This window comes from Mesocricetus auratus, unplaced genomic scaffold, assembly GCF_017639785.1.
Source record: "Mesocricetus auratus isolate SY011 unplaced genomic scaffold, BCM_Maur_2.0 Super-Scaffold_100028, whole genome shotgun sequence".
Taxonomy (NCBI): Eukaryota; Metazoa; Chordata; class Mammalia; order Rodentia; family Cricetidae; genus Mesocricetus; species Mesocricetus auratus.
In genome coordinates, this window is record NW_024429209.1 from 10797877 (window position 1) to 10867189 (window position 69313).

Genomic DNA, 69313 nt, shown 5'->3' on the forward strand with positions numbered 1-69313 from the left:
TTCATAAGTTTGTAACCACAGAGTTGGCAGTGTGGGAAAGGCCCTTGGGGACCAACTATTTTAGTCCAACCCCCTCCTATTACAAATGGAAAAAAAACTCTAATGCTCAGGGACAGCCAAGGACACATCAAGGTCACAGAGAAACTTTCTGTTGGCTGGAGGAGTTGCTTTGGGGTCAACTACAGATAGTTGTCTGTGGTTGCCAAACATGCAACTCTGGTTCACTCTTTTAAAGTTGATTATTGTTATTATTTATTATCGAGATAAGATACCTTTATGTATCCAAGCTTTCTGGAACTCATGATCTTTTCTCATCCTCTAGACCCCAAAGTGTAAGGACTGCATACTCGTGCCACCGTGCCTAGCTTGGGATTAGCTTTAAATGTACAGATTTTGTGCTTGAAGTGCCATTCAATCGTGTTTGTATGACAGGTAAGGCCCTGGGTTTGATCTTTAGCACTGGACGGACAGACAGACAGACACACACACACACACACACACACACACACACACACCACATGCTTTCGGAGGTCAGGGGACAAGCCTCAGGAGTCAGACCCCTCCTTTCACTGTGCCGTCCCAGGAACTGAACTTGGGTCTTTCGGGTTGGCAGCAAGCGCCTTTGCCTGCTGAGCTATCTCATCAGTCCCAAGAGATTAATCTTTATGCTCCGCTTTCACAGAGAAATTCAAATGTGCACTGTTTCTCAAGCAGTTCTGACGTCATATGGTATTGCGTTTGGAAGTTGGAATCCAATCCCTGGCTTTTCCTTTATAGCTTGGAATATTAGGGCCCACCAAGGGACTTGCCTAAGGTCATTCAGCAAGTCTGTGACGTTTCCTAGACCCTTTGATCGAATTTCAAGAACAGGCTAAGGAGGCTAGTCATGGTTCCCTTATCTCTTGGTTTCCTTGTTGGAGTCAGGTTAAGACATAGGATGGTGGCCATTTCCCGGACTCAGCAAGGAAGGAACCCAAACGCTGAGCCTTCAAAAGGAAAAGGAAACAGCAGAGCAGGAAAGGATGTGGCCAGCCAATGGGGTTTTCCCAGAGGCAAACTATGCTCTAGGAATGACATCAGACACTCTCTATCTACACAGTCCTAAAGCTACCTGTGAGTCCTAGTTCAGGATGACGGGGAGCACTTTTCCTGTGGGGGAGGAGATGGGGTGGCCTCAACCCAGCTGTGACGTGAAGCAGGCGGATCAAGTATGGACAGACCTGCCTGTGGGCGCCAAGACAAACCTCTCCATTCTGTGCTTTCTCTAGACCTCCCTTCCCTCCTCTCCCTCATCCCCCCTTCACTGCAAGACTGAGTGGAAGAATTTACTGCCACAATCTCTTTCCTCCCTTCTCCTGCCATCTGGAGTCAGAGGGCCTTCATTTGAGTCCAGCCTCAATTTCTCTTTCTTTTTCATTCATTTTGTTTTTTCAAGATAGGGTCTCCCTGTGTAGCCCTGGTTGTCCTGGAGCTCTTTTGGTAGATCAGGCTGGCCTTGAACTCAGAGATCTGTCTGTCTCTGGCTCCTGAGTGCAGGAATGAAAGTCTTGCACCACTGTGTCCTGCTTAAACCTCAGTTTCTTTATGTACAACTCTCTTGGGCTTTGAGAATTACATAGCTCATATGTGTACTTGACAGTCTCACGGACACTGGATGCTGAGAGTTAGTGAAACACAGGAGTCTGAAGAACTTGTGCTGAACTGAATTGAGGTGCCTAAAAGATGGTTGAGTTGAGAAGTACCTCAGCGATCTTTGGGCTAGAGTCCAAGTGGATTATTTACCATTTCCAAATGCTAAGAGAAGCCTTGTTTCTTTCCTTTTGTCTGGGGTTCTTCTATCAACTCAAGTCAATTCAAAGTGATTTCATGGCTATCAGAAACTCTGACAGGTAGAAATGTGGGGTTTCGCTAAGTGTTTAAATGGGAAGATAATTAGTGCAGTGTAAAGTACACGTTGGGAAATGTTCATGTAGTCCAACTCCTCGTTTCGTAAATGGGGAAGCTGAGGTTTAAAGACGGGAGTTGCTCAGTGGTCACACTGCTAGCAAGAGGCAGAGCCAGCTGCAAGCCCACGCTCTCTTCCTAGAACCACTCACTTCCCTTCTTTGTGCTCTTCTGTGAAGCCGGGGAACTTGGGTCTTTGGGAACAGAAACCCAATGAGTCATGGGTTTGCCTTTGTCCTTTCTCTGCTCTTGATTCATTCAGCAAATATTTACTGACTGTCCACTGTTCAGTCTCAGAGAAGGCAGAGCTGAAACAAACATGGAGGGAGGCAAGGTCAGGGGTGATGCCAGCTGTGACTGCAGGCGCCTCAGCACCCGCCAGTCTGCCATTTAATGTGGCCGTGTCTGAGTGCGGGGCGTTGTCTCAGGTGTCCAAATCTTCCCAGCCTCACTGGACTATATATAATGCCTGTTTTGCTGGGTGTATGGAACACACCTTTAATCCCAGCACTTGGGAGGCAGAGGCAGGCGGATCTCTGTGAGTTCAAGCCCATCCTGGTCTACAAAGGAAGTTGCAGGACAGCCAGGGCTACACACAGAGAAACCCTATCTTGAAACAACAAACAAAAAGCCCATTTTGTCGCTAACTCTATGTCTTGAAGACAGTATGCTCCCTCCCTTCTCTGGCCTTTAAACATCAGTGTGAAGAAAGGGGTCAAAGGACAGTTTGTAGAAGAGGCTGAAAGTTCTGGATTAACTAAGGAAAGAAAACACTGAAAATCTAACATGAAAATAGTCAGTACTTAAACTTATTTTTCTCCTTGGGAGGGAGAGGCGGTGTGTGTGTGTGTGTGTGTGTGTGTGTGTGTGTGTGTGTGTGTGTGTGTGTGTTCCAGGTAGGCCTGGAATACAGCAAGTTCCAGACCAGCCAGGGCTACATAGTGAGACTGTCTCAAAAGAAAAGTTCTTTTTGATTAAATTTGTTATTGTTTTATTTGTGTGAGCTCAACAGTCAGGTGACAGCAGGAGGGAATCAGTTCTCTTCTATCAACATGTGTGTTCCAGGGATTGAACGCAGGTCCAGCAAACCTTTAACCTGCTGAGTCATCTCGCCATCCCTCGTTAAGTGAATGTTTTTTGTCTTATTCATTCCTAGACTTTCCACCCCTTTCCCTCCTAAGAATAGATCTGCTGTTTTTGCTTTTGTTTTTACTAATTTTATTTATTTTTATTATTTTATGTGCATTGCTGTTTTGCCTGCATGTATGTCTGTGTGAGGGTATCAGATCCTGAAGTTACAGACAGTTGTGAGCTGCCATGTGGGTGCTGGGATTTCAACCTGGGTTCTCTGAAAGAACAGTTAGTGCTCTTAAACCACTGAGCCATTTCTCCAGCCCCCGATCAGCTGTTTTTAAAAAATTCCCCTCTAGAGGGAGCGCAAGAGTCACGGCTTTGTGCCTCACTTCCGTTTGCCTTCATCCTTCCTCCTGCGCATGTGCAGTTTACTTCCTGGCAGCTCTCGGGAGCCTCTCGGGATGATGTGGTTGGGCTGCGTCCACTGCGCCTGCGCGATCTCAGTGCGGCCGCTCGGCCGCCGTCCCCGGAAACGCTTCCTTCTCACGCAGCCGCAGGTCTCAGCTAGTCGGCCTCTCTAGGCCGGCAGGTCCTCCGCTCCATGGTCCTGTCTGTCAGCGCAGTTTCGGGAATCCACGGCTGAGGCCCGGCCGCGCTCGGACGCTTCGATCCTCGAGCGGGTCGCGGGTGAGTGAACCCGGGAGGAGCCTGGCGGACGGAGCGGGCCGGCTTCCCCTGACGCCGTGGGTGGGTCCGCCGCCCCGCCTCCCCCACCTCCCGGAATGGTTTCCCTCCCTGGTCCCAGGCCCTCCTCCCTCCCGCGGCGTTGCCAAGGCGACGGCCGGCCGGCTGAAGCTCCGTGTGTATCCCCGCAGGTAGCCAGCCCGGCGTTCGCGGGCGGCGCGATGGCGTGGCGGCGCTGACACACGCGGGCGGCTGCCGAGCCCCGCGGGCCGGCATGGCGGGCCAGTTTCGCAGCTACGTGTGGGATCCGTTGCTGATCCTGTCGCAGATTGTGCTCATGCAGACGGTGTACTATGGCTCGCTGGGCCTGTGGCTGGCGCTGGTGGACGCGCTGGTGCGCAGCAGCCCTTCCCTGGACCAGATGTTCGACGCAGAGGTAGGCTTGGCGGCATGGAGTAGGTTTTTGTGGTCCTGCACCGACGAGCTCTAGATCTAAGTGGGCCACGTTCTCGTTTTTGTGGACCTAAGAAAGAAGGGATTCCGGTGCGCCCCCTCACCCCCGCCCATCTGTTAAATGGAATGACTGAGGGCAGGGAGGCAGATGAGTTCACTCAGGCGTGTCCAGTCCTCGGATATTGGGAAATGACGTACTCATCTACAGAATTCACGCTTAGGAACTGCGCATTCAAGTTTGTTTGTTTTTAAAGAAAACAGTCTTACAGGGCTTTAAGTAACTTTACAGTTTTGTGTTGGGCTGCACTCACAGCTAGCTATGCAACTGAGCCCGAGGTTGAACACGTGTCAGATATTACAGTCAACAGGCTATTGTCTCAGGCAAACATGGAAAGTCTCTTGGCTGAGACCTCCTAGGAAAGTGTCTATAGTTTTCTTAGCTTAGATTTGCAGGGGCCACGGTAGGAAGAGGGATAGATAAAAGGGCACCCAGGGTGACACGGTGGGAATGTTAGGACTTGGTGTCAGACGGGCATCTTACGAAATTCCACTTTGTTTGCTGTGTGACTTGTGGCAAATGTTACATCTCCTGTTGGCAAAGTCAAGCTATTGGCATTAGGCGGTAGGTAGTACAAAGATCCTACCTGTGTTTAGAGTGCAGCCTAGTTGAAGGAACTCGACACGTTGTTTTACCTTTCCAAGCCCTTTCCTCCTCCGGAAAATGGACAGAATAACCCTGTCTTGTCACCCACAGTAAAATGTTAAAAGGCCCAGAGGGATAAGAAAATGCTCTGTGTGCCTGGTGTATGTGTGTTGCACGCCTTTAATCCTAGCACTTGGGAGGCAGAGGCAGGTGGATCTCTGAGTTGGAGGGCTGTCTGGTCTACAGAGCGAGTTCCAGGACAGCCAGGGCTAGACAGGGAAACCCTGTCTGGAAAAACAAAAAGAAACAAAAGAGGAAAATGCTTTGTACTGAAGGTGTAGTGGAAGCCTGAGAGGCTGTTAGGAGAAAGCTGTGATTGACAGGTGGTATTGAGCAGAGTCCTTGGCTCGGGAGACCTGGGACGGAGTCCTTGCATCTCGTTACTCACTCTTTGCTTTAGCCTTTGGGTAACTAATAATTTGAGAACAGACACTGGCAGTGTTGTGAGATCATGGATGTCAGAGGCCTTTGCAAGCTGAAGCGCGGTTCAGATATTTAGTACTTAGTAGTACTCTGTCAACGATAAATACCGCACGCATATTAGATGTGGGAGACTCCATCGCTTCTCTAGCATGTTTCCCTGTGATTCCCCCTCAGATCCTGGGCTTTTCCACCCCTCCAGGCCGGCTCTCAATGATGTCCTTCGTCCTCAACGCCCTCACCTGGTGAGTACCATCAGCTCTCCTGGGGTCTAACTGGGACTAACTTATAAACTTAAACATGAGCAGGCTGGCATGTCTTGGGAAGGGTAAGATGGGCGGAAGAACCTATTTCTATGAACTGGCCCATCGCGGGTCTCCATTTTTGTTTTGAGTTAAGCTCAACGCTCACTGTCACTGTGTGTGTGCTGCCTCCTGATGGTGTGTGAGTCGAGGGGAGGATTGGCTTCTCTTCTTGTTCTTTGCCATTGATGGAGTTACTTTCCTCCTCTCCGGGACCCAGGCTCCTTGTGTATATCCCAGGGAGTTGGACTAGGTAACATCCAAGGTCACTCATGACCACTGCCCATCCTTTGAGGATCGGTTAACATAGGGACCAAGATCTTAGATAGCAGACTTACCCGACCTCGAATCTTCCACCTCACCATGAGTGTAGTGACTTCAGACAGTTTTATCTCATATCCTCATCAGTAAAGTGGGGCTAATCTGATCACTTACCTCCTAGTTAAAAGTACTGTGTTAATTCACAGGAAGTACTTTAGTCTTGTACATATATCACAACTTTACACTGAAGGTGGGAAAATGTCCAGATTTCTGGCTTCTCTTAAATAGTGGGAAAATGGATTGAGTCCAGGCTCTAAAATCTGGCTGGATGCAATAGTTTCTGTCTGCATTTTACACAGACTATGTACTTTCTGGTACCCACCAGTCTGTGCCATTCCTGGGCGGCTGTTTGTCATCAGACTCATCTTTCCCTGCTCTGTCAGACCCTCTCTTGATGTTACCCAGCAGGTCTCTCGGCATCTGATGTGATAACCCGTTTCTCACTCGCCTTGCTCACTTCTGATCACTCTGCTGTCATTCTGATTGTCCCCACATCCCCGAGAACCTAATGTAAGGCCAGGACAACCCAGTGACAACTCGCTGCTGTCCTTTCCCCACAGTGCCCTGGGCTTGCTGTACTTCATCCGGCGAGGGAAGCAGTGTCTGGACTTCACGGTCACTGTGCACTTCTTTCACCTCCTGGGGTGTTGGCTCTACAGCTCCCGTTTCCCCTCGGCGCTGACCTGGTGGCTGGTCCAAGCTGTGTGCATTGCACTCATGGCCGTCATTGGGGAATACCTGTGTATGCGGACGGAGCTCAAGGAGATCCCCCTCAGCTCAGCCCCTAAGTCCAATGTCTAGAGTTGGGCCCTTTGGACGCTCTGCTGGCATTTGGCCCTCCCTTGGGCTGCTCAGACCTCCACATGGGTCCAGCCCGAGTCTGAGAGGAACCCTGGAAATGTGAAGTCTGTTGGTGGAAAGATAGTGAGGTCCTGTCACAGAGGCAGGGGCAGTGAGGACCACAGCTGCAAGAATGGCCTCTGCCTGCTGGAGCCTTGACACCTGGAGGCCGGGAAGGGAACCTCACTGAGGGTAGTAACAGATTTGGAGCCATGTCACTCTTGAGCCATCATACTGTCACCAGCCTGTTGTTTTAAAAAAAGGAAAAAAAATCAAGGATATCTGATTGGCGCAAACCATTCTTCTGGTCGCCTCTTACCCTCTGGGCCAGCTGGTACCTTTGCCATGTTGCCAAACCACAGTGATTGTGTATGCAGAGACATTTGATTTCTGGGTCCATAACCACAGAAAGAGATGTAGCAGAGAGTACTAGGCTGCTGACAGAGAGGACGACAGATGAAGGAAGCATCAAGCACAAGAGAACGCACAGCCTGTGCCTGTTAGACACACACAGATGTGTGTGTGTGTGTGTGTGTGTATGTGTGTGTCCAAGAACCGTGACTGACTTCCTCCAGGTCCCTGTATGGACTCGACCCTGCTGCCGACTCTCAACACAGTGGGCCACCCCCACCCCACCCCCAGCCTTAGCTTCATAATAAAAGCCACTGTCTGCTCTCTAGGATGACCAGGCACCGGCTCCCACTGGACTCTCAGTTGTGGCAAGAGTTTCTTTTTCCTGCCTTATTTGAATTCTGTGGTGGTGAGAGGGGTATGATGGTGCCCAGCTTCCCGTTGCAGGCTCCACTCCTGGTGCTGGAGGAGGAAGACTTTGCTGAGAAGGCTAGAGTTCACGCCTAGAGTGGTTCCTCTGTGAGGCCCTGGCAGCTGCCCTTTCTGGGTACATAAATCCAGTATTTTCCACACTTCTGCCTGTACTGCCTGTACTTACTTGATGATGTCATTGTTAGGACCAAGAGAGAGATAGCTGTGCCCAAGAGCTATAAACAATTAGCAGTCACTTCCTGAGTCCCAGAGTTATCTCTCCATTCAGGTCAAATACCAGATGTCAGAATAAGTATCGGAGCACCTGCTTGCCCTAATACTTGGGAGGCTGAGGCAGGAGGATTGTGAGTTTGAGGCCAACCTGGGCTACATGATAAACTCAGATGTTATAGTGAATCTCTGTCTCACAAAACAAGAACAAAACAGTGTCCTACCCTGCACCTGCTCTAGGATGCCTAGGGTAAACGGCCATTTCCCTCACTTGTGACCCCTGAGCAGGTGCTGCGGCACACGCTTGTGGTCCCTGAGCAGGCTCTGCGGCACACACTTGTGACCCCTGAGCAGGTGCTGCGACACACATTTGGAAAGCAGAGAGTGTTTCTCTGGTTTCTGGAGCTCACCCAAGATAGCGGAGTTTCGCAACTAAAGATGAGTTTTGCTTCCTCCCTAGGGAGCCTTTCTTGCCTCTTGGCTCATGAGGAGTCAGAGCTGGCAGAATGAAAACCTGAGAATGAAAGTGTCTGGGCAAATCTGTGAGCTAGAGGGAGGCCCTTTGGCAACTCAGGGTTGTGCTGTGCTGACGGCAGGGCCCAGGCCCAGCTGGGTTGGTGGGTTTCCTCCTAGACACAAACTCCTCAGGTTATGAGTACAGTGAAGGGTTTTAGAAGATGCAGCATAGCTGCTGTCTCTCTTGAGCTGTGGAGTCTCGCTCCAGGCAAGAACATCTCTTTAGTGTTTTCTTTTAGTTGCTTGTGCCAGCGTTTCCTGCATAGTTTCCTGGATATCCACCTGCCTCTGCCTCCCCAGTGCTAGGATTAAAGATGTGCACTGCCTGGCTCCATCATCCATACCGTATAGGTGATGAAACTATGGAACTTGTCTGTAGTTACTTGTTAGCCTCAGAAGTTATTTTGGGCTCTGGAAGTGACAATGATGAGCTCATGTAGCAGAGTTCAATAAGGGCATATAAGCTCTGATTGTTTCGGCAGTCTATAACCTTATACCTTCAAATCTCAGTTTTCCTAAGTTAGATTGAATAGTGTTATGTACATAACTAGCTAGTCAAGAAAAATGGATAGGCAGCATGCAAATGAGGAACACAGATTAACAAGTAATGTAGGATGCAGGCTGGGTGTTTATTTCTAGAAGATGAAGGCTACACTGTACATTATAAAACTACCTCCTCCACCTTCCTAGTGAAAGAGCGTACCTCTCTGGAGAGCCCAAGCCCTGACCCTGTCTCTCTCTCTTCACTCTGCCCAACACCCACATTCAGGCCATTTGGAGAAAGATGTGGGAACTTATGTAATTGCCACTCAAAACAGTTTATAACTCCAAAAGATAGGGGGGGGGGCGTATGGCTCAGAGGACACCTGTAACCCTCACTCTCTGTAGCCCTGTCTAGATCAACTACATGGAAGCCAGAATGCACTTGCAGAGATCTTGGAGGGAGGAGTTTTTGAGGGAAGGCCCTGGGTCCTCCCAGGACCTGAAGGGTCCTAACTCAGAAAGGCTCTCCTGGAAGCCCTGTTTCTGGGACTCTGTGGCTTCAGGGTGGGCCTCCTGACCAAAGGGCAGTCACACCTTGTCAGAAAGTGATGGCGGCTAATGAAAACAGTATTGAGGCAGGAAAAGATGGAAGCTGAGTCAGTGGGAACGGTAGCAGGAACGGAGGACTAGAGAGCTGCAGCGGCTCGCAGGAGGAGGGCTGAGTTTGAGGCCAGCTTGGCGAGGTGTATTGTGTGTCACTCTCCACACCCTACCCCTGCAAAAGGTAATGGTGCAGTGTTTGCATATAACTATACATTTCTTTCACACTTCAGATGGTACAAATGTCAATGTGGTGGTTGAGGCTATGCAGCATTGTTCAGGAAACAGAGAAGCCTATACACGTTCGGTATGGATGGACATCTTTATCCAGTATTTTCCAGCTGGTTGAATCCCAGGGTGCAGAACACTTGCGTGCAGAGCACAGCACAGGGCTGGGGAGGGCAGATTGTACTCTTTTCTTTGGATTGGTGTGAGAATTTCATGAGAGGACATGTGGCACAGCGTCTGGCAGGTAGGAAGTGACCCATGGCTCTAAGTTACCAGCCTCCCTCCCACTCCCCCACTTTAGAGGAGCCTGCTTTCTTCTGTTTGCCGTATCCTGCAGGGTGGCTATTGTATATTCTTTTCCTTTTATTTAAATTTTTATTTTACATACTAACCCCAGTTCCCTCTCTCTCCCCTTCTCCCATCCCTCCACCTCCCATCCACTCCTTCAGAGGAGGGTAAGCCCTTATTTGGAGAGTCAGCTAAGTCTGGCATACCAAGTTGAGGCAAGACCAAGCCCCTTCCCTCTGTATCAAGGCTGAACAAGGTATCCCGCCAAAGGGAATGGGCTCTGAAAAGCCAGTTCATGCACCTGGGGTAGGTCCTGGGAGCACAAACTTGTACAGCCAATTCGGAAATTAGTATGGCCAATTTGGAAATCAGAAAATTGGGAATCAATCCACCTCAAGACCCAGCAGTACTACTCTTGGTATATACCCAGATTATGCACAGTCATACCACAAGGATGTTTGCTTATCTGTGTTTACAGCAGCATCATTTGTAATAGCCAGATCCTGAAAACAACCTAGGTGCCCCTCAACTGAAGAATGGATAAAGAAAATGGGGTACATTTACACAATGCTGTTGCACCTGAACTGTAGGACACAGTGATAACACCCCTCCTATCCTGGCGTTTTCTGTGATCTTTGACTCAGGAAGCCCAATTATTGATACCACACGCATTGATAATCAATGGTGAACTGGGTTCTGGGATGATTCCATTGGGCTTTCCGTGTGACTTTTTCCTCTTTTGGGAAGGTGGCATGGAGAAGCCAGGAGACGGAGGGTAGGTTTTGCTCTAGTACCTCTTGCTATATAGGTAGGTATACAAGTTTCCACTTCTTGGATTGCAGGGCCATTATGAGGCACCTGCACCCAGGAGATAAATGGTCTCTGACTTCATAGAGGAAGTGTGCACTGTTCAAAGGAGCCAGCTTGTGGGGCAGTGAGGGAAGGTAAAGGATTACAACTTGGTAATATTCTGTTTTGGTTTTAGAAAATTACTTTAGGAGCCTAGGGATGGACCAGGGTAGCAGAAACTCGACATACACTCCCCTCCCCACCTCCCCCAGGATCCCTGTCCTCCATGTTTATGTGATTGCCAGCCTTGGACAGGTGGGGTCAGTGGTAGTATTGTTCACTGCCATATGGGAGATTTTATTTGTAGACTTGTGGAATTCCCTCCCATCCCTCCCATTCAGTCAATCACAGGATCTCTACTCTTCTTACATTCAAGTTCCCATCCAGGGTTACACCACCTGCCAGCAGAAATCTCCATGTTAGTCATAAAAGTTACCCCCAGAGGGCGCTATCGTCCAGTGAGTGGGCACAGGGCCTGGAAGCTTTGGTTTCTGTGGCAAATTGGAGCTATCTCACTTTCCCAAAGGGAATTCCTTTAAGACAGACCTCAGGAGTCACTCATCCTGATCCTTCATGGGGACCTCAACCCATGAAGGGGAGAGTTTCTTGTTGTCTTTGCTTTGTTTAAGGACTTTCTAGCATAAGTCTTATTGACTAAATCAAATAGAGTTGATTTGACCTAAGGGAGGAGACGCAGCAAAGCCCAGTGTGGCTGCTTCCCTCCTCCCTAGCTTAAAGTTGATTGAGATTCAGGGCCACAGTGGTTCCCTCTCTCCTGGGGTCTTCAATGAGATGACACATACTGGACCCCACATTTCCATTGCACCTTCCCTAGAGCTGAGTAACACCAAGATACATCCTCAACCCAGCTATTAACCTGCTGTGTGGCCTAGTCAGTGACTTCCTCTCTCTGAGAATGGAGCCTTGCAGTGCCACCAGCCACCTAGAGCCCTGAGCCTCGGGCGCAGGTAAGGGCCTGGCTGAGGGGCTGCATGTTTCCTTGGTATTGCCATACCCACCTCAGGTGGATGGTACATAGGCAGCTCAAAGTGACACAGAGCAGAAACGGGTACAGGGACGCTTGGTGCAGCGTAGGGTAGATGCTCTGCACATGATACGGCGCCCTGGGGGGCGGATGCGTGTGGGAAGCCCCTCAAACCAGACAAATTGGTCAGTTACATCCAGTGGCTTCCTGTCCATCATGGGAATTCTGTGATGGTAGGTCTTGAGGAAGACAGCTCGGGGCTTCTTAACACGTGGTTTCCTCTTCTGGGCTCTGGTATGCAAGCCAACACTCTGTGGTACCTTGGGGACTCTAGACTTTGCTTTCTCTTTTCTCCGTCGCACTGCTGCAGGTGACCTCTTTGGCCCTTCTGTAGGCTTCCACTTGCTGGACACTTTTGTCTTAGGTTTCCCCATGACCTCTGCTTTCTTAGATTCCGGTTTCTTCTCAAGGGCCATAACTTCTTGGAGCTCTTCATTATTTTGTTTTACTTTCTTGCAGACACCGTTGTCCCTGACAGGGAGAGGAAGGGTGGTCAGTAGAGCAAGGGTCTTTCTAAGCCAGTCCTGAGCAGTTGCTGTGTAGCAGCAGTTGCTGTGTAGCAGCTGTTCAGGGAGCCTGCTAGAGCTAGAGCTGGAGCTAGACTGGAAAGAAGTGTCTCTAGTGCCTGGGGATACACAGGAAGATGGGTTATGACTGACTGGCTGTGAGGCTCTGGCGAGGCAGAAGGCATGACCAGCATTCAGGGGCCCAAGGGTATATATGCTGTTGGCACCTGCCTCGACACCAGGCTTCTGTCTCAGCCAAGAGCGAAGACAGCCCAGCGTTCCTTTCAAATTATATTCTGAGGAATCATGGAGTTCTGAGGAGGCTTCTTCAGTACCTTCCTCTGAGCTAGGTAGAAAGCAGGATGAGGGCAAGGTACCCCTCACTTGAAGCAAATTTCTCACTGCTTTAAAACTGGTGGTGGTCTGTGACCCTGAGCTTCTGGTTCTGGGCTTCCTGGTTAGCCTGGAAGCTACATCAAAGAGAGAAGCCTTAGGAAGGAACCGGCAGCTTCCACACATAGAGAGAGTTCATCAGGACTGTGAGTATCAGATTGAGCCAGGCAGAGCCCTGTGCTGGCTCATCCTAGCTGATGACAGTGATGACCACTAGGTACCTGTCATCAAGATCTGCCAAGCAGGAGGCAAGGAAGCAGCCATGTTCTGTAGGGCAGTCTTTGGAGACAGCGTGCCAGACTCAGATCATCTGGATGGTGTAAGACACTTAACCTCCCAGAGCCCAGCTACTGGAGTAATGTCACGTGTCAGGTACTTAGGATTGTTGAGAAGCATCTAAGTGGTAGGGGAGGGATTATATGCATGACATTCCAAGCAGAGTGGCTGGCACTTAGTACGCACTTTATAAATGCTCCCCAAATTCTAGAGTTACCCAAGAGTAATCAGATTCTGAGCAAGACACATGTATCTTCAGATTCAGAGGGGGCCTGCAAGTCAGTCTCTGGGTTAGGCTGCCAGGCACAGGAGGAAGAGAATGCTCCCCACATATGCACTCGGTACCACAGTTCTAGGTGGGCCCTTAACTAGATGATTAGGATCACTGTTACAGCCATAGCTTTGATCTCAGACGGGAATGACTTCAAATGGGTACCCTGCCAATTGTTAGTTCAGTTGATTGAGATGAGTCACTTCAGCTCTTGAGCTTCAGTCCCTATCAGTGAAATAGTGTGCATGAATACCTGTTGCTCAGAGCCCCTGTGTAAAGTAGGCCACTGTTCCTCAATCCCTCACCACAATGCCTATTCCTAGGAAAGGCAGCTACTGGCTCCATTTTGTGTGTTTATCAGAAGGGGGTGTGGACGGAGCTCACCCAGAGGAGATTTGGAGGATCTTTGGAACTTTGAGCATTGAATTCCAGCACCTTCTGGCCAGGGTATGCAGTTTTTGGATCCGGCTATTTGAGCTCCTGAGTAACTTCAAGAGGGACAAGTTTTTTAATACCTGCCAGGGTCAAGAAACCAGAAAATTAGAGGGTTCAGCCTTCCTGGGATAGCCTTCTATGCCCTAACTGTGGCTTGGCTCAGCTCCCATGGGTCACTGGGCCCAGCACCTGGGGTAGCACTTCAGGGGGGGAGTTAGACTTCCCTAAGTAGGGGCTAAGATGGAGCATCTCACCATTTTAAGTCGGTTCCGCCCAATTAGTTCGTTGACAGGCTGATTTATCTTGTCATCCTGCGGTTTCTCATCTTTCGTCTGAGGGACAGGAAAAGAGGGAGAGCTAGCATAGAAGGAGTCCCTTGCACGGCTGTGCTGGGCCTCTCCCATTGGCAGAGCCCGCTTTGACCAGCCCTAGACCGGAACCATTTTAACTCTGCCGGCCTCCTTTCACCCTTCATCTTCCCCTTTTCTGAAATGCTGGAAAGTGACCCTCTGGTAAGTTCCCTCCTACGCCTGGGCTCCAGTACAAAGTCTGACCTTGGAAACCAGTCTATTCTTGGGCCTCTTCTTTGTAGATGGACTCATGCTGGGGCTGGGGCAGCAAGACTTGATCCAGCACTGCCTGTACCCTTGCCCCTCTCACTTCAGCCAGCACAGGGCTGAGCAATATATGATGGCACTGGAGCTGCCAGGCAGGGGAGCTGTGACATCACTGAAATGTGTGACAGCATCAGGGATGTGTCTCTGGAGGGCCAGAAGGCCACTCCCATCTGGAGAAACACAGGTGACAGGCAGCAGTGCTCATGGTCACAGCCTGTGGTGAGAAGGTGGACCCCTTTTTGTAGAGGAAGAAACTCGGATTTGAAGAGGTTACATAGTTCACCCAGTTCACACAGCTGGTTGGCAGAGCTGGGAATATGTAGGTCTGACAAGTCAGTCCCTGAAAACTGGAGTTCCCAAACTGTTCTAGTCACATGCCACACGTGTTGCCTAGCTCCTGCTTCATGTCAGGTGTTGTTGTTGTTGTTTTGTTTTTATAATTTCTAGAGTAAAGTGAGCTTCCATTCAGACAAGATGAGGCACAGTTAGGGTGGCATGGCTGTGGACTGGTTAATGTTCCAATGGAGGCAAATAGCCCTCAAATAGTATGTGTGCTTATAAGTTTTACTGATGGAAATCTAGGAATAATCTTACAATGCTCTTTATTATAAATTTCATTCTTCAGTTACTATTTGGGGTTTTAAAAATCATTTATTTTGTTTTTAAAAAATTGTGTGTTGATGGAGGTGCATGCAGAGGCCAGAGAGCGTTATCCCCTGGATCTGGAGTTACAGGCAGTTATGATCTGCTTGGGTGCTGAAAACCAAACTTGGGCTCTTTGTAAGAGAAGTACTTGCTATAATCACGAAGCCTTCACTCCCGCCCCACTTTGGTTTTGATATAAGTGTCTTGCTGTGCTGCCCAGGCTAGCCTCAAACTTGTCTTCCTGTCTTAGTTTCTTCACTTGGAATTATAAGCATGTGTCACTCACAACCTAGCTGATATTTATATTATGCTGTTCTTGAAACTAAGTCTTCTTTCTGTGTATGGCTAGCATGCAGTTATGTCTAAGCGAATATGGTACCAGCATAAGTGCTGGTGTTTGCATTTGAACTGAGGAGTCAGAAGATGAAAATGTGAGACAAGAAATGCTGACATTTTCTCTCATCCCCCACTGACCAGACAGGCTTTGCATTACTATTGTTTGCTCCAATATGTTCTCTTTCTTTTCTTTATTTTTCTCATTTTTTGTTTTTTCGAGACAGGGTTTCTCTGTAACAGCCTTGGCTGTTCTGGAACTTGCTCTGTAGACCAGGCTAGTCTCAAACTCACAGAGATCCGCCTGCCTCTGCCTCCCAAGTGCTGGGACTAAAGGCGTGAGCCACCACTGCCCAGCCTTTCAGTTTCTTTCTTAAGGCTAGATCAGTGACCAGGCATTTTCTTCTGTAAGGGGCCGCTGCTGTGGGACTTTTCAGCTACAGTTGTAACTGCCTACTTTAGTTATGTACGAAGTAGCTACCGATAGCACAAAAATGAATGGGTGTGGTCTTACTGCAAGAAGACTATTTACAAATAACCCTGATGAGCTGAATTTGGCCCGTGCCAACTGGGGACAAACCAATAAACCAATACAGTGAAACCCAGTGTGTCAGGCTTGCCTCCTCTGTGAAATACTCCTACTGCAGTTAATTTCAGCTCAGTAACTGGTGAGGTTGGACTCAGAATAGAGAAAAATACTCAGCATGCCCTTATACATCATGTCTCCTGCTCCGCAAGTCTGCAGAGCAAAGACTCTCAGGGAGGCAGGCAGGCGATGGCTTTCAGGGTTAGAAAGTGACAAGTGTGAACAGTTTTACCTTTGCTCAGCATCATTCATGTAATTATAAGTTTAGTCATTTAACCTTTGATGATGACTGCACTTAAGAGCCAGCTCGCAGAGTTTCTCAACATGGAAGGATAGATTTTCCTGAGCCTGACTCAGATTTAGCATGTCACTTATAGCAGATGGAGCTACATGCCTGGATTGAAGTGAACAGGGAAGGGGATAAGAAGGGTAAAGGAAGGGGTATGTTGTATTAAAAAGTGTGATTGTCCAAGCCTGGAGTGCCAGCACTTGGGAGCCTGGGGCCGGAGGATCAGTTCAAGACCAGCCTGACTCCCCAAGGAGAACCTGTCTCCAAGATAAGACAGAACAGAGCAGGAGAGATGGCGCAGTGATTAGAAGTGCATCTCTGAGTAGTTCCCAGCACCTGTGTTGAGCAGCTCACAGCCACCTGTGGTGCCAGTTCCAGGGGTTCTAACACCTCTGGCTTCCACAGGTACCTTCCCTTGCATGAGCACATATATACACATATAATCTTTTTCTTGAAGGCACACACACACACACACACACACTCACACACACACACTCACACACACACACAATCTTTTTAAGACAGATATCTGGTTTGGAAAATATTTATCAAGAAGATGAGATTTGAACAGAGCCCTGAAGGAAGAGGAGGCTGTGGTGGTGGCAGAGCATGAGGTTGATGAGGAAGTTATGGTGGGCTAAGAACAGATTGTGGACCACCCTGAAGGATGATGGTCTGTCTGGACCCTGTGTGTAGTTGGCTATATCAGAATGATCCAGAGAGCTTGGAAGAAATAACTTCTCAGGCACTGTCCCACTCCCTGGCCTGTCAGATACCCAGTCAAGTTTGGTACCCACTTCATACTAGACTTTCTTAAATGTCTTGTATCAGCAATATGAAGGTGTGTGGGGATGTGAATCTGCCTCAGGGAAGATAACAAGGAGTAATTAGGAAGGAAGATATCAAGGACAGTCCCTTTGTGCTCACTCTTCTGTGGATCCCATTATCCCTTGGCCTCTCTGCTTGCTGAGCTGTTCTCCTTGCTAGTGCCACTATGGTGCTTATCAAGTAGATTGTACTAGACTGCACATGCTCAGAGGCCTTGGTTCCTGGTCACTATATCAGCTCCATCAATTCCAGGGGCTATGATCTGCTCTGAGTTAGGCACCATGGACAGTAACCATAGGTAATCATAGGCAAAGCACGCCCCCTTTCCTGCCCTCTTTCAAGCCCATAGACACCTCTAGAATGTAGGCTCCTTAACAGCAGGAGTTTTTGTCTGTTTCATTCATTGATAAATCCCAAAGGACCTAGAACTGTGTCTGGTAGGATCATAGATCATAATCATGCTAAAAACAAGAACAACTCTCCCGAAATATATACTGTGATTAAGATAAATGAGAACCCCCAAGCTAGTCTGTGGGAATGAGGGAAGAAATAAGTTAGCCAAGTAAAGGATATGAGGTGGCCAGGGCCTTCTCACAAGAGGGAATTTAGAGGGTGTGCAATGTGTTTTACCGGGGAAGACAGTGGGGTCGAGTGTAGCAAGGTGGACCTGGAAAAGAGGACATGACTTAGGTGCTATGTGCTAAACAGCCAGGCTGAGAGCCTCGGAGTCTGCTCTGAGGGCACCAGGAGGGCTCAGCCTGTGGAGACACTGGCTTGATTCTGTGCTGGGGCAAGCCTGACCACCTTTGTCATTCTGCTCCAGCTCATGCATTTTAAAAAGTGTTTATAAGGCTGTACCCTGTATAGGAGTTTTGGGTTTCTATCAAAATTAAGTAGTTAGATGTGATGCACGCCTTTAATCCCAGCACTTGGGAGGCTATCCTGGACTATACAGCTACATAGTGAGACCCTGTCTCAACAAGGAAAAGCAATTAAGTAGAATGTACAGTAATTTCCCATAATCCTCCCACCCTTGTATGTGAGTTGCCCCCTCTTCACTCCATCAACACTAGCAGGTAAGCTCCTGGCATACTGTGTGACACATTAGCATTATCACCCAGAGGTCATCCTTTATGATGGGGTTTCCTCTTGCTCTTGTCCACTGGATGAATGTTCAATAGCATTACCCTAAAAATTCCATGCCATACTTTATTCATCCCTCCTTCTCCACCAGGCCCTGGCAAACACTGACCTTTTTACTGTCAGCATAGTTTTGCCTTCCATTGTGTCCTATGATCAAAATAAAAGCAAATAAGTGTCTAGCCATTTTGGATTGGCATTTCTTTAATAAGCATTTAAACGAACTCGTGTCTTTCTATACCTTGACTGCTCGCCTCTTTTCAGTGCTGAATAATTGTTTTCGTGAGTGTCAGTTTGTTTATCCCTCACCTACTGAGGAATGTCTTCCGTGACTCCAGCTTTGGGAAATTATAAATAAAGCTGCTGCGCACATCTGTGTGCAGGTGTCTACACAGACACATGCTTTCCACTCCCTTGGATAAATGCCTGAGACTGCAACTGCTGATCAGCTTAGTCTTGTAAGATAGCACCGAACTGTCTTCCTACATGGCTGTAACTGAGACAACTTTTACAAGTTTTGTTTTGTTTTTCCACATAGGGTCTTGCTACATAGCCCAGCCTAGCCTGGAACTCACTATATAGTGCAGGCTGGTCTTAAACTGGCAGTCCTCCTACCTTTTAATGTCCGGAGTGCTGGAGTTCTAGATGTGAACCATCACACCCGGCTTAGTCAACATGGTCACTCCTTATCTGCTTCCCCACCTTCCGAAGTTAGAGCCACCTGAGCAGTTCATACCCAGGAGACCAGGTGGTACAGTGGCAGCAGCTGATGAGCAGTCTTCCATATTGCATTTGTTTGCTGTTCCATTTACACAGGGAAAATACAAGCTTCCATGGGGGAGAGAAATCTACCCAGTGACACGACTGGTAAGCCTTGAATAATAACTACAAGAAAGCTTTTAAAAATAGGTAGAGTGAAGCTGGGTGGTGGTGGCTCACACCTTTAATCCCAGCACTCAGGAAGCAGAGGCAGGTGGATCATTGTGAGTTCAAGGCCAGCCTGGTCTACAGAGTGAGTGTCAGGACAACCAAGCCTTCACAGAGAGACCCTGTCTCTAAAAACAAACAAAAAAAAAAGTATAGTGAATAGAACATATGATTTATCAACTTCTTTTTTTTAATCTTTGTTTTTTTTGTTTGTTTGTTTTTTTTGGTTTTTCGAGACAGGGTTTCTCTGTGGCTTTGGAGGCTGTCCTGGAACTAGCTCTTGTAGACCAGGCTGGCCTCGAACTCACAGAGATCCGCCTGCCTCTGCCTCCCAAGTGCTGGGATTAAAGGCGTGCACCACCAACGCCCGGCCCTTTTTTAATCTTTGAAGACTTCATACACAGTGTATTTTGGTCATATCCATCCCATTCCCTCCCTCTCAGCTCCTCCTGGATTCCCTCCCCAACCCATCTCCCTCCCAGTCTAAACATCCTCTCGTTATTGTGACACACTGAGTCCAGTAATGCTGCCCATATGCCCTTGGGTACAAAGTCATCTACTGGGGCCTGGACCACCTACCAGTGGCCACCCTTTTAGGCTGACCAATTGGTGTTAGATAACCAACTTAGGGGGCTCATTCCTAGGGAAGACTATTTCTCCCAGCGTCAGCATTGCTTAGTTTTTCGTGTATGAGCACATAACCCTAACCTTCATGAGATTTGTCCTTTCCATGTTAGCATGGCTATTGGTATTGTAATTCTTGATTAGACAGCCACACTGTTGAGGTATCATGGGTAAAGCTTCCTGTCATTTCTAGGAGACACAGTCTCACAGACTTCCTGGTCCTTTGGCACTCACAATCTTCCTAGCTCTCTTCCTCCATGCTCTCTGAGTCTTTTTGTTTGTTTTTCGAGGCAGGGTTTCTCTGTGTAGTTCTAGAACTTGCTCTGTAGACCAGGCTTGCCTTGAACTCACAGAGATCCACCTGCCTCTGCCTCCTGAGTGCTGGGATTAAAGGTGTGTGCCGCCGTGGCCAGCCTTGTGAGTGTTGGAATTGTGCTGTAGTGAGATCACGGAGCTTATGGAACCTGTTTACTAGCCCCCTACTTTACTAAACCAGAGTAATTCCTAACTGCATTCAGGATCTTTGCTCTGAGCAGTATAACACATCTGGCAACCTTGAGAGATGAGATAATCTTGCGCAAACCAAAGAAAAATTGCAAATTGTTTCAGTTTTCTTTGAATGTATAATCATTTCAATTTTTTAAAAATAATTTTAAGGCTGGCAAGATGGCTTTTGGGTAAAGATGCTTGCTACAAAGCCTGACAACCTGAGTGTGATTCCTGAACCCACATGGTAGAAAAAGAAAACCCCAATCCTGCAATTTGTTCTCTGACTTCAACATGCTCTCTGTGGCAAGCTGTTAGTAAGTAAATTTAATTTTAAAAATATTTTTAAACAGTGAGGAAAGTCCCCTGAACTCCACAAGTCTGTTGATAGGTGCAGGTTGGAAACACCTCACCTGAACGCACAAAGGTGGGATGATTGAGAACGGAGCTCAAGAGCAGAGTCCACAGCATGGTGTGACGGCACACACCTGTAATTCCAAACTCTGGGGGCAGAGGCAGGAGCACTGCCATAAATTCCAGGCCGGCTAGGACTGTCCCGCAGAACACTCACAAAACAGAGTCAAAATCCTAGTGGAATTCTGTATAGAAATCAACAATCTGGGACTGGAGACATGACTTAGCAGTTAAGAACACTAACTGTTCTTCCAGAGGACCAGGGTTCAATTCCCAGCGCCCACATGGCAGTTTATAACTGTCTATAACTCCAAGATTTGACATCTTGGCATAGACATACGTTCAGACAAAACACCAATGAACATAAAATAAAAAATTAAAAAAAAGAAATTAACCATCTAATTTTAAAATATATGAGAAAAGGTAAATGTGACATGACTTTGAAAAAGTAGCAGGATTCACTGTCTGATTTTAAGTGTTACTGTATTATAAAGGCATTGTGGAACACATTCAGTTGGGAGGCGATAGTCTTTGGCAGTAAATTATATTGAAGTAGTTGTGTTGTATGCAAATAAACTTTAATCCAGATCTTATTTATAAAAATGAACTCAAAATGAGTCCTGTGAAAACCTAAAACTTAATAAAATGTATAAAGAAGCAGAGGAAGCCAGGTGTGGTGGCGCACACCTTCTGTCTCAGCACTCGGGGAAGCAGAGGCAAGAGATCTGTGTGGATTCGAGGCCAGTCTGGTCTACAAAGTGAGTTGCAGGACATCCAGGCTGCAACTCAAAAAACAAACAAGCAAAGCAGCACAGGAACAATTCTAGTGACTTTGAGTCAGGTCCTGAAAGAGAGGCAAGAGTTAAGGCCTTTGACTCCTGACATACTCATTAAGACAGTCTCAAACAAGAGACACAATGAAGGTGATAGCGTTAGTATTAGTGGTAATTTATTTTTTAAATGTTCAACAGGCTGTTTCTGAAATTGTATTGAATGAAATCTAGCTATATAATCTCACTTTGTAGGATACAGATAGTAAATAGTGATGGGGAGGGGCTGGGGAGGTGGCTCAGTTAATGAAGTGCCTGCTGTGCAAGCATGAGGACCTGACAGCCAGGTGTGGCTGCTGGAGTCTAGCCCCACTGTGTTGGCAGAAGTTCCTGCCTCGCCAGCAGCTCCCAAATAAACACACGGTGACTTATGTTAATTGCAAATGCTCAGCGGATATCTCACATGGCTCGTGGCTTTACCTGTCCTCCAGCAAGTCTTGCTTCCTCTCCGTCTGGTTGGAGACTCCTCTGACTCCACCCTTTATTCCAGTATGATGTTTGGCTGTCTCACCTATACTTCCTGCCTGGCTACCAGCCAATCAGCTTTTTATCAACAATGAGAGCGACACATTTTCACTGTGTACAAAAGGATTATTCCACAGCACTACTGGTGGCAGCAGAGAAGGGGCTGCCACAAGCGGATTCCTGAGGCTCACTGGCCAGTCAGGCTAGCCAGTGTGTGAGATCCAGAACCAGAGAGACCCTCTTTCAAAAAATGAGGTGAAGATACCTGCTGTTGACCTCTGGCACACATGCAGACACCAGCAAGCACACCTGTATATACTAGTATTCTCATATGAATTCACACAGGCGAGTGCACGGTACACACACACACACACACACACACACACACACACACACACACACACACACAGAGCAATAGTTAAAAAAAAACCAGGTCATCTATTCCAACAGTTTAACAATTCAACACTGTCTCCATTAGGTTGTTTTTTGTAGCGTAGTTCTGGCTGTACTGGGACTATGAAGACCAGGCTGACCTCTAACTCAGAGATCCACCTGCCTCTGTCTCCAGAATGCTGGAATTAAAGACCGGTGCCAACACACCTGGCCTATATCGTTTTTTACTCTGGACATGCAATTACTTTTTTTTCTTTTGAGGTAGGGTTTCATGTAGCCCAAGTTGGCTTCAAACTCACTATGTAGACAAAAGGGGACCTGATTCTCCTGCTTCCACCTACAAACACTGAGATTACAGGTACAGGGTACCAGGCTGGTTTTTATGCAGTGCTGGAGATGACACTCAAGAACCTTCTACATCCTAGGCAGGTACTCTGCCTACTGAGTGACATCCCCAGCCCTAGTTGTGATTTTGCTTAACTATTTTTTATCTGTTTCAGCTTAAGTAGCTTCTGTTGAATTGTCTTCAAGTTCACCAATCTCGTCTTTAGCTGTGTTGAATTTATTGATGAGTCAAAGGTGTTCTTCAAATCTTGAGCATGTCTGTTTCCAATGTTGCCTATGTGTGATCATTTCTTGCTCTCTGCTAAAATCCTGCTCATTTACATTGTCTACATTTTCCATGCGAACTCTCCACGAAGCATCTTTCTCTTATATTCTGTCAGACAGCTACAGAGTCTGTACCTCAGACCTGGACCTCATTACTCTGACTTGACAAAAGGTTTTGTTGTTTTTGTTTTTCGAGATGGGATTTCTCTGTGTAGCGCTGGCTGTCTTAGAACTTGCTTTACAAAATTTCAGGTTGACCTGAAATTCAGAGATCCGCCTGCCTCTGCCTCCCGAATACGCAATTAAGGGTGTGCGCCACCACACGTTTTTGGTTTTTAAAAATGTTTCCATATGCATTGTGATTTTTGACCACTCTGTGGACATAGTACATAGAATTATAGGCACTAAGTACAATGTTATTTGTGCCTGGGAATTGCTGTCTTGTGCTGGGCCATTAGTGTAAGGGACTGAGTTGTCTCTGTCATCTGAATTCCCACACATTCTGCACCTGTCCAAGCCACAGTGGGCCTTTAACAGTTCAATAAATAGTTTAGCTAGTTCTTCTAATTCTTCTTACCCTCATGCATGGAGATTTCATATCCACCTCAGAAGTAACCAGTGCCTACATTCTGTGTCTTCTTAGAGGCTCCTGTCCTTTGGAATTCACATTAATTAGTTGCTTTGCAACCGGGATTCTCTGAAGGTTGGCAGACCCTATGAAGACCATCTAAGTTTTAGGAATTGTTATTACTGTGGTAACACTCTCCCCAGCTGCCTGCATCCCATCCAGAAGCCAGAGTATCAAGCCATCTGCTCTTTACTGCTTTTTCAAGTCTGTCCATCCATTCCTTGCCAGCCTGGGTCATTCTTCTGGATGACGCATTTCCAGTGTAGCTTTCTTCCAACCAGTTTTTGGCAAGTATCTGGCAACAAGAAGGGTCAGACATCCTTAATCTTTCATCATCTTTGATTGAACTTAATCTGTGGATGAACTGACTGCTCACAGTCAGCTACAGAATGAACTCCTGGTTTATACTTTTCCCCCTTCTCACTACTGCACTTAATCAGTCTCCTCCCCCCAAAAAATGTCTATGGTGTCCTTCTTCCAGAGATGAGCTTGAAAATCGGGAAGGCGTGGGAGATGGTGTGAGCCAGTAACTTGTGACCTTGGGAGCTGAAAATGAGAAATAAGACTCAAACTTACTAAAGTATTTCTTGAAAGATGAAAGTTGTAACAGAATAAAGGAGCATGTTAGGCTGTGGTGACAACTGTCTTAGGAGGTGGCCTGCCCAGGTTTCAGTTCCAACCCTGTCACCGACTGGCTGTAGGACCTTGAACAGGCCTCCACCTCCCTGTAGTAGCTGTTACTGTGTGTAAATGGACATTCAGCACTTACCTCAGAGGACTAAGAGTCGGTACATGTAAAGCATTTACAGTAACTCCCATAGAAGTGCTGACAGTTAGGACTCCCTTCCTATAATGTCACAAGTTCATGGTCGAATACAGTTCTTTCCCTTTCTCAGAACCCATCCCAACCAAGAGAGTGAGGTTTATGGAGCATTTCCAATGCACCCGAAGTCCTACAGTAAGCACTTTGTATGAATTTTAAGAGCGGGGATTAATTATTCCTAGTTAATAAACAGGATCAAGGCTCAGAGCAGTGTTTGCCTAGGTGGTAGAAGCTTCAATAGGTTACAACTCAAGAAGGGGGACTGACTGCAAGACCTGTGATTGTAACCACTTCACTCTTGCTTTCCATAAACTAGTTCCACTTCAAAGGAGAGAGGTGTTTGCCGTAGCTACCTTACAGGGTTGTTCTCAAGGCTAGTCCCACAGAAGAGTCAGTGCCTTCAGACTGCTGGAGTATGATCTGTAGGGAAACCCAAATGCAGCCTGCTTCTTCTCACAGCCAGCCTTGTGCATATGCCCTCTCTCTCCCCTGAGTTTCAAGAGTCCACTTAGAAGCTAAGTGTGCTGTCATACTTGGAGGCAGAGGCAGGAGTTCTGAGTTTGAGGCCAGCCTGATCTACAGAGCAAGTTCTAGGACAGCAGGACTACACAAAGACACCCTGTCAAAAGTGGGGGAAGGAGGGGGAAATGGACAGGAGGGGACTACCACAATACCAGAGCCTAGATTTCATTATAGCAAAAGGGGGGTGGTGGTAGAACATGACGACACTTGTGCTCTGAACTGTCCAAGCTGACTGCTGTGTGAAGAATGTAGCTAAACTAGAGAGGACACAGGAAAACCTGAGGGAGGCTACTACAGAGGGAGCCAAAGCCAGAGAGTGGTAGAAACAGGAATGGTGGATTGGAAAGATACTTAGGAAACAGAACTGACATGAAATGGAGGTGTATTTTTATATGGGCCTCAAAGGAGAGGGAGATGCCAAGGATGGCTTCCAGACAGCTTGACCCCAACACAGATTTACAATGGAGCACACACACACACACACACACACACACACACACACACACACACACACACACACACACAGTCACTCACACTACTTTCAGCAAGGGGGGAGATGGGAAAAAATGGGAACGGAGATTTGATCCAGGAGCTGCTAGCACTGGTCTGAGCTAGGGGGTGCTACAAATGGGGCAGTTTCCGTCTGGACCGCCCACCCACGCCAGGCCGAACGTCTGGCATCTCTGCTAACACCTCGAGGTGTTGGCTCCCTGCCGGCGTGGAGGGTGCGGCGCTGGCTCATCCCCTCCAGCACTGACCGGCCCAGTGCGCTGACCGGTAGGGCGGCGGCTCGGTGTGGTCCTGGGGCTAGCTGAGGGAATCCAAGGTCCGGGGGTCATCAGCCGCAATGCACCTGTCTCATTGGGCTGCAACCGACCCTCACTTCCCCCTTCCCGCACCTCCTGAAGAAGTATGCACGTAAGCGTGGCCAGGGTGTTCGAGGTGCGGAGACGCGGGCAACGGGTGCGTGCGCGTGGTCGTTGCGTGGGCGCTGCTCGCAAGTCGGGAGCGCATCAAGTGTGCGTGGGCCGAAGCCGGCGCGTGTGCCCGCCGCCGCTGTGTGCTGGGCGGGGGTGCCGCAAGTGCTTCGGGGCGCGCGCAGCCCCGCGCGGCGCTCGCGGCCGCCGGAGCAAGGAGGGATGCGTGCGGGAACTTTTCGCCCGCCCCGCAAGTCCGGGTCGCGGCGCTCCGAGGGGCTGCTCCCCGCCGTCGGGCCCGAGTGCCCGCCCCGCCCCCACTTCCGCCTCCCGCCTCTTCCTCGTTCCCGGCTCCCAGGGCCGCCGGTCCCCAGGGAGCCCCGCAGGCATAGCCCCACCCGACCGGCGCTGCTCGCTCCCACGCCCCCGCCGCCGCTCGTCGGGAGCGCTTCCAGTGAGCCAGCGGGGCGCGGGCGCTGCAGGTAGGGGGTGCGCGGGTTAGGCTCAGGTGCGGTGGACCCGGGCCACGCAGCACGGGAAAGCGGGGCATCCTCCCCCGCCTGCCCGCCCCGTCTTCGCCCACGCGCTGGTCCCCTTTTAGGGAATTCTTTGCCTCTTGCCTCCTCCGGTGCGGGTGGGGCCGGGGCAGAAGGCGTTCTCCATTTTCCTGGCTCCTGCCTGGGTTTCAGTAGCCTGTGTCCTAATCTCCACTCTTCCCAGTACCTATGATCGCGTAAACAACTGCTTAGCTCCAGGTCTCAGCTCCGCAGCCCCTGGTGGGCAATCTCTTCAACCTGGTAAGACCACAGCGTCAGGGGGAGGGGAGAGGAGAGAGGCGTCCGGGTGGCCCCGGTTAGTGGCAGCTCGCCTCCCCTCCCCACAACTCCGCAGACCGCCCCTGGGGCCCTGGGTATTTTTAGCGTTGTGACCTGGGCGGCAGCTCTAAGAGTCTTTCTCGGGAGTCCGCGTCAGCGTCTCCCTTCTCTGAGGCCAGCCGGCAGCCGGCAGCTCCCGGCACTTCCTTGACCCTGCCTGGCTCATTAGTTTTGGGTTCCTCGTGAGCTTACCCTAGTGCTTGAAAATCTGGCCAAGAACTGGGATACACTGTCCAGATGAGGTTTTTGGAGGATGACAATTTGGTCCTCACCCTAGAAATTCCCCTGCTCCTGGTGATGGGTTCGGAGCAGTGTACCAGGAATGAGAATGAACGCACGCATAGGGCTGGCCCCAGAGCGCTGGTGTTCTGCAGATTTCAGCACTGGGAATCAGAGGCCTAGTCTGAACTGTGCCCAGGCCCCACTCTTCTGGTCGGTACTTGCTAGCAGGGCAAGTAAGGCGTGGGAGAGGAGGGGGACAGCTCTAGAGTTGAGAGGAAAGGTGGTCAGGTTTCGAAACAGCTCTCTTCCACAAAGAATGCCATGTAGTGCTTCAGGTAGACAGTGCCTTCGGTGGGGACCTGGGGCCAGAAAGATGGTTTTCTTAGGTGCAGAGGCAAGTCAGGAAGTTAGGTCTTTGACTTCAGAGAAAGGATTCGGAGGTGATGGGGATCATGGCAACGGTGTGTGTGGAGAAAAGAGAAGTGTGGGGGAGGAAAGTTGCTGTAGTCTTTCCTTGGGGTTTGAAGTGTGGGGAGAACCAGAGCTGCCGCCCTGTACCTTACCATTTCAGCCACTTCCCTGCCCTCTGAGGGGAGCTGGGTCCATGAAATGGCCAGGCCCTCCCAACCTCTCAGAAGGGCATTGTAGGCAGTTAGGCAGCCATTGGCAGCCTTGTTGAGCTCTTGCGGTGCCTGGAACTGACATCCCCTTTGTGGAACCAGGGCCAGTCCTTCCTCTATATGAGCCTTGAAATGTGTGGGAACTGTTGAGTTTTGTTTCACAGAAGGGAAAGAGGCTGCCTAGGCCAGAGCTGTCAGATTGGAAGCGGGATGCTGGCAGCCACGGGGCTTCTTAAGCCTAGGCCCCCACTTCTTCCTCTCTCATCCCCTCAACTGTCTTTGTTTTACTCCTTTACCTGCCAGGGGCTGACATGGACCCAAACCCACGAGCAGCCCTGGAGCGCCAGCAGCTGCGTCTCAGGGAGCGGCAGAAATTCTTCGAGGACATTTTACAGCCAGAGACTGAGTTTGTTTTCCCCCTATCTCATCTGCATCTGGAGTCTCAAAGACGTGAGTTTCCAGTCCTGAGGACTAGAATTCGGGTGGGTTGGGGAAGATGTCCTCAGATGGCTCTCAAATCTTGTCTTTGTGGCCCAGTAAACCCTGGATGGGGATCTTACAGGCAAGTCTGCCTGCCCCATGTCCGCCCTCATCTGCAGCCCCCATAGGTAGCATCTCGTCCATGGAGGTGAACGTGGACACACTGGAGCAGGTGGAGCTTATTGACCTCGCCGATCAGGATGGAGCAGATGTGTTCTTGCCGTGCGAGGACTCTCTGCCAACTCCCCAGATGTCTGGTATGCCTTTCTGCTTGGCGGACCTGGGTACCATTTGGCTAGCGCTGGATGTTTAGGCCCAGAAATGAGGTTACAAGTCTGAGCTAGGGAAGAATCTTGAGTAGAAGCTGGAAGTGTATCTCTGCTAGAGAAACAGCTCTGATTTAGAGAAGTTGACTCTCAAAGGGCAACTGGTCCAGGGATGGCTAACTACTTTAGATTTTAAATTTTTATATGTGTGAAATTCATGTAATTACCATAATTAAAATAATGTAAAACATAATGGTCATGTTAGACAACCTAAAATTTACTCATAGTATTAACTTTTACCAAAAGATTTACTGGGTTCTTAATGTTGTAGTAAAGTACTTTACATATTTTCTCTCAATCCTTATAATGTCCTATGAGGACAAGGAATAGACTTTTCGTTTCATAAAGAAGGAAGTTAGAAGCCCAGCAGTGGTGGCAATCGCCTTTGGACAGGTGGATCTCTGAGTTTGAGGCCAGTCTGGTCAACAGAGTGAGTTCCAGGACAGCTAAGGCTACATAGAGAAACCCTGTCTCAAAGTTAGAGGCTAGGGATTGAGTTCAGAAGCACGGTATATACAATATGCTTGCCTGGGCAGCTATGAGACCCTGAGTTTAATTCTAGCACTCAAAAAAAGAAAAGAAAATTAGGTTCAAAGAAGTTCAGTCACATAGGCAGGAAGTGGAAAAGCTGGTATTCAAACCCTGTACCTGGTTCCAAACTCTGGATGCTTAACATGTAAGATGCATACCCTTAGTTAAAACTGCTACTGACATTACTTGATCCTTCTAATCACATGCCTCAAGAAACAGAGGCAGTATGATCCTGATTTTGAAGCCAGCTACAAAGCAAGACTCTGCAAAAAAACAAATTGCTATTATTTCCCGATGGCCTCAGACATTTGATACACTTTAAGATTTTACCCTAAAGTTAGAAATGTAGGTATCCTTCCTTGATAGGGAAAATGACTTGCCTACAGCTGTTCAGGAAGATGTGAGGGAGATCCTGAGCTCTTGGATTGTCTCCAGCACATAAGATGGCATAGTGATATGGAAGGGGCTGGAGATCCTAATCCTGGCTCCTTACTGACTGAGGAAGTGATTTTGGACAGGTGCCCATCCTTCTCTGTACTTCAGTTTCCCTGACTAGATACATCTCTTGAGTTCTCTAAAGCCCTGTGTGTGTCCCTGACAAGCTCTTCTCTATGGGTAGGAGTGGATAACCATCCAGAGGAACTGAGCCTGCCGGTACCCACGCCAGACAGGACCTCATCCCGAACTTCTTCCTTGTCCTCTGACTCGTCCAACCTGCGCAGTCCAAACCCAAGTGATGGGGGAGCAGACACGCCCTTGGCACAGTCTGATGAGGAGGATGGGGATGATGGAGGGGCAGAGCCTGGACACTGCAGCTAGCACTGGGCCTCTTGAAGACTGACCGATCTGCCTGTTCTCCTTAGAGAGGAGACTCCAGGCCCAGCAGAGCACTCTGGCGAAGACCTGACACTTTACTTGCCATCAGCACCAAAGTGAGAAAGGATGGGGGATGGTGTACCTGAGAACTAGTCTTCCCCGCTTTCTGCTAACTTTCTCCCGCTGCAGCCTTCCCACCAGTGTCTTTCTGAGGTAGGACTTCCAAATAAGAAACTGGAAGATGAGGTAGGACAAGATGCCATTGCTTTCTTAGTACCCTTCCTGCCCCCAAATGACCCTCTAGTCTTCTGCCAGAGTCTCCTAAGTCAGTGTCTGAGGGGAAGTTCTGAGGAGTTCCACTTGGCACTCTGTGAGGTTGTACTGCTGTAATCCTGCCTCTTTAAGTCCTTTTTGGAACAGGACATAGTATAAATAATAAACTATAATATACCACTCATTTCACCTCATTCTTCACATTGCAAAGATACCAACCCACTGTCCTTAACTAACCAGTGCCATATTCCCATCATTCTTTTACTCCATTTAGTCAAGAAGTACTTAGGACTTGAATGTCTCTGCAAGGCATTTGGAATAGAGTTCTGAGTAAGGTGAAGTGCTTTGCTGTTTTCACAGAGTTTACTGTCTGTGGTGGAGAAAATCAGGTAAATGCAATTCACAGTACAGTAAGTAGCATGATCAAGTTCTCCTGTAGTATCAGGAAACAAAAATGAAGAAATAATTTCTTAAGCAGAAAGCTGAAGGACAAATAGGAGTAGCCAAGCTGGGCAGAAGGAAAGGGATCTTACCCAGGGAGAAGCTGCAGCTTGTAAACACTAAGTGGAAAAGCCAAGCTGGATGTGGGGGCTCACGTGTGTAATCTCCACACTTGAGAAGTGGAGGCAGGAGGATCAGGGATTCAAGGACAGCTTTGGTTTCATAGCATATTTGAGGCCAGCCTGGGTTTCATGAGACCCTGTTTCAAAAAAAAAATTAAAGAAAAAGAAGAGACTAAGAGACTAGCCTAAAGAAGCTAAAAAGCATTTGGTTAGGGAGAGGTAGACTTGATAAAGGTCAGATTGTGAAATGCTATATTAGGTTTCAGTTTGACAGCTAGTAAAAGATCATGACTTAAGATACAAATGTATTTCCTCGTACTAAAGAAGTCCAAAATACAGGGCTCAGGGGAAGCGCCAGCCATGGTAACTGAGCACCACACTGCTTTTTGGGTTGTTTTCCTTAGCCATCCAAGGCTTGTGACAAGGGTTCTTGCCTACACCTCATGTTTAGGATGGTTGACAAAGCATTTGCCAGCATGGCTTTGAAAATGCAGGGAAGGAGAAGAGATGGGGACTGGGCAAAGAGGGTGCAGCCTGGGGTCTATTCTCATGCGGGAACTGTAGAAGTGGTACCCGCCGGGTGGTGGTGGTGCACGCCTTTAATCCCAGCACTCGGGAGGCAGAGGCAGGCGGATCTCTGTTAGTTCGAGGCCGGGCTGGACCGACAGCCTCCAAAACAATACAGAGAATCCGTCTCATAAAACCAAAACAAACAAACAAACAAACAAAAAAACAAAAGAAGTGGTACCCGCTTCTGTTTCATTGTCTGGAATTCTACAACAGAAAACATCATTATAACATTTTATAAACACATTGACACAGCATTTTTCTAGAAGAGGGAGTTCCACCTTTTGGAAAGGTGATAACCCTTTCAAATCTCTGAATTGCCAGTGCATCAGATTCCAGTACTACCTGACATCTCTGAGAAACATCTAGAGTGAGGGTGGGATATCCCTTTTTATTGGGGACTCTATTGTCTTAACCCATCAGGGTTTTGCTACTGAGGAGCCAGAGGATAGTGGCCATTAACAGCTGACATGGTAAAAGGGCCCATTAAAGAGTCTGGACTTTACTGGGAATACTGAAGGGTTAGAAGTGGTACTAATGCCGAATGTTAGGACAAAGATCACTGACCCAAATCACGGCCAAACTAAAGCAAGCCTTTTTAGTTATGTTCACATGTGGTCTGCTGCTAGAGACAAGGTTCCAGAGATCAGCATTGGGCATGGGAAGATAAGGTTTTTATAGCTCAGGGGTAGGGGGTTTCCAAATGGGGGAGTTGGCAGGCAAACAGGTGGGGTTATGGAAGCAGAATATAACAAGGCGGTCATAACAACAGGTAATCATTGCAACTTTTTGAAACAAAGGTAGGGTTGCAAAATTATTAGTAAGTTGTTGAAACAAAGACATGATTGCTGTTTCCTGGAACAGACAGTATAGATAGAACCATTTTTAGTTAAGGTTATAGGGATGGCATAGCCCAATTTTTGAAAAACAGGTTTCATCATAAACAGGAATTTGTCTTTAACTATAAAATTATTTCCCAGCCTAAGATGGAGGAAGGCTGGTTTATCAGTTGCACTTGTTTAAAAGGTAATTCTGGCTGCAGTTCAGAGCATATACTGGAGAAGGCAGGCTCTAGACAGACAAATAATAATAATGTATGAAAGTGATAATGGTGGTTCCATATGCTGGAGCAGAGTGTAAAGAAACTAACATTAATTTGTTCCATAAATATTACTTACTGGTATTTAACAAGTGTAAAACACAAACACAGGATTGGCCAAAAAGGTGGTGGGGAGAAAGACAGAAAGAAAAAGTCGATTCTGTCTTAGAGCTCAGTGTAGTGGAGCCCAAATGTCAATTTGCAACTATGACTAGTGCCACAAAGCTTATTCAGAGACATCACCAGGGATTGTCCCTTGAGGAAGCGACATTGGAGCTGGGATCTGAATAACAAGTAGGGATAAGCTAGGGAAGACATAACTGAAACCCCTTGTGGCATACTGATTGGAAGGGATCCAATGCTGGGAAACTAGGTGATTGCATTCACTTAAGTAAGAGATAGGAGCCAGAGTAGAAGTGATGGGTAGAGAAAGACTTCAGAGCTTAACTTAGAAACCTTTCTAATGGGTGAGTTAGGAAGGGGACAAAGATACCAGCGGTGTTTCTATCTTATCCTGTAGGATGGTAGCAGGGTTTGGGCTGAAGATTGTAATACATTTGCTTTAGATTGAGTGTGAGTGGTTTTGATACATTCAAGACAAGATAAGTGGGCACCTGGATCCACGAGTGCAGGGTTGGGTAAAAGGATGGGACTGGAAAAGAAACGTACAAATGCGCGTTGATCGGTACGTGGGTGGGAAGTGAGGCCATAGTGAGGGTGAGCTTGCCCAGGAAATGTTGGATGAGAGAAATTTTAGGCCCCACGCTTAAGGATCTCTAGTTCATTTCTCACAAAGTCATTAGACGGGCTGGAGAGATGGCTCAGCAGCTAAGAACACTGGCTGATCTTCCAGAGGTCCTGAGTTCAATTCCCAGCAACCACATGATGGCTCACAACCATCTGTAATGAGATCTTGTGCCCTCTTCTGGCCTGTAGGGATACATGCATACAGAACGCTGTATACATAATAGATAAAAATATAAAAAGAAAGTCATTAGACTTCCCACCCGTCATATATCACCTGCAGGACTGGTGACTTTTATCCTGAATCTCAAAGCTCTTCAGGCTAAGTGAGACTTGAATTATAGTTTCAATTTTTTTCCTCCAGGAAGCCATTTTAAGTTATAGTTCCTAAGGATACTGAGAAATTTGTGGCATCTCCAAGGAAGCTAGAATGTCCTTCAGCTTTCCCGTCTCTATAAACTTGTAGGATAGATATCTTCTGCCCCAAGTCTCTGAGTCCAAGCTGAGATCATCTATTAAGTTGTGTCAAGTTAACTCCTAGAATCTCTCTTAAGTTGCCTATGACTTTTCTGTATACAGATAACAACCCTTGTCTGTGCCAGCTCTCCCTGAGCATAGCAAAGCTCTACCTCCTCTTTGATGGCCCTATCTTTCTCTTGAGCTTTGGCATCTGAGCCCACCCAAGCCCTGACAGGACTTTTTGGGCCACCCCTCTTCAGGGTGAATGATGAAAAGCTGTACTTACTGGGTCATCATCCACATTCCAATCAATCTTTTAGTTCTCTACACACAATACTGAGATTGTGGAGTTGGGAGCAGAAGCCTTCCTGGGGGAGGGATCTATAGCACTCTTGAGAAACAGAATTGTTTGTGAGTCTCTGGGAAATCTCTGGTTGAGCTGGTATGAGCCCCAGCTCTGTCTGGAAAAGACTAGGGTCAGTGGGACCACAAGACCACTTCCTGATTGGGACAATGACCTCTCCTTCTGCCAAACCACAGGGGGCTGGCTAACCTTCAGAGGCTTCATCTACAGCTGTTTCCTCAGGCTACACAGTTTCCTTGGAGACAGCATGCTGATTTAGAGCCAACTCCAAATTAAGAAGCCCAGCATTAGTCTTCCAAGCCACACTGTGGCTTCTTTCTATTGCAAAGCTTACTAAGTAGACATCCTGATAGACTCTGAAGAGGGATTTTCCAGCCCCCTGAAAGAAGACAACTCATCTCTAGAACCTTGTGCTATGGAGGAAACAGAAGAGATCACAGATCAGGAGAGTCACTAAAATCTCACCCTGCAACAGTCCCCAGGACTGTGCAGAATCCGGCAAACAGCATGATAATGTGAAGACAACAGTACCGTGTTACCCTGTCTGATCATTCATTAGGTATAACTGAGTATACCTACAATGCGCTGGCATTTGTAGAGACAACAAAAATACCAAGGTGACAGAGTTCCTTCAGGAACAGACATGCCCCAGATAACGGAAGTAGAACATAATGAAGGCCACAGTGAAACTGCACAGATGACTATGGCTTGCTACAGGAGGGTGGTCACAGGAGGTGGGTGGGGACAGTTTGATGATGGGGACAATTTCAGGAGGAAATAGCATAAATTGAAATAACCATGGCAGTTTCCTTTGTAAGAAATTATTTGGAGATTGTAATGTAACCTCTTTTCCTGGCTCCACCTCTCATTGTGAACTTAAATTATTTCAGTTTCCATACTTTAGTTTCCTTATGTATTAAATGAAGATCATCCACAACTGATAGTTGTTTGAAGAGATGGCTATTAATACCCAATGTGTTATGGTAACAATGACCTTGAAAGTAGGTAGGTTTTTAAAAACAATTCCTTCTATTTGTGTATGTGTATCCATGGAGGCCAGAAGAGGGCACCAGGTGCCCTAGAGCTGGAGTAGCAGGCAGCTGTGGGGCAATCAGGGTAGGTGCTGGGAACAAAACTGAGGTCTTCGGCAAGAGGTGCTTCCAGCCACTGAGTCGTCTCTCCAGCCTCTGAACGTAGGCTTTTAGGGATGAGGAAAAGTGACAAGCAGGTTGCTCATGCTTATACACGTCAAGGCTCTGAACCTTTACCTGACATCAAATCTTTCTTACAACCGCAAGGCTAATGGGATCAGAAACACTACATGTGGAGAATGAGTCATCTTTTCAATAATTTTGTTTTTTAATTATGCGTATGTGTGTGTCTGCATATAGATTCATGCACATGAATTCAAGGGCCCTCAAAGGCTAGAGGCATTGAGTCTAGAGCTGGGTTATAGGTGGTTGCGAGCCACCCATTGTGGATGTGGGGACTAAAAGTGAGGGAAATTCAAAGTAGTCCTACAGTGAGCTCATCCAGATAGCTGCATCCAAAACCTAAAAACACCAAATGTTAGTAGGATGTGGAGCAACCAGAACTGGTTTTTGATTGTTTTTTGGGGTTGTTTATTTATTTACTTTGGGTTTTTGAGACAGGATTTCTCTGTGTGGCCCTGGCTGACCTGGAACTCATTCTGTAGACTGGGCTGTCCTGGAACTCAGGTCTGTCTTTCTTTGCCTCTGCTTTCCAAGTTCTGGGATTAAAAACTTGTGCCACCACTGCCCAGCTAACTTGCATATTTTTAATAGACAAATAAAATGACAGGTTTTGGAGAAAGGTCTGTTTCTTACTAAATATTAAGCATACATTTTCTCTTGGATTCAGCCATCCTGCCCTTAAATGTTCTTCCAAGGGACATGATAAACCCAAATCTACAAAGCAACTTGTATAGACGATAATCAACCTTGTGCACTATAACCAAAACTGCCCATCAACAGAATGGAGAAACTGGCTTATCCACACAGTGTTAGCATTGCATAGCAATAAACAGAATGTCTTAGACACACGGGAACAAGAGGCCACACAGCACCATGTCCATGGAGATGAGAGGATGATGTAGAGCCAACTCCCAGGAAGCTATGCTTTCAGTCCCCAAACCACAAAGTGGTTTCAAAATCATTTCTTTCAGAAAACAGACAAAAAGTTACACTATGGTATCATTTACATTTAGTTCTAGAACAGATCAGTCTGTTACAAGAACATTGGTTGCCTCTAGAATGTGTTCTTAAGATAGATATTGATTGACAAGGAGGAGTCATTAGCCACTTTCTGGGGCTTTAGGTTGTTATGGTTAAGCTTTGGGGTTCGCCGGGCGTTGGTGGCACACACCTTTAATCCCAGCACTCGGGAGGCAGAGGCAGGCGGATCTCTGTGAGTTCGAGGCCGGGCTGGACCGACAGCCTCCAAAACAATACAGAGAAACCCTGTCTCGTAAAACCAAAAAAAAAAAAAAAGTTTTGGGGTTCCCTCCCAACACACTGCTATGCTGGATGTGAACCCAAGGTCTCATGCATGCTAGGCACTTTGCCACTGAGTTAGTTCCGTCCCCAGTCCCAGGTCTTAGGAACATTCTCTATCTTGTTTAAAATTCGGGGTTACAATGGTATAGTAATCAAAACCCAGGTGATTTTACCAGAGAAACGTGAACCAAACTGAACTCTGAGAATGGAGTATATCCGTGTGTGGAACTTACTCCGTGGGGGCATCAAAGCTAAGAGATGCGTGGACTTGTGGGTGGGTAGCCATACTGATGTTAATGGTGAAATGAACTGACATGATCGGAGAAACGTTTATCAGCTGCTCATTCTTTCAGTTATGCCACACAGTTTAAATTATTTAAAATAAAAGACCAAGGGGATGGAGTTGTAGGGCAGCTCTGCCTTCAAAGTTGCAGGCTAGGTTTAGAGCCAAGTAAACAGACACTAGACGTGTGCAGCTCACATCTGTAGTCCCCGAACTCGGTTCTGTGATTTTTTTCAGTACGTTCCTTCAACTACGAAACGGTCACACTGCACATTGAGCACTTCCTAGTGGGTGGAAACACCTCGAAGTGCGTAGGTTTTCAAGCCTCACCCTCTCCCCGCCACAAACCCACGATGGTTCACGCTAGGTCTGCAAGCTCCAGGATTTGCGGACCGGTCGCGGTGTCCCTCCGGTAACTGTGGTTTCCGGGACATCGCCGGAAGTCCTTCCTCACTCGCTCTTCCTATTGGATGCCGGCTTTGGTGGGCGCGGACGCTGCTGGGAGGCGGAAGCGGCCGCAGGCATGGCGGCGGCCGTGCCGCTCGCTGTACTGTTGTTGCTGCTGCTCCTGGGACCGGGATGCTGGGGCCACGCGGAGAGCCCGCGCGACAGCCTGAGAGAGGAGCTTGTTATCACTCCGCTGCCCTCCGGGGACGTGGCCGCCACATTCCAGTTCCGTACGCGTTGGGATTCGGATCTGCAGCGGGAAGGAGGTGAGTTCAGAACCTGAGAAAAATTTCTGTGACACCTCACCGAGTCCGTTAAGGGAGCAGTCTCTGGGGGCGGGGCCTGGGTCGCCACTCACCTGCCCTGGTTTCTTCAGTGTCTCATTACAGGCTCTTCCCTAAAGCCCTGGGCCAGTTGATCTCCAAGTATTCTCTGCGGGAGCTACACCTGTCATTCACTCAAGGGTTTTGGAGGACCCGATACTGGGGGCCACCCTTCCTGCAGGCTCCATCAGGTGCAGAGCTCTGGGTCTGGTTCCAAGACACCGTCACAGAGTGAGTTCCCACCGTGGGGACTGTTACGGGTCATGGAGGGCATGTGGCAATGGAAGGTGTCATCTTGCGGTTGCCCTTGGGATCAACTGCTCTAATAGGTGGCGATCCCACCAAGTTGATATTACAAGGCTGGGGAGATGCCACGTCATAAAATGGTTTGCCGCTCAAGCGTGAGGACCTGAGCTTGTAAGTTCAGAGCCCACTTAAAAAGCAGGGCTGGTGATGCAGGCCTGTAATCCCAGAACTGAGGAGGTGGAGACTGGAGGAACAGGATTGCTGCAATCAGGAACTCCAGGTTCAGTAAGAGACTCTAATCACAGCCCCCCCTCAATGAAGAAGACAAATCCCGTTCACCTCTGGCTTCCACCACTGTGTGCATCGGCATGTATGCACACACAGCACAAATAAATTACATTACCACAGAGTGATGTTCTTTACTTTGCCGACTTAACATTCTATCCTGAATACTTTAAGGTCTGAGATGCTACATATATTTCTCTAAAGAGGCAAATAGCAGACAAGTGATGCCTGTTGTTGGCATGTAAAGCCACAAGTAATTGGCAAACTAGGTGTTTTTTAAAACACAAGCATTCATTTGTATTTAAGAAAATAATACCCATGCCTAGCATGGAAGGAGTAAAAGCACTGGTGAAGCTCTAGAATGAGAAGGATGTTTAAGGATGTCTCATTTGTCTCTTGCCTCTTAACCACCCTGTAAAGATCAGTAGCTTAAATATTACCAGGTTTAGAGCAATGATTGGGAGTGGTGGGGTTGTAGCAGATCCAAGAAAGAGCCTGTGTGACCATCTGAAGTAGATAGCCATCATTCAGGTCCTATGGATTGCTACCATATGACAGTGGAGGTCTCATGTGTTCAGACTGTCACTATCAAGAGAGGTCAGACTTTAGCATGAGAATTGACATTTAAATACCAACAAGTAATTTTAAAATTTATGGAATGCTGTATGGGTTGGTGTTACACACACCAAATAAAGTACCGTGCATAGGGCATGTTGCTGTCGCCACCTGGCCATCTCCTAAAGGGACTTGAGTGTGGTCTTGAGTGCTCAGACACACCATAGAGCAAAGGAACTATATTTGAGGACAGCAGAAAAGGCTCCTTGGAGGAGGGGGGACAAGAATGGAGCAGAGCTTTGAAGGCAGCGGAAATACATGAGCAAAGTGTTCCCCACGTGATGAGCTACTTGAACAAAGACCCACAGAGCTGCCAAGATACCCAGAGAAGGAGCTAAGGAGGTGAGGCAAGGGCGTCGCTGAGCAGGGGTGGTGGCGTGCTGATTCCCGTGGCTAAGATACAGCCTCTTTCTGCCATGGACTTGGCAAGTTAGCCATGGCAGTATGAAGGAGGCCACAGAAGGTTTGGATTACAAAGGTCTAACCACAGGCAGTAAGTGTGTCTGTGTCTTTGTCTAGTGTGGATCAGTCCTGGAAGGAGCTCAGCAACGTCCTCTCGGGCATCTTCTGCGCATCCCTCAACTTCATCGACTCCACCAACACTGTCACCCCCACTGCCTCCTTCAAGCCTCTGGGGCTGGCCAATGGTGAGACAGCCTTTGAGCTCTTTCTTCCTTGTGCTTTCTACACTAACATTTGCCCCTTTCCCTCGGGCTCCTCCCTCACACATGGCTAGACCCTAAGTCCTGTGGGTGTGCAGGTAGCTCCCCAAGGCTGCTGTCTCTGCATTGCCTACTCTGACTGGAAGAGGGACCGCTTGGCAGTGATAGTAGAGTAGTACAGGGCGAAGGTGGGGTCACCCACATCTCTGGAGTGTGACACCTGGGGAGTAGGACCCAGGTTTACCCTGGATAACCCTGTCTCCCTCAGACACCGATCACTACTTCCTGCGCTATGCTGTTCTGCCTCGGGAGGTTGTCTGCACCGAGAACCTCACGCCATGGAAGAAGCTCTTGCCTTGCAGTTCCAAGGTGAGTGGGGGCGGGGGTGGAGGGGACCCCACAAGAGGAAGGGAACTGGCAGATGTCTCTTCCCAGCCTGGCAGCCAGGGTGTGTTTAAGAGAACCTGTGCCCTGTGTCCAGTGCTCCATGCAAGGTACTGACCAGCCCTGTATCTCCCTGTCTCCTCCAGGCAGGTCTCTCCGTGCTATTGAAAGCAGATCGCTTATTCCACACCAGTTACCACTCCCAAGCAGTGCATATCCGTCCGATCTGCAGAGTAAGCCATGGGGATGGGGATAGGCGTTATCCAGAGGCTCTGAGAGACAGTACAGGCAAATCTGTCTGGTTCTGGCCAAGTGAGTAGTTAGAGGCGGAAGTGACACTCATTATATGGGACATTGGCTGTGCACCAGGGTAATTGAGTGGTTGCCTGGGAAGCACTCAATCAACCTTTATCGAGAAACACAAAGTCAGGAACAGCAGCCGTGTGAGTACAGCTGCTAGCTCAGTCACTCGCCAGCTGGCATGACCTTGAGGAAGGTGTTTCATTTCCTTGAACTTCATTCTCTCATCTGTCACATGAGAATAACAGATTCTGCTTTGGGGGTGGTTGTAATAGTTCATCAGACTGAGGCACATACAGCTGTCGACATGGAATCTGGCTCAGGGTCAAGTGCTCCCTCCATAGGGAACAGCAGCAAGTCAGTAGACGTGAGGGTAAGAAAACAGATAGGGATTATGTCCAGGTTAGTCCTTGGGCTGTGTGGTTGAGTGAGAGTAAAGTCCCTGACTGCTACCACCCGGCCCTTATGACAGAATGCTCATTGCACCAGTGTCTCCTGGGAGCTGAGGCAGACCCTTTCAGTCGTATTTGATGCCTTCATCACGGGACAGGGGAAGAAAGGTAAGCTGCCTTGGTACCTCATCTGTCTCCACCTGTCGCAGTCCTGCTCTGTCTGCACGGGCCCATCCACCCCAGCCCTTGTTCAGCCCTGCTCTTTCTTCTCAGACTGGTCCCTCTTCCGCATGTTCTCCCGGACGCTCACAGAGGCCTGCCCACTGGCATCGCAGAGCCTAGTTTACGTGGACATCACAGGCCACAGCCAGGTACCAAGGTGTTTAGCTGCGTATACCCTTCTTCCAACACCAGCCTGTCCCTCTGCCTGCTTCTGATGCTTCCCTTGTGTTGCCAGGACAATGAAACACTGGAGGTGAGCCCTCCTCCCACCTCCACATACCAGGATGTCATTTTGGGCACCCGGAAGACCTATGCTGTCTATGACTTGTTTGACTCAGCCATGATCAATAACTCCCGCAACCTCAACATCCAGCTCAAATGGAAGAGACCTCTAGACAATGGTGAATTAATGGGGGCGTCAGCAGACCCTCAGTTTTACGTCATTCCTTCAAATTCATATGGGTTTAGACTCAACTCTACATTCATGTTACTGGTTCTAAATTCACCTCTTCTCTGCTTAATGATTGGGCAAGTTCCTACCTCCACTGAGCCTTGGTGTCTATAACAAACAAGGACACTATACCTAGTGTGATCATTACTGTAAAATACAGAGTTCATTCGTACATTCAGCTGGTCCAGTAGTTTTGAATTTGTGCCATGCTCTAGACATAGAGTAGTAAATAATACCATCTTATTTACTACTCATACATTGTAAAAGAGTAGTGTCAGTTGTTATAGAAGGAAAGGGAGAGCGCTGGTGTGGTCAGGAAGGGGACACAGTGGTAGACACATGAGCACGTGGCAATAGTCATCTTCTTGTCCTTGTGACGGGGATGGAGCTGGATGATTCCGGAGCCCATGCATCCTAGTTCTTATGGCAGAGCTTTCCCCTACCTGGTCCCTGGTCTGGGATTCTGAGGATGGCTCAGAGGGCTGGGGTGGGGAGTGATGCTCCTTGAGGAGCAATTCGGTGTTGATTCTCTTTTCTCTTAGCAGAGGCCCTGCCCGTGCCCTTCCTGCACGCACAGCGGTATGTGAGCGGCTACGGGCTGCAGAAAGGAGAGCTGAGCACACTGCTGTACAATGCCCATCCTTACCGGGCCTTCCCCGTGCTGCTGCTGGATGTCGTGCCCTGGTACCTGCGGCTGTATGTGCACACCCTCACCATCACCTCCAAGGGCAAGGAGAACAAACCAAGTGAGGAACTACATCCCAGCCAGGCACCCACAGCTCACTCTCTCTAGGTCCTCCAGACTCCCTTCTCAGTAGCTCCTGAAGTGCACCCGAAGGCCTGTGAAGGTGGAAAGAGAGAGTTAGGAACGGTTTTAGAAAATACAGCAGAGGCTGGGCGGTGGCAGCGCATACCTTTATCCCAGCACTTGGGAGACAGAGGTAGGAGGATCTCTGAGTTACACAGAGAAGCCCTGTCTTGAGAAACCAAACAACAGCAACAAAGCCCAGCAGAAAGCGTCACCGTGTTAGGTTCAGAAGGAACTAGCAAAGCAAAGCAGTCCTTTGTACTTGTAGGACACATGACGCTCAGCGCATTCCAAGGACAGAAGCTTTGTTCCTCCTTTTCTCCTCCCTCAGCCTGGGAGCACATCTTCAAGTTTCCTGACAGACTCAGAGTCTGACAGAGTAGGTCAGGCAAGGAGAAGCAGGTCGTGGGGGCTGAGAAGGTGGTAGAGGTGGGTTTTTTAGTTTCTTCCCTTTCTTGGGAGCGTAAAGAGGTTGACCCCTTGTCAACTTGATACATAAACACATCACTGTTAAGCCAGAAACTTTCCTTTCTTGTTCTTCCCCCAAATCATATATTAATATCATTATTCCAAATTTTAATGGTCCCACAGTCTTTAAAAATTCAAACATTTAAAGATTCCATCTCTTTAAAGTAGCCAATTTCTTTTAAATTTCAAAGTGTTAGCCAGGCGATGCTGGCACATACCTTTAGAGTTTGAGGCCAGCCTGGTCTACAGAGTGATTTCCAGGACAGCCAGGGCTACAGAGAGAGAAACCCTATCTTGAACCCTGTCCACAAATAAATGAATTAATTAAGTTAAAATTTTTTTAAATTGTTATTTTTTAAGGACATATTGACAATTGCTGATGCTTCCTACTGGGTGCCTAGCATAGTAGGTTCCCAGCTGCCTCTTTCTCCTTTAGTAGTCTCCAATTTCCTATCTTTTTATCTTTCTCTTCTCAGTTGCTTTGGTTGTTTTGTTTTTTGAATATTTTAAAACAAATCTTAAAGCATTGCATCAATTTGATTTTAAATATTTCAGAATACGTTTTTTTTTTTTTTTTTGGTTTTTCGAGACAGGGTTTCTCTGCGGCTGTCCTGGAACTCGCTTGGTAGTCCAGGCTGGTCTCGAACTCACAGAGATCCGCCTGCCTCTGCCTCCCGAGTGCTGGGATTAAAGGCGTGCGCCACCAACGCCCGGCTCCAGAATACGTTCTTAATAGAAAAAAATTAAGCCACTATCTTTATTTATTTCCAGGTTAGCATACAACACATAGGGTTTCATAGTGGCATCTTTGTGTCTCCCAGGGCCCTAGCTTCTGTGTTTGGCTTGTCTGTGCTCTTCATCTGTCCGCTCGCCTCCAGCAGGCTCGTGCACCTTACTTCTTGAGCACTTTCCTCTTTATTTTGTGGGCTTTATTTTTTAGGGTAGTTTTAGGTTTGCAGAACAATTACTCTCAGAGATCCTATGTTCTTTCTCTGCAGTCAGTCCTGTTATCATTTTCATGCCGAATTTCATGTGTGTTTCTCTCCGTCCCCCGCATTGTGTGTGTGAGGCAAGTGCTCTACAACTGAACTCAGCCACCAATTACCTCCCCCACCCCTTTTGCTTTGGTTTTTCAAGACAGGGTTTCTCTGTGTTGCTTTGGAGGCTGTCCTGGAACTCGCTCTGTAGACCAGGCTGGCCTCGAACTCACGGAGATCTGACTGCCTCTGCCTCCCGAGTGCTGGGATTAAAGGCGTGCGCCACCACTTTTTTTTTATGTTGATCCTGGTGGTGGAGGTGGCTGGAGAGATGGCTTAGTAGGTCAAGAGCACTCACTGCTCTCCTAAGAGGACCTTAATTTCTTTCCTAGCATCCACAATCAGGCTTCTCACAAGCACCTCTAACTCCAGCTCATAGGGGAGTCTGACACCCTCTTTGGGCCTTTTTGGGTACTGCACTCATACATAAACATAAACCCACTCACAGACACACATACATAAGCATAAACAAAAATAAAATACTAACTAAAAAGAACTACATAAAAACATGATTGTGCTGGAGATTGAACCCAGAACCACATGCTTGGTAAGTGTTAACACCAATCTATAACAGTTCACAGCACTTTGTTTTAATTTTATTTTTTAATTCGCTTACAAAGTAACAGGTTTTCTTAAGGCTCTCTCTTACATACTTTTTTAAAAAGTGCTATTTGCTGAAACTGGGTCATCTGTTATATAACATATAAAGAATGTACAACATTCTTGATTTGTCCTTGTGCTGCTGTTTAATGTGAATTGGTATTACATTTAGAAACTTGATTAGATTTATGTCCTATATTTTTGGCAAGAATTCCCAAATGGCTCTCTGGGCTTCCTGTTGTATTACATCAGACAGTGATGCCTGGTGCCCCGGTTTAATTAATTATTCACTTATTTATTTGTGGGGGGCATTTGTTCTGGGGCACATGTGAAGAGGTCAGAAGGCACTTGCAGGAGATGACTCTCCTTCACCATGTAGGTTCCGGTGACTGAAACAAGCAGGCTGTCAGGCTCAGCAGCAGGTGTCTTTACCCATGAGCCACCTGGCCATGAGATGCCCCTGTTTTAGTGATACGAGATTGATGGTCCACAGTGTCTGTGCAGTCTCTTCTGACTGTGTCCTGGGATTGCTTCCTGGAAGCATGCTCTCCCTTTCCTAAGAACCCGTTTCTTCCCTAGCTTGACTTCTTTCTGGTCCCAAGGCAGAGGGATGGGGAGGTATAGAGTCTGATTTTAGGAACAGAGTCTAGCTGGCTCTCGCCTCAATCCAGGTTACATCCACTACCAACCTGCCCAGGACCGGCAGCAGCCCCACCTCCTGGAGATGCTGATTCAGCTGCCAGCCAACTCCGTCACCAAGGTCTCCATCCAGTTTGAGCGGGCCCTGCTCAAGTGGACCGAGTACACACCAGACCCCAACCACGGCTTCTATGTCAGGTGGGCTCTACCCTGATAGACTGTCCCTGCTTCTGCCCTTACCCTTGGGTGGGAGGAGCCAGTAAAGAACACAGCCTGTCTGTCTGCTTCTCTGCAGCCCATCTGTCCTCAGCGCTCTGGTGCCCAGTGTGGTGGCAGCCAAACCGGTGGACTGGGAAGAGAGTCCTCTCTTCAACACCTTGTAAGTGTGACCACACCCTCCTGCTGGTAGGTCCTCAGCGGCCTGCTGGGCAGCTTCTAAAGCCATGGGAGAAAATCCTAGTGGTCTGTGAAATATGTGAAGATTGTAACAAAGGCTTCCAAGGTGCTACTGCTAATACAAGTAGGTGAGAATAGTAGCATATACCCAGTGACCTTAAAAGCAGGAACTGTTTACTGAAACTGCTTACCAAGCAGCAAGGACTTCAGAAAGCATCTGATACACAACCTGACCTGTCCTGCTATGCTCACAGCCCAAAGGCATTTGTTCTAGATTAGGGTGGTGATAATGGTAGTGGTGGTTTTGATTTTTGTTGGTGGTATGTAGTAGGTTACTTATTTTGTGAGGATAGCCATTTAGGCTGAGACTAGGCTAAGGCAGTAACAGGGCAGACCCTTCAGTGCTGGTGGCTTTCTTTTGACCAGGCGTGTGTGCGTGCGTGCCTGCGTGTGTGTGAGTGTGTGTGCATGCGTGTATGTGTGTGTGTACACGCACACCCATGCACGATCCTATGAAGTGCTTCTTTCCAAGACTAAGAATCTGCAGGCTGTGACTGTAGCACAAGCTGCAGGTCAAGGGTGGGGAACCAGGGAGGGAGGGAGAAAGAGCCGGTCCCGTCTCACCACTCTTTCCCATCCCTAGGTTCCCAGTGTCTGATGGCTCCAGCTACTTTGTACGACTCTACACAGAGCCCTTGCTCGTGAACCTACCCACACCTGACTTCAGCATGCCCTACAATGTGATCTGCCTTACATGCACTGTGGTGGCTGTGTGCTACGGCTCCTTCTACAACCTCCTCACCCGAACCTTCCACATTGAGGAGCCCAAATCAGGTGGCCTGGCCAAGAGACTGGCTAACCTCATCAGGCGTGCCCGTGGTGTCCCCCCTCTCTAAGACTCCCCTTCAGCAGCTACAGCTGTACCCCCTACCTACTCACCCTGTCCAAGGGGGCAGGGGTGGTACTTTTTCTACCACTCCTTCTGTCCCCAGAGTTAGCTTTTGAAGCAAACTCCCCCTAGGCCTGGCCAGGGCCTAGAGCTGTGGTGTCCAGTGTGGCAGCCCAGAGATGCCACCGTGCAATGCAGATGCCCACATTTCCCTTCTTCTGCAGCGGCCACGCTTGTGCCCAGAAGTGGCTGGTGCTGCTGTGCACTGGACAGCCTAGAGAACGTTTCCATCATTGCAGGACTCCGATGGCCCAGGAAATGTTACTGCGTTGCTGTGTGGTGGGTCGGATTTACTGCTGTAATAAAGTGGCTGCCTTCCTAGGTCATTGCTTTCTCCTTGAGGCCTGGGAACAGTTCCCAGCAAAGCCTGCTGATGAGTGCCGCTCTGCCCACCCCTGCCAGAAATTCTTCCTCCTCTCAAAGTAATTCTCCAACTCTGGGTTTGGCTGGGAGGTTTTCTGTAAATATAATCTATGATCATGAAAATGAATCCTATCACCAAGGGTAGAGGCGGGAACGACTAACCGCTCTGTCAGGATAGCTGGAGCTCACTGTGGCGTTGGGAAATGTTTGATGTTAAGGACCACTCCTTAGACCACCCACAAGCTCTGAAGTTAGGCCATTGGCTCCAAGCCTGCCCCTGCCCACCTCCCCTTGTTAAAGCACTCTGGGTGGGTTCCTGTAGAGCAGGTCCTTAGACAATGAGTCATCGTGCACCCCCCCACGCTTTTCCTCCAGCACACTCACTTGAGTTAACTTAGGCTCTCCACCCCCCCCCCCATTTTTCTCCCAACATGGCATAAATGCACTGTTCACCAACCACACACCCCTTAACTGCCTGGTTCAGTTTCTTCCAAAGCTGAATGAGACATTGCTGTCTCTGGGAAGTCTATGACATGCCAGGAGCTGCACTTACAACCTGTAATCTCAGTGGTCCAGGCTGCAGTTAGGATTGTGAATTCAAGACTCAGTCAGGCTATGTAAACTCCATCTTCAAACAAAGAAAAAAACGCAGAAAGAAACAAAGGCAGGGCACATTGGCACATACCTTTTATCTAAGCACTAGGGAGGTAGCTCTCTTGAGTTCAAAGCCAGCCTGGTCTACATAGTAAGTTTAGGACAGCCAGGGCTACATAGTGAGACCCTGTCTCAGAAAAAAAAATGTAGGTGGGTTACTCTAAAAAACTAAAGGTCTTGGCAGCGAAGTGGTGTGGGATGACGGTCAAGTCAGAAGGGTATGGAGTAGCCCTGATTCATCTAAAGCAAGTCAACTAGAGACGACCTCCACATGTTGGCTACACCAGCATGTCTTGTTCATCTCTCCCAGGATGCGTTTACCCAGCTGCCTTTATCTTCTTGCCTTCTCCATTGGATGGCTAGAATTCCTACAGCTGGACTTCTCATATTCTCTGTTCCACCCCAGATCATAGCCCCCTATATCTGTCAGTGACATCTGTCCTCTTTCCATCTGTCCAGCCCCTTGAGTCATCTTTGATCTTCTCCACATCTAGCATGCACCTTCAAAATAAATTCAGAATCTGACGCCTTTATGTGTGTGGGTGCATATGGAACCTAGACATCAACAGCAAGTGTCATCCTGTGCTTTTTTGTTTTAATTATTTGCATCTGTATGAGTGTTTTGCCTGCATGTATGTGTGTACATCACATACAGTGCCCTCAGAGACATCCAAGGAGGGTGCCGTGTCCTCCGTGATGAGTTATAGATGACTCTGAGCCAACCCTGCGGTTGCTGGAAATGAAAGCCAGGTCCTCTCAAAGAACAGTCAGTGCTCCTAACCCCTGAGCCATCCAACCCACCACCTCGTTTTTTTTTTTGTTTTGTTTTTTTGTTTTTTTTTTTGTTTTTTTTTTGAGACAGGGTTTCTCACTGGCTTGGAATTGGCCAAATAGGCTAGGCTGGCTAGGAGCAAGCTCCAAGGAGACGAGCCTGTCACCGTCTCCCCAGCACTGAGATTACACATACATGTCACCATGCCTGCTTTACATGTCTTCTAGGAATTGAACCCTGGTTCTCAGGCTGACTCAGTAAGCCCTTTACCAGGAGAGCCATCTCCCAGCCTTCTTTCTGTCTCACACTTAACAAGTTTTCCAAGGAGCGTTCCTGGTCACACCCTATTTCTAGCTCCTTCTTAAGCCGCAAGCTTGTTCCTTTCCTGGTTGTTTTCCACTCCAGCTCTAGCCAACTTTTCACATACTGTGAACAGTAGTCACTCCTGTGGTGCCACACTACCTGGATGGCGGCTGCTTTCTGAAGGCTGGAGGAATGTGAGTGGCCTAAGGTCACATGGAAAGCTCCCCTGCTAAGCAAGTCAGGCCAACCTGTTGTGAATGTGTTAATGACAAGGACCAATACCTTCCACAGGCTGGTGGGAAGTGGCAAAGCCTTGCTCTGGTCCAAGTAGGAGTGTTGGTGTGCGCGCGCGCGTGCGCGCGCGCGTGTGTGTGTGTGTGTGTGTGTGTGTGTATGTGTGTGTGCGCATGCGTGCATGCGTGCATGCGTGTGTGAACTAGCAACTGCAGCTCCCTCCTCCCTGGGGACTGCAACCTGAGACTTCTCCCCTGCAGAGACCTCCTGCTGAACTGTGCTTACCCCAGCTGATTCTGTACATAAACAGACGAGGTTCTGGGTTGATGTGTAATTGGTGCTACTGCATGCCTTGCTCGCCCAACCCTAGTTTTTCTGTATGTGTGCCTGCCCTTTCTTCATTCCCTTGTTGCCCAGTCAAGTTTCCAGGACCAAACGGAGCTGCACATGGCACCCTGGCATTCCTGCTCTGCCAACACTGGACCGACCATCTATCCCTGTGCTTGGGACAAGAGCACTTCCTTTAAGCTCACTAAGGTTTCTCCTGGTGTGGGCCTGACGGTGGCCTTCTCCAACAGAGCTGGCACAAGGCAGTGGCATCTGGGGGAAGAGCTAGAGGTGCCCAGCCAGCCCCGTGGGGTGTGAATGGGTGGCTGGGAGGGTGAAAGAAAAGGGCTTCTGACCCTGAGAACTCTTAGGAAAAGGGCTAGGGAGACCCTGCAGAGACGAAGTAGCTGGGGCGGGGGTAGGGAGGGCGGGGGAGTGGAAGCCCTTCACAGCCTCTACCGTGCCTTGTAACCAACTGCCGCTCCGTTTACTAGACATCCGCGTGTACTACGTGCCTGCCAGGACCCTCGCTGGACGCCAAGTGTGTACTCTGGATTATAGGAGTGCAGGGAACTCTGCTAGCCCAGCCTCCCCTCCCCCGGCATTAAGAATGCAAGGAGTAATAGTTAAAAAACAAAACAAACAAAAACCACTGGGGAACTCTGTGTCACACACTGTGTACACGTTGGAGGAAGAAGACCACTAGGCCAGGGTAGTCAACAAGAAATGACGCCGCCTCTTATTGAGCATACGGTGATCAGGTCCCCGGCTAAGGACTTCACGTTTATCTTTGTCCTCATAACAATCCCATTCCATATTATGTTTGCTTACAAATGAACCTAAGGGCTCAAGGATCCCTAATCTGTGAGGGATGAGACAGGAATTAGAACTCAGGCAGACGCAGTAACCTTTTCAAGGGAAGAGTGACCCACTGTCCTTGATAGAAAGCAAGGTGACTGACTAATAACCAATGAGGACATATTGGGCTAGCTGGTCCATCTGGTGGAAGGAGGCCTGGAGAACTGGTCTGAGAGGCTGGCAGCTGGCAGCAGCTGCCCCTGCTAGGTGCTCTTAGAAGCCTCAAAGAGCGGTGCAGGCTCTGAGCTATGAGGGTCTGGAAGGACCTTGCCCTGGCTCTGGACAGAACTCTCCATCCACAGCAGGCCAGAATGGGAGGTACACAAGTCTGGGTTAAGGCCGAGCCCCTGCCTAGAGCAGGAAGGGCAGGCGAGGGAGGAAGGGCGGAGCCTCCTTGCTTAGATTATCTCATATTTTCCTGAGTCTCTGCTTGGGCCTGTGCTCTCGCCTCCTGGCTAGCTCATTTTGTTCTGTGTTTGAGAAGCCTTCGCTGACCCTTTCCACACCTTCAGCGGTCACATCTTCAACCGGGTGTCTACAATCACTCAGTGATTAGTTCACTCACCCGCTGATATTTATGTATTTCTTTTTGCTATTCATTTTTTTGGGGGGGTGGAGTTGTTTTGAGACAGGGTTTCTGTTTGTAGCTCTGGCCATCCTGGAACACGATGGCCTCAAACTCAGAGACTTGCCTGTCTCTGCCTGACTGCTGGGATTAAAGATGCGAGCAGCTACCTCCATCTCCCACCCTCCATCCCCACCCCAGCTCCCGTTCCCGCCCAACCCTGGCTGTGCTCAATCTTTTGTTGTTGTTCTGTTTTTCAAGACAGGGTTTCTCTGTGTAACAGCTCTGGCTGTCCTGGAACTCACTATGCAGGCCAGGCTGCCCTTGAACTCAGAGAGATTCACCTCCCTCTGCCTCTCAACTGCTGGGATTAAAGGTGTGTGCCACCAGTGCATGGTCTCTATCCATTCTTCTATGCAGTTCCAATACTTTATCTAGCATTGACTGTATGCTAAGCATTGTTCTAGACACTGAGGACCAGGTCATGAATGACAAGGGAATCTCCACACTCAAGTTCAGCAAAGGAGGCAGATAATAAACACGGGTGTTACGAAGAAGAATAAAGCAGACTTCGTGTGAGAGGGCAGCTAAGAGAGGCCTCTGAGGGGATGACCAGCAAGCGGGGGGGGTGTTCCTGTCTGTTTGATTCAAGGGTTTCAGCCTGGGCTAAAGCCACAGTCAAGGTTCCGTTCACTTTGCCTTCCCACTTTAAGCCTAGGCCAGTGCTAGCTACTCAACATGTTCTTCCTGGTATGATTTCGCAGAATCCAAATGTGGTCTTTGGAAAACCAAAGAGGATACCGGGGCATCTGTAATGTGAATGTGTAATACTGAAGCGTGTCCCCAGACACCAGTGTTATCCCCATGACACAGGAGTGTCATGGAAATGGCAGTGTGGAGTCCCCGTTTGTGGCTTCTGTTTGGTCTCACATAGCCGTTACTCCCGCAGTAAGAGCAAATGACTATGCTAGGTGCAGGACCAGAAGGGATGATTGGGGATGGGAGGGCTCTACAGGCCAGACCCGGCTTTTTGTCAAAGAATGTAACAATGGCACTTGTTCAACCTTAAAAAGAAAGGAAGCGGACACATGGATGAGCTTTAAGGACTCTGTGCCAACTGTGGGTGGGGAATGGAGTCCCACCCAGGCGCATGGGGACTCCCTGACCTTCAGCGGCTCCCTCTGCAAACTCCCCTAGTGCATGTTTCCTGCCAGGCAGGAAGAGCCTTCAGGGGCTTGGAATGGAACCATAGGCCAGGCTCAGGGGACAAACTTGCAAACTCTCCAGAGTTTATCCTGGTTCCTAGGAGACACCCCCATCACATCCCTGTTAGGAGGGAAATTTGTTCCTCGGTTTTCATGATCTTTCTGAGGGCACAGGACAATGGTCTCGAACTCACAGAGACCCATCTGTTTCTGCCTCCTAAATCTTGGATTAAAGGGGTACACCACTACTGCCAGGCCTATTTGTGGGCTTTTATAATACCTCCACACCCACCTGGTGGAGAGCAAGTTGCTGCTGATTTCTGGGGTATCAATGGCTCATAGTTCTGGGCCAGGATTAGGGGGGTTGGGACGCATACCTGCAGTTGAGAAAGAAGGGGCCCTGTTTGCCCCAGGCCTCTGGAAGGAATCATGCTTTGCATTTTCTAGACGAGCAAGGGGATATGAGTTGAGTCAGAAGAACAGGACTCCTTGTCTTGGAGGTGGGGTCACTCCCTTTGCAGGGGCTTATGGGGGCAGCTGAACAAGCTTCATTCGCCAGAACTGCTGTCTCCAGAGTCCCAGTCTTATACTCACTGTTGTGGATGAGTCCAGGAGATCTCGAACTCTGGGTGACTTCTTGGGACCTCAGTTTTCCCATCTGCAAAGTGAGTGGGATGGCAGCACGGTCCCCGAGGGGGACAGAACGCCTCCCCTCCTTCTGTTATTGTTGGTCACCCTCTGGCTAGTTGTATCAACACCCCAGGAGAGACAGCAGCTCTTTGTCTTTGGTTTATTTATTTAACTTGGAAAGGATTTGTCGATTGTCTCATATGAATGGCCATTCTTATTTGACAGCTTCAGCCATACTGACCGGTGTAAACCGAAGCTCCGGCTGTGAGACGGTTTCCTCTCATTGAGCTCGTGTTCGCTATGGGTATCTGCCCTGTCCTTTTCCTTATGCCAGCTGGTGTCAGCGCGTTCTCTTTGATTTCCCTCCTGAACCTGAGGCCTGCTGTTCTCATCCCAGCCCCACAGCGAAGTCTGAGGTTCGCTTCTGCGTGCTGCTCCATAGCCTGAAGGCACTCCGAGAACGGGTGCAAGTCTCGGCGTGGTGGGATTTAGCGTTGCCTGGGAGACACACCTCTGGGGCCATCAGGGAGGGCATTTTCAGAGAGGCATAACTGAAGCAGGGTGACCTGCTGTGATGCTGTTATGGATGTCTGTCGTGGTGGGGCCCTTGATGGAGCAGACAGGAGGAAGTGAGCCGAGCCCCGCCCCCATCACCGGTTCCTGACTGTAAATGTCAGGTGATCAGCCACTTCACTCTCCCACCATGCTCTCCCCATCCCGCTGACTGCATCCCTTCAAACTGTGAGCCAAAAGAAAGCCTGCCCTGAGTTGCTGCTACCCGGTATTTTGTCACAGAAGGAAGAAACACCGAGAAACACAAAGGGGATTCCACTTCATGCGCTGTCTGGGCTGCTCTCTGGCCAGTTTCTTCGATGTTCATTTCTTCAGGTGGCTGCCGTTGGCTGTGGGCTGTGTGTTTCTCACAGAAGGTCCCTGGCACTTTCAATCACTCATGGAAACCTCTAGCCCTGGGAAACCACAAGCCTTGTATCTTTTATCGAAACTGAGACGTTAAAAGATCGGATAGTAGCAGGAGCTGGGATTTACTAAGGATTCATCTTTTTGAACTCAATAAACTGACACTTTTCCTGGATTAGGGACTTTTCTATGACCACGGTATTGTGTTCACTTTCTGTTTGGAGCTCTGGTCTGAAATGGGACCACTATGGTTGTCTTGGGGCCACCATGCTCTGAGAAAGTCACACAGCTGGCAGAGGCTATGTGTAGGTGTTCCTGATGAGATTATTGGCTATTTTTAATTCTAGGGATCAAATCCCGGGCCTCAAACATACTAGGTGTACAGTCCACCACTTATGTACCCCTCTCCTCTCTACAAAGATCATGAGGATATATTTTGTGAATAAGACATTCTTTAAAAGAATCTTTAAATTTGTTAAAGATTTATTTTACTGTGTGCACATGAGTGTCGTGCCCACAGAGACCAATGAAAGGAGTCAGATCCTTTGAACGGGGGTCACTGGAGGTTGTGATCAGTGCTAAGACCCCAAGCAGAGTCTGAGCTCTCTCTCCACTCCTCCCTCCACCCCACTCCCACTCCACCCCGGCTTTTAAGAATCTTTACAATCTTTGCATACTCAGAAGGGTCTGAAAATGGAGATGAACCGGTCTCTGAAAGATTTTTGCTGTGGCTTTTGTTTAATGGAATGAAGTTCAGTAAGATTCACAGAAAACCCACAAAAGTTTAAGAAGCATTTATGGAAGTGCTGGCATGTTGGACTAAACATCCGGACCTTGGGTTCTCTTGGTTCAACCAGAAGGGAGCTGTCTAGGCGCTTTCTATGAGGTTTTCTGCCCCCTTCTGGTCTGACAGGGAATGGCAGAGGCTCAAGCTTTGCAAGGCGAGCTAGGGAGACCAGAGGCTGTCGCCATCCATCACCAAGATGGCCTTTCCGGCCATCAAAGCAGTGCTTGGGCTGGCTGCAGGCCATGTCGGCAGCCTCCGTTTCCAATCTTTGGTAGAAGTTTCACGTTTCCATCCGTCGCCGGCAGGTAGGAGGCTTGGGGGAATAAGGTAAGAGGTGGTTGTAGCTCAACTTGCAAAACAGGTGTAGGCTGTTTGCTCCTTTGACTTACCTGTCTGACAGGCAGAGAAAAGATGCCCCTCTGTCGGCCTGAGATAAGACCCAAACTTTTTGCTCGGAAACTGGAGCTGTGAATTATTTATATTTTCTAACTCCAGTCCTCTACGTTCTGTAGTCTCAAATACCTGCTTTAATGTTTTGGGGGTGGGGTGGGGTGGGATGTTGCTTTTATAAATTCCATTTTGCAAACTCTGAGACTCAAGCCCCATGACACTAATTTGTCAAAACCCCAGGTCTGCTCGATATGAAAAATACTGTCTTTTTCCTTCCTTTTTTAAAGCCCCAGGAAAATTTTATTAGACTTTGAGACTAACAACAGCAGGCAAGCTGTGAGCCTTGGCAGCTGACCAGAACAGGGAGATGGCGGAAAGGAAAATTATGTGACTTGTTACCGGCCTCCCTGAACAGAGGCTGGAGGGGGTAACTTCAGAGAAACAGTGAGAAAACCCAGAGTTACAAGGAAAACAGGGCCGGGCTCTGGAAGAAGAGAGAAAGGGGAAACAATTACACTTTTCTGAGTAACTCAGAACCGTGGGTAAGCTTAGCTGAGCTACACAGTGGCAGCCCAGTAAGCAGCTAATGAAACCATTTGACACGGTCACCTTCTTAATACTGTGAACCGAAGTTCCTGGAAAGAACTGAACGTTCCTCAGAACTTTCTGGAAGGCTGATGAGAACTTCAGCGATGTGGAGAGGTTGGAATGTTGCGAGTTCAGAATCTAACTCTCATGGGGCATCTTTTACTCCCTTCATGGTCATCTACACATGACTTAACATCTTTGTGACCATTAGGTAAATCCTTTGGAATGTCTGAGCAGATCAGATCTCTACTCCGTTTCCAACCAATCACAGGGCTAAGGATGTCAATGGAGGCCTATAGCAAAGTTTCCCCTGCCTTGCTGTAACCAACCCCCTTACCTAATGTTCCTACCAATGCCTTTGAAAAGTGCTTTGATTTATGACTTCTTGTTCTGTGACTGTAAAACATGATCAGACTGTTACTATGTTGTATAACCGGCTCCCAGAACTTAGCACAACTGATGCCATGTTAGAGACACCTTCCGACCTTAAAACCTAGCATGAAGGCTCCTGACACCTGCCAAAATGGGAGCAAAGATCTATTCCATCAAAGATCTAGTCTATAGTTCAGGAGAGTCCCTAAACATACTCGCCTTGCCTGAAGTGTGACACCCAGGATGTGGGTTTTGTGCATGAAAGACAAAGGACTGTAAGGCTCAGCACTTGATAATTTGGGTAAGTTCTCCATGCAGCCACCTGCCAGCAATAAAGACTTTCTTCTCAGCCGTAGAAATATCTATGTGGTGGTCTTTGGTGGGCTTACCTCATAACAGTTGGAACATGGAATTTGGGGTAACCCAAGTGTGTGTTTGTGGGCCATGGTCACTCATATTTGGCTCTTATAATAAGCTATTTTTTTTTCCGAGACAGGGTTTCTTTGTGAAGCTCTGGCTGTCCTGAAACTCACTCTGTAGACTAGGCTGTCCTCACACTCACAGAGATCCAACTGCCTCATGAGTGCTGGGGTTAAAGGCGTGCACTACCATACCCAGCAATAAGCTATGTCTTATCCCCTTTGAGATGGAGGTTGTGTTTGGTGTCTGTGGTGCTAACCTCCACAGCCTGCAAGAGTTCGATTCTAGTTAGGATAGGAAAAGTGTTTCTCAAATACAGGCTGGTATGTTTGCTGTTTGTTAATGGGCTATGCCAGTTTAATTACACCAAGGCTTGAAAGCACTAAGTCAGGCAGTGGTGTCAGGGCAGGCAGATCTCTGAGTTCTAGGTCAACCTGGTCTACAGAGCAAGTTCCAGGACAGCCAGGGAACCTTGTCTCCTAAAATATGCAAATGAAAAAGGCTTGAAGGCACTAGGTGTAGAGGAACACACCTTTAATTCAGCCACCCCGTAGCTGAGGCAGGAGGATCATGCGTTCCAGGCCATCCTGGAGATGATTGTGTGAGGCTCAGTGGTGTGGGTCAAAAGCTCAGGAGAAGCACTTCCTAAGCAGTGATAACACCGTGACCCGGTGTCTCTTGGCCGCAGGTTCTGATCTGGCAGATGTGGGTAACATAGCACAGATGGGGCAGCTGCCTCCCAACAGCTGCTTCTGCAGCCCCAGATTCTCCTTTAGAGATACACAGGACAGTCTTTGAGCAGCAGGACTGAAGAAAACCTCATCTGTGCTGACAAGTCTATAGAGAGGGTGCCTGTCCTGCAGCTTAGGAACTGCAGGACTCTGGAGCCTGGGAGAGCAGCAGAGGGGACATACATACGCATGCATGCACACACAAACACACACAGCATACATATACAAGTACACACATACAAGCACACACACAAACACATCACACAAGCACACACACAATGCATACAAGTACACACACAAGCACACATACAATACACACAAACACAGCACACACACACAAGCACACAATACACATAAGTACACACACAAGCACACATACATCACACATACAAAACACACAAGTCACATACAACACACACAGTACACATAAGCATGCAAACACACACACACACATCTGGATAGCATTAATGGGAGCTGCTGGGTAGGGTGACATTAATACTCCCATTAATCTATGCCCAAAGTGTGGGTCAGCACATTGGAGTCTATGCACTGAGTCTTCTGTGTGAAAGTGTGTGTCTGTGTGTGTGTGTGTGTGCACCAACGTGTGTCTTTGTGTCATTCTTACAGAAGTCAAGTGACCTGCACTGAGATGTAAAGAGGCATAAATCTGGAGGTTCAGACAGGACTTTCTGCCGGGTAGAGTATCTTTGGTTTTTTGAGGCTCGCCTGGTCCTGGTCTTGTCTCCTCTGCTGCTTTGCTAGACCCCAGAGTCTAGCAGTTCCCCAAAATGTGGGGGAGGCACCTTCTCTCTGCCCTCTGTTCCTTCCAATCCTGCTATGCAAAGCTCTGCTCAGTGCTCACACTCCAGGAGAGGAAACTGGAAAGGCTGCTGCTCAGGCCCTACCCACATCTGCAAGGTGACTCTGCATCGAAAGAGGTCTCAGAGGGCTCTTTCATGCCTGTGAAGTGCTTCTCCTGGGCCTTTGGGCCAGGAAGAGACAGGGCAATAGAGATGTCTGACTCCAGCTTCTCTCCTTCCTCAGTCCCCTCACACCACATCAGATCCCAGTCTGCTTATGTCAGGACAGCCCTTGTCAGCATCACACAGAGCCTGTCCATGTGACACAGAGCCTGTCCATGTGACACAGAGCCTGTCCATGTGACACAGAGTCTGCCCAGGTGACACAGAGCCTGTCCAGGAGACACAGAGTCTGTCCAGGTGACACAGAGCCTGTCCAGGAAACATAGAGTCTGTCCAGGTGACACAGAATCTGTCCAGATGACACAGTCTGTCCAGGTGACACAGAATCTGTCCAGGTGACACAGAGTCTGTCCAGGTGACACAGAGCCTTCCCAGATGACACAGAGCCTGTCTATGTGACACAGAGCCTGTTCAGGAGACACAGAGTCTGTCCAGGTGACACAGAATCTGTCCAGGTGACACAGAGCCTGTCCATGTGACACAGAGCCTGTCCATGTGACACAGAGCCTGTCCAGGAGACACAGAGTCTGTCCAGGTGACACAGAGCCTGTCCAGGAGACACAGAGTCTGTCCAGGAGACACAGAGTCTGTCCAGGTGACACAGAATCTGTCCAGGTGACACAGAGTCTGTCCAAGTGACACAGAGCCTTCCCAGGTGACACAGAGTCTGTCCAGATGACACAGAGCCTTCCCAGATGACACAGAGCCTGTCCATGTGACACAGAGTCTGCCCAGGTGACACAGAGCCTGTCCATGTGACACAGAGCCTGTCCATGTGACACAGAGTCTGCCCAGGTGACACAGAGCCTGTCCAGGAGACACAGAATCTGTCCAGATGACACAGTCTGTCCATGTGACACAGAGCCTGTCCAGGTGACACAGAGTCTGTCCAGGTGACACAGAGCCTTCCCAGATGACACAGAGCCTGTCCAGGTGATACAGAGCCTGTCCATGTGACACAGAGCCTGTCCATGTGACACAGAGTCTGCCCAGGTGACACAGAGCCTGTCCAGGAGACACAGAGTCTGTCCAGGTGACACAGAATCTGTCCAGGTGACACAGTCTGTCCATGTGACACAGAGCCTGTTCAGGAGACACAGAGTCTGTCCAGGTGACACAGAATCTGTCCAGGTGACACAGAGCCTGTCCATGTGACACAGAGCCTGTCCATGTGACACAGAGCCTGTCCAGGAGACACAGAGTCTGTCCAGGTGACACAGAGCCTGTCCAGGAGACACAGAGTCTGTCCAGGAGACACAGAGTCTGTCCAGGTGACACAGAATCTGTCCAGGTGACACAGAGTCTGTCCAAGTGACACAGAGCCTTCCCAGGTGACACAGAGTCTGTCCAGATGACACAGAGCCTTCCCAGATGACACAGAGCCTGTCCAGGTGACACAGAGCCTGTCCAGGTGATACAGAGCCTGTCCATGTGACACAGAGTCTGTCCAGATGACACAGAGTCTGTCCAGATGACACAGAGCCTTCCCAGATGACACAGAGCCTGTCCAGGTGATACAGAGCCTGTCCATGTGACACAGAGCCTGTCCATGTGACACAGAGTCTGCCCAGGTGACACAGAGCCTGTCCAGGAGACACAGAGTCTGCCCAGGTGACACAGAGCCTGTCCAGGTGACACAGAATCTGTCCAAGTGACACAGAGCCTGTCCAGGTGACACAGAGTCTGTCCAGGTGACACAGAGTCTGCCTAGGTGACACAGAGCCTGCCTAGGTGACACAGAGTCTGTCCAGGTGACACAGAGCCTTCCCAGATGACACAGACCCTGTCCAGGTGACACAGAGCCTGTCCAGGTGATACAGAGCCTGCCCAGGTGACACAAAGCCTGTCCAGGTGATACAGAGCCTGCCCAGGTGACACAGAGCCTGTCCAGGTGACACAGAGTCTGTCCAGGTGACACAGAGCCTTCCCAGATGACACAGAGCCTGTCCAGGTGATACAGACCCTTCCCAGGCGACACAGAGCCTGTCCAGGTGACACAGAGTCTGTCCAGGCATGCTATTGCTCTCCTCTACATCAGTTTTTGTCTGTTTGCTCACCCTAGTGGCCAGTGGGGTGACATCAGCAACTCATGAGGTAAATCTTGACTCACCTCTGTGGTCATAAAAATGGGGGTATTTCTGGAAGAGACTCAAGAGACAAGGGGAGAAATTGGGCAGAGCCAAGCTCTGTCTGGATATCTAAACTTTTATTAATTGATCCATCCATCTATTCATTCATTTTGAAGTGCACTCTTTCTCTGCAGCCCAGGCTGGCCCCTAGCTAGACCTCTAACCCTCCTAGCCAAGTATTGGGATCCTAGGTATTTACCACTGGGCCAGCTTCTCTCAGGAGTTTTCCTGTCTCCAGGAAAAAAAATAGGAGGTTTTAGCTCTTAGTATACTTCAGGACTCTTAAAAAGTTTATCTTATCGAGTGTTCCACACAAAGTTCTGTGGGACCCAACTTCCATTTGAGGCTGTCTGTATTCTCGGCCACTGCCCACCCCTGGCTACAGCCCCTTCCTTGAGTCTCACTGTAGCATAATAAAGGAAATGAAATAAAAGAGAACAGCAAATATTCGGTCTCTGTCACAAATTCGCAGAGAGGTTCTCCAGGGACTGGCCACTTTTACTGGATTGTGTATGCTAATGAGATGACTCAAGGCTTGAGCCTCACAGAGTCTAGGATGTGGACTGGCTGCTGGAAAGCCTATCCAGGCGATAAAAGCTCTAGCAATTTCAGACCCACCCTCCATGGTCTCCAAGAAGGCCAGTGGGCGCCTGAGACCGAGTTCAATTACCAAGGGCCAGTGAGGGACTCGGTCATGCCCCTAGCCTGTGGGTTTGGCAAACACATCCCTGTAGTTGGAGGGAGGTGTACCCTGGATATGGCATGGGAGTCCCTCCCTTGCCCCATGAATCTCTGCTTGGGCTCATTTACAGTTGTGTCCTCTTACTGTAACCTTGACACTAAGCAAAGCGTCTTCCTAAATTTGGTGAGATGGCTTGCGGAAACCCAATCAGCCCAAACTCAGTAGCCCCAGAAACACACAGTGGTACCCATGAAACATCTGCCTTCCCAGTAGCTCAGCTTTCATCACCCAAGGTTGAGCACCATGTGGTGGCCACTACATCAGAGACAGAGCAGTCTAATGGATTCCAGATGTGGGATGGGAGAAGTGCGGGTGAGCTAATAATCAGGCTGAGCATGGGGCTCGGTAGTCCACATCCAGGGGCCTACCCAGAACAATTTTCTTTGGTTTGACTTTATTTAAAAGTGAAGCCTGATGAGTACAAAAGGCCCAAAGCCACATTCCCATAAATAACATGGATTTTAGCCCTTTTAAAAACAGGATGTCTTCACAGTACACCACAGCCGTTTCCCATGGCAATAAATATTCCCTCAAATGTTATTTATCTGCTAACTGTGGTGTGTTCTATAATAAACATCTATTCACTTAAAACACCATTCGCGTGTGTGCATGCACAGTGTGTATACCTGTGCATGTGTGAAACACAACTCTGAGGACTCATTCTCTCCTTTGGCTGTGGGTCGTGGGATCGAACCCAGGTTGTTACGCCTTGATGACAAGCCTCTTTACTCCCCGAGCCATCTCATTGGCCATCTTTGTTTAGTTTTTTGAGTTACAAAGGGAAATTATGCTTCGTACAACTGAATGAAGGATGTAAAGGAACATGAATAAGGCTTTAGACTTCCCCTCAGTGTCCTGTCTTGGCGGGACAACCAAGGTGAAGAAGACAGAGAGTTTTCTCTCCTCACAAAAGCAGGCTTCTTCAGAATTTCATCTTTCTTTCTTTCTTTCTTTCTTTCTTTCTTTCTTTCTTTCTTTCTTTCTTTTGAGACAGGGTTTCTCTGTGACTTTGGAGGCTGTCCTGGAACTAGCTCTTGTAGACCAGGCTGGTATCGAACTCACAGAGATCAGCCTGCCTTTGCCTCCCAAGTGCTGGGATTAAAGGTGTGCACCACCACCACCTGACAGAATTTGATCTTTCAAGTGGAAAGACACAAACATCCATGTGAGAAAGAGAACAGGGCTTCCCTGTAACCCACCAGCTGCCTTCTGCCGAGACCCTCCTTCCAGAATCCACGCAGGACCCTGTGACCGGATTCTTCATTGAGGCCAACTCTGGGCTCTGTGAGCTGCTCACATATGGGGATTGCAGAGGGAAGGAGTACCACTTTCGGGGGTGTGAATAGGAATGACACCTATAGATTCGTGTGTGTGAATACTTGACCCATAGGGAGTGGCACTATTAGGAGGTGTGGCCTTGTTTGAGTAGTGTGGCCTTGGAGGAACCCTGTCACTGTGGAAGTGGGCTTTGAGGTCTCTCATATGCTCAAGCTAGGCCTAGTATGACACACAGTGTCTTTCTGATGCCTGCGGACCCAAATGTAGAACTTTCAACTCCTCCAGCACCACGCCTGCCTGAATGACACCATAGCACGACACCATAGCCCGCCATGATGATAGCGGTCTAAACTTCTGAACTGTAAGCCACCCCAATTTAAAAAGAAACTGGATCCAGTAGCACAGACACTAAGATTGACAATTAATAAATGGGACCTCCTGAAACTGAGAAGCTTCTGTAAGGCAAAGGACACAGTCAGCAAGACAAAAAGGCACCCCACAAATTGGGAAAAGATATTCACTAACCCCACATCTGACAGAGGGCTGATCTCCAAAATTTACAAAGAACTCAAGAAGCAAGTCTCCAAAACACCAAAGGATCCAGTCAAAAAATGGGGTACAGAACTAAATGGAGAATTCTCAATAGAGGAGACTAAAATGGCTGAGAGACACTTGAGAAAATGCTCAACATCCCTAGCCATCTGGGAAATGCAAATCCAAACAACTCTGAGATACCATCTCACTCCTGTCAGAATGACTAAAATCAAAAACTCCAAGGACAGTATATGCTGGAGAGGATGTGGAGAAAGGGGAACACTCCTACACTGCTGGTGGGAGTGCTGACTTGTACAGCCACTTTGGAAATCAGTATGGAGATTCCTCAGGAAAATGGGAGTCAGTCTACCACAAGACCCAGCAATTCCACTCTTAGGCATATATCCAAAAGATGCCCATTCATACAACAAGGATGTCTGTTCTACTACGTTCATAGCAGCATTATTTGTAATAGCCAGAACCTGGAAGCAACCTAGATGCCCCTCAACTGAAGAGTGGATAGAGAAAATGTGGTACATTTACACAATGGAGTACTATTCAGCGGAAAAAAACAATGGAATCTTGAAATTTGCAGGCAAATGGATGGCACTAGAAGAAACCATACTGAATGAGGTAACCCTGTCACAAAAAGAGAAACATAGTATGTACTCACTCATATATGGATTTTAGACATAGATCTGGGGAGTGCCAGCATACAATCCCACTTCCAGAGAGTCTAAGAAACAGAACCTTCATCCAGCGACTGATGAAAGCAGAGGCAGATACCCACAAACAAACACTGAACTGAACTCCTGGAATCCAGTGTCAGAGAGAGAGAACTGATGGGCAAAGGAGTTAAGACTGGACTGGTTTAACCCACAGAAACAGCTGACCTGAACAAGCAGGAGTTCTTGGACTCCAGATTGATGGCTGTGTGGAAAGCATGGGACTGACCCAGACCCCTGGAATGTGGGTGTCAGTGAGACGGCCTAGGTAATATATGGGGCCTTGGGTAGTATTTATCCCTGGCATACAAATAGACTTTGAGTGCCCATCCCACAATGAGGGATGCTTTCTCAGCCGGGACTCTTGGGGTAGGGCCTAGGCCCTGCCCTGGATGAAATGACAGTCACAGGAGATCCACCATGGAGGGCCTCACCCTCCTTGGGGATCTGACTGGAGATTGGGTGGGGGGCTGGGGGACCTGGTGGGGAGGGAGGGGGAGGAGGAGAGGGAGAAGGAGCTGGGATTGACATGTGAAACAAGATTGTTTCTAAACTAAGTAAGAAAAAAAGAAAGAAAGAAGAAACTGGAACACCGCTGACCCTGAAAGCACTAATTAGGCAGCTAGACTGACAGGCCAGCCAGCCCCAGCCATCTGCCTGCTGCTGACTCCCAGTACCAGGATTACAGGCACACACACCATACAAGGCTTTTGCTGAGAATCCAAACCTGAGTCCTAACGCTTGTACAGTAAGCACTTTACCCACCAGGGTCAGCTCCTGGTCCCTGGGTGGCTTCTTCCACCCCAGCATAGTTTCGAGCACAAAGGACAGTCCAAAATTCTTTTTCTTTCTTTCTTTCTTTCTTTCTTTCTTTCTTTCTTTCTTTCTTTCTTTCTTTCTTTCTTTCTTTCTTTCTTTCTTCCTTCCTTCCTTCCTTCCTTCCTTCCTTCTTTCTTTTTTACAAATGCAAGCGTAAGCAGCACCCCTTGCACAGGACTAAGTGTAGAGTTAGGGGTCTGCTGCCCCAGCTCTCATCCTTGCCTTTGTCCTCCCTCTGTACCCACCGCATCTTGTCAGGGGTGGAGTTTCTGGCATCCAGTTCTGAGCATCAGCCAGGCGCATCAGTGTTGGTCTAGGTGTTTCTCTGGGGCTGTGGCACTTCCTCCTTTCCTGCCTTCTGTCTGAGCTCAGGCTGGAACTCACCACAAAGCAGAGGCTGATCCTGAACTTTTGATATTCCTGTCTCCACTCCCCAAGTGCTGGGACTATAGGCATGTTCCCCCATTTCTGGCTTGAAGTCTAGTTTTGCCCCATTTTTGTTCATTTTGCTTTTTAAAGAGTTGGAGTCTCTGCAGTGCACACTGGGCTTAAATTCCTGGATGCAGGAAATGCTCCTGTTCCGGCTTCCCCAGTAGCTGGGGTTACAGGTACGTGGCACTATCTTTGTCTTCCCCTGTTCTCTAAAGGACAAAAGAACAAGTATGAGGCTCAGGGTGAACAGAACCTCGCTGATAACACGGTGGGCTTTACAAAGAGACATCGTGGGCTGGAGAGTTTGCTCGGAGGTTTAATTCCCAGGAACCATGTGATGCCTCACAACCATCTGTAATGAGATCTGGTGCCCTCTTACAGTGTGCAGACATACAGACAGACAGAGCAGTGTACACATAATAGATAAATAAGTAAATAAATAAAAGAAAAAAGACAAAGGGACATCACCCTCCCATTTTACAGAGGCACACATGGAGGCAGGGGGATATCACAGAGCTGGTGTATAGGCTTTTCAGGACTGCCAGAACAATGTAGTATTTTTTTTTAAAGATTTATTTTATTTATCACATATACAGTGTTCTGCCTACATGCCAGAAGAGGGCACCAGATTGAATTGTAGATGGTTGTGAGCTACCATGTGGTTGCTGGGAACTGAACTCAGGACCTCTGGAAGAGCAGTCAGCGCTCTTAACCTCTGAGCCATCTCTCCAGCCCCACAATGTACTATTAACCAAATGGCTTAAACAATGGGAATTTGTTCCCATGATTCTGAACACACAAGTCCTAGAGCAAGGTATGAGACGGTCACGCTCTGTCATGCCGTGTGTTATAGTTTCATTTCTGCCACTGTGATTAAATGCCCTGACAAAAAGCACTGTAGAGAGAGGGTTGATTTTAACTTGTCACTCCAGATTATAGCCCACCACTGCGGGGCAGATCAGAGTGGCAAAGTCTGGAAGCAGCTGGTCACAGACACACTCAAGGACAGAGAGAGAGGAAGGCACACACACCACATGCTTGCAAAGTCTGGAAGCAGCTGGTCACAGACACACACAAGGACACAGAGAGAGGAAGGCACACACGCCACATGCTTGCTTGTGCTCAGCGTGGCAGCCCTACTCCTGAGAGCTGGGACTAGAGGGGTGTGTCACCACCACGCAGCGACCGCTACACTCACACAGCTCAGGATTCCCTGCCTAGGGAGTGGTGCTGCCCACGGAGGCCTGGGTCTGCCCACATCATTTACTTAAGACAATTTTCTGCAGACGCGGCCACAGGCCAACCCAGGGTAGACAGTCCTTTATTAAGGCTTTCTTCAGGTGATCCTAGGCTGTGTCAAGGTGACGGATAAAGCTGTTGTACTGTTAGAGAAAGTCGTGTTCCAGGAGGCTCCTAGCTTCTCAAAGTCTGTTGATTCATAGCAACATAATTCCAGTCTTCATAGAAGTACATTATCTGCCTCCTATTTGCTGCTCCTCCCTTTTTTTGTAAGGACAGGATTAGGGTCCACCTTAATGAGTTCACTGCAATGAGATTACTTCAGTAAAATGTAAATAAGGTCACACATTCTGCCATCCTAGACATTAGGACTCCACCATGTCCTTTGGGGTGGGGTGGGGATCCATATCTGTCCACAGGAGCTGAGAAAGGGAGAACCCAGGCCTGTGTGACAGACCGGGGTCTTTGTCCTTTGGTGCAGGGAAGACTGGGTGGTCTGCGAGCTCATTCTCCAGCCATGGTGCAAGGGCTCAGTGCTGGGTCTGTCTTACCCTGGGCTTCCCGAGAACGGAAGACCGCAACTACTGGGTGGAGACTGGAGGTGAGGAAGGCTGGAGAGGCAGCCTGCCACAGCTGTAACTGGGGCTCAGCCCCTCAGGCATGCTGGGAGATGAGCAAGACACCTGTCAGAGGCATTTTCCTCTTTTGTAAATTAGAATCACGAAATCAGCCCCAGGAAATTCCCAGGCACAGGCGTCCCAAAGGTCTGTGTTGATGCTGAGCTGACACACTTTGAACACTGCAGCCCGGAGCACCAGCTCCAAAAAACCCACACTTGACATTTTCTCAGTGGGCTGTCTACTGCACTGAAGAAATGAACAGGTTGCATTTTCTGTAATGTCACCTCCTGGAAGTAGGCCAAGGCACCCTGCCCTCACACACCAGGCATACTACACTCTCTTCTGAATATGGATTCCAGACTTCTTTGTGGAGAAACCCGCATCCTTTTGCTTATAGGCTAGCCTCACCTGGCCCAAGCCTGGAAAAGCCCACCCATCTCACTCTGTTCTTGTTTGACCCTCGCCATTTGTTTTAGACACTTAACAAGGCTCCGCCTGCCCTCTGGTGGCAATAGAAGGAACTGGACCTTCACTGTCAGCTAGGGGTTTCTTCCCCACTGAAAGTTAAGTTGAACTTTTTGGCTACCTGCTGTTTATGTACCCTCCCTTCCTCCTTTAGTCCCTGCCAGCCTGTCTGCCCCTGCTCCCTTCCTTCTTTCCTTTCTTATTTTCTTTTTCAGTGCTGGGGATAGATTCCAACGCTCTACGCATGTCAGGAAAGCCTTCTAGCATCAAGACAGCTCCTTGGTATTTTTTTCCTTTCTTTCACCAAGAAAGCAAGTTTCTAAAATCCAAGATACAATTAGCATAAATATTATGTCATTGATACCTGCTGCGAATGAGCCAGGCCCAGTTTCTTCTCCATGCAATGCACTTTCTTGCAGATACTGAATGTGTGGTGTGGACTCAAGATGAGAGGTGACAGGATGACACAAGACATGTGACATTCTGAGCCCCGTGGGGCAAGCTAAGGGTTTGGGGTATTATCCTAAGACCAGGGAAAGTGCCAGAAGCCCTGGGAGTGAAGGGGCGGGGCCTGAGGCAGATGCTATTCTTGACTCACAAGGGAAGAGTTAGAGATGATGTTTCACTGGTAGGTGGCGTTGGGGGGGGGTAAGGGACATAAAAGGCAAAGGATAATGGCTTTTCTGACCAGAGCAATTAGGGGAGTGGGCAGAGAGCAAGTCTTTACAGGAAGGACTAATGTTCATGTTTGTAATGTTGGGACTAAGGTACCCAAGGACCATCCAGGTGAGGATGTTTGATAGACACTGATTCATCCATTCACACACTTAGGACCCTTTATCAGGAAGGGTCCATATGTGACAGCTGAAAACACAGCCAAGACAGTGGGGTGGCACCCACCTGTAGACCAGCTACTCGGGAGGCTGATGCCACAGGTTATTTGAGCCTCTTGATGCTCTGATCTTATCTCAGGAATGCATCCAAACCAAGCTCCTCTATCACCTGCCTCCTCCCCGGCCCCACCCTCATCTCTCCTTCCATGGCTCTTCCCCTTCCATCCCAAGCCATCACAAAGCCCTGTGATCTCCACTCCCAGCTCAGCATCCCTGCAAGCCCCCACCCCCAACTTTCCTGGAGTGCCTCAGTTCAGTGCCCATCCATTGGTCCTTTCCCCTACCAGGAAGCACCAGCTTCATTCTCTCTTGTTTCCTTGTCTCCACAAGGGACAGCAAACTCCTAGAGACCAGTATCTGTCTGCACACAAGAGGCACTCACCAATGTGGATTAGGCTTTCGGGCTTGTGTCAAGGACCAGGTCAAAGTCTCTATTGAGAGTCTCTAGGCTTGGGAGACTCAGGAAGAAGTAAACTCACTACTGTGATTCAAGCCTGCTCCCTGTTCTTACCTGCCAGCCAGTGGAGAAAGTACTCGTCTAAATGTAATTACTGGCCCTGTGATGGGTGATGCTATTTGGCAAGCCATTTGGCAAGAGGCAGAAAATGAGGCAGGTCCTGGTAGAGCAGGACTGGACCTGAAGGCTCCTCTTCTCCCTCAATTCATCAAAAAGATTGGATGCTGCTGCCAGGAGAGGAGTTGTACCAACCCTGGAACTTCCAGAGAATCTGCGAAAGTATCTGAGCTGAGAACACACAGCTGTGGTTTCTGTTATGGCTTGAGTTGCATTTCCTGTCTCAGGTTCTTATTTTGAACTCCAGGAGCATAGAGCAGGAGCTTATTCAGAGAGAAGATGTTTATAGAGGTAATCAAGTTAAAATGAGGCCCCAGAATGGACTAGTCCAATCTGAGTGATGCCTTTATAAAGTGAGGAAGTCTGGAGAGTTACATGCATCCATGGAGGGCAGCATGTGAGATGCAGGCAGAGATGGGGGTGGTGGACCCACACATCTAGAGAAGTCGATGCTGCCAGCAAACCTCCAGGCAGGAAAAAGGTGGTGGGGTGGGGGACAAGAAACAAATTCCTCCCCAAGGTCTTTGGAAGGAACCAGCTCTGCCAGCACTTTTTTCTTGAACCTCCAACCAGGAAAACTGAAAGAGAGTAAGTTTCTGCTGTTTAAATTGCCCAATTTATTGTGTTTTGTTACAGCAGCCTTAGGGAACTATTAACTCTTTATCTGACTTAGGAAAGCATTAAACCATGGGAAACCTGGTCATGTATTAAGTAAGTAAAGGGTCTAATTGTCTTGTGTACAAAGCAGTCTGGGGGAGATGGTTCAGATTTGGCATTTTCTTGGTAGGATCAGGTACTGCTAGATTTCTAGCTCACAAAGATTCTGTGTTCATGCTTGTCATCTTATGGCCACACAACAGATGCTCTCTATACATTTTGTCTCCATTCCCAATAAAATAGAGAAGCTTAAAACTTTCTTTCTGTGAGTATTCACATCTTTATTTGGAGGTAGGCATCCTCATTGGGAGGTACAGCCTGTGTTCCAAGGGCAGAGCTGTGAACCATGAACACCCTCAGCTTCAGGGGATGCTGGAAGACCTTGAACTTTTCTGCAAGGTACTTGATGATGCTGTCCCAAATGAGTCTTCCTTCCTTCCTTCCTTCCTTCCTTCCTTCCTTCCTTCCTTCCTTCCTTCCTTCCTTCCTTCCTTCTTCCCTCCCTCCCTCCCTCCCTCCCTCCCCCCTCTCTTTCTTGAGTAGGTAGTTAAAAAAGAAAAGAATGTTGTCTTGCCTTACAATTCTGGACAATGGAAAGTCTAAGATCAGACAGCTGCATTTGGGTGCTGCTTCAATTCATGTTAGGAGATGGAAGGGGAGTGATTCCAGGGAAGGCAGCCTTGCTTCATACAACTTGATCCTGTGGATTAATACAGTCCTGCATGAGGAAGACTGTCTCTAAGAAAACAGGTATTGGCCCATTATTATTATTGTTGTTGTTGTTTGAGACAGGGTTTCTCTGTGTAACAGCCCTGGCTGTACTGGGACTCACTCTGTAGACCAGGCTAGCCTTGAACTCACAGAGACCTACCTGCCTCTGCCTCATGAGTGCTGGAATTTAAGGCGTGCACCATCACCATCCGGCCCTACTTATTCATCTTTTAAAGAGTTTTCCTGCATATGTAAGATGTATGTGTGGCTCATGTCACAGTGGGCATGTGGAAGACAGAGGACAATCTTGTGAAGTCAGTCCTCTTTCTGCCTCTATGTGGCTTCCGAGGATGGAACTCAGGTCTCTAGGCTTGTGAATCAAGCTCTTTTTCCAGTCAAGCCACCTTGCCAGACCAGTCTAACACCTTATAGGGCTCTACTGAAGGTCTTAGTGCAGCTCTTTGGAGGGAAAAGTTCAACGAGTATGATGCTAAGAAGAGTAACGGCTGGGCGTCTGGGCTATCTGTTATATCTGTGTCCCATGGAGACACACCCAGATGTTAACTCAAGAGAAATATGTCCCAGGCACTGTAAACTGGTGGTGTGTGAGTGGACAAGTATCTTAGGTCGAGGCCTGAGGCACATGCATTGCAGCCAGATGACGGCGTGTAGGAAGGGAAACGGCATTTACAAGCTTTGTGATTTGTAAATTTTAAAACATTTATTTATTTAT

General features: G+C 48.4%; 4 protein-coding genes across 6 annotated transcripts; 3 read left to right on the top strand and 1 right to left on the bottom strand.

The window, feature by feature from the left end:
- The first annotated feature begins 3493 nt into the window (after positions 1-3493).
- Positions 3494-27852, top strand: Sys1 (SYS1 golgi trafficking protein). Of its 2 annotated transcripts, none has more exons than XM_040732873.1 (4): positions 3494-3705; positions 3894-4138; positions 5456-5523; positions 27721-27852. In XM_040732873.1, the coding sequence occupies exons 2-4, from the start codon at positions 3977-3979 to the stop codon at positions 27725-27727; spliced, it is 237 nt and encodes a 78-aa protein (XP_040588807.1). In that variant the 5' UTR covers positions 3494-3705; positions 3894-3976; the 3' UTR covers positions 27728-27852. The 2 variants fall into 2 exon arrangements, with proteins under 2 accessions (XP_040588807.1, XP_040588806.1); XM_040732872.1 differs by lacking the exon at positions 27721-27852 and adding an exon at positions 6462-7448 and having other exon boundaries at positions 3496-3705.
- Positions 10990-14304, bottom strand: Tp53tg5 (TP53 target 5). The gene is made up of 5 exons (XM_040732870.1): positions 14179-14304; positions 13879-13956; positions 13574-13704; positions 11718-12214; positions 10990-11096 (listed from the first exon to the last, which is right to left on the bottom strand). The coding sequence occupies exons 1-4, from the start codon at positions 14224-14226 to the stop codon at positions 11743-11745; spliced, it is 729 nt and encodes a 242-aa protein (XP_040588804.1). The 5' UTR covers positions 14227-14304; the 3' UTR covers positions 10990-11096; positions 11718-11742.
- On the top strand, positions 27729-30023 carry Dbndd2 (dysbindin domain containing 2). Its single transcript, XM_040732871.1, has 3 exons — positions 27729-27867; positions 28017-28154; positions 29374-30023. The coding sequence occupies exons 1-3, from the start codon at positions 27729-27731 to the stop codon at positions 29571-29573; spliced, it is 477 nt and encodes a 158-aa protein (XP_040588805.1). The 3' UTR covers positions 29574-30023.
- A 6889-nt stretch (positions 30024-36912) lies between these two features.
- Pigt (phosphatidylinositol glycan anchor biosynthesis class T) lies at positions 36913-45983 on the top strand. 2 transcript variants are annotated; one of them, XM_013124445.3, is made up of 12 exons: positions 36913-37151; positions 37262-37439; positions 38874-39001; positions 39285-39385; positions 39547-39633; positions 40173-40260; positions 40366-40463; positions 40550-40715; positions 41308-41511; positions 44350-44515; positions 44613-44696; positions 45357-45983. In XM_013124445.3, exons 1-12 carry the CDS (start codon positions 36962-36964, stop codon positions 45607-45609), a joined length of 1743 nt encoding a protein of 580 aa, XP_012979899.3. In that variant the 5' UTR covers positions 36913-36961; the 3' UTR covers positions 45610-45983. The 2 variants fall into 2 exon arrangements, with proteins under 2 accessions (XP_012979899.3, XP_005085054.3); XM_005084997.4 differs by having other exon boundaries at positions 36914-37151; positions 41311-41511.
- The last annotated feature ends 23330 nt before the right edge of the window (positions 45984-69313 follow it).

Bases quoted from the DNA above. Each gene is read 5' to 3' on its own strand.
- Tp53tg5 (XM_040732870.1), bottom strand. From the start codon at position 14,226: ATGAGTCCATCTACAAAGAAGAGGCCCAAGAATAGACTGGTTTCCAAG. The intron at 13,705-13,878 runs GTGAGATGCTCC...TGACCCTGGCAG, and splicing joins GGCGGAACCGACTTAAAATG to GTATTAAAAAACTTGTCCCT. The intron at 12,215-13,573 runs GTGAGCTCCGTC...TCTCCCTGTCAG, and splicing joins ATCCTCCAAATCTCCTCTGG to GGACAACGGTGTCTGCAAGA.
- Pigt (XM_013124445.3), top strand. From the start codon at position 36,962: ATGGCGGCGGCCGTGCCGCTCGCTGTACTGTTGTTGCTGCTGCTCCTG. The intron at 39,386-39,546 runs GTGAGTGGGGGC...TGTCTCCTCCAG, and splicing joins TCTTGCCTTGCAGTTCCAAG to GCAGGTCTCTCCGTGCTATT. The intron at 40,464-40,549 runs GTACCAAGGTGT...TTGTGTTGCCAG, and splicing joins ACATCACAGGCCACAGCCAG to GACAATGAAACACTGGAGGT.
- Sys1 (XM_040732872.1), top strand. From the start codon at position 3,977: ATGGCGGGCCAGTTTCGCAGCTACGTGTGGGATCCGTTGCTGATCCTG. The intron at 4,139-5,455 runs GTAGGCTTGGCG...ATTCCCCCTCAG, and splicing joins ACCAGATGTTCGACGCAGAG to ATCCTGGGCTTTTCCACCCC. The intron at 5,524-6,461 runs GTGAGTACCATC...CTTTCCCCACAG, and splicing joins GTCCTCAACGCCCTCACCTG to TGCCCTGGGCTTGCTGTACT.
- Dbndd2 (XM_040732871.1), top strand. From the start codon at position 27,729: ATGGACCCAAACCCACGAGCAGCCCTGGAGCGCCAGCAGCTGCGTCTC. The intron at 27,868-28,016 runs GTGAGTTTCCAG...CCTCATCTGCAG, and splicing joins GCATCTGGAGTCTCAAAGAC to CCCCCATAGGTAGCATCTCG. The intron at 28,155-29,373 runs GTATGCCTTTCT...CTCTATGGGTAG, and splicing joins GCCAACTCCCCAGATGTCTG to GAGTGGATAACCATCCAGAG.